Here is a 52,351-nt window from a genome sequence, read left to right on the forward strand (position 1 = left end):
CGGAGCCCTGCCCTTCCCCCCCAGGGATTGGTCATCAGGGCTGCTCGTCTTCTGCCAGAGCTCCAATCCTCGTCTACCTCCCGGCCCTCACCTCCCAGCACCTCGCACCCTGCGGGACCACCTCTGGGATCTCACCCAATAGCCCGCCTCTACCCCTCAGTGATTGGCTCTAGGGGCTGCCCGTCTGTTTCATGCCAACCAATCCCTGTGTTTCCCAACACCGATTGGCCAGCGTGCAACCAATCGGAGCGTGGCGTGAACCCCTCCCGCCGCGCGCGCTGGGGGTGCGCGAGGCGGGGCCGTGGTGGCCCGAGGTGGCGGCGGCGGCGGCGGCGGCGGCGGCGGTGGTGGTGGTGAAGGCGACGCGTCCTAGCCGGTGAGGCGGAGCAGAGGGCGCGGGGTGGCGCAGGCGTCCGGGGGCCCGCGCCCCTCGGGCCGAGCGAGGGCGAGGCACGGTCTTGTCGTGGGTCCTGGGGCGGGCGAGGCAGGGCGTGACAGCAGCGTCGCAGGGGTAGGGAGAGGTTAAAGCCCTCCCGTACACCCCGCGTCTGGTGTTCCTTGGGGACCCTCCCAGCCGGATCTGAACCCTCACGGTCAGTCCACACACGCCTGACACCACGTCCCTTCTTGTTGACAATACCCCCCCCCCATACACCTGAGACTGTCCACCTCGTTGACATCCCCCACATCTCCGGGGCCGTGTTCCCAGGCGCTCGGCACAGTTGGATCTTCACACCCACACGCACTTGGGTCCATGTCCCCACCAATATTCTCCCTCACACACCTGCCACCGCCCCCGCACTCATGGACACCCCCCACATCACCTAAAATTGTTCCTCTTGATGAAACCGCCACACCCAGAGCCATGCACCCCCACCTCTGCCACTGGGCCTACACCCTCTCCACCCATGCCTGAGACTATGATGCCGAACTCGTGGCCCCCCACTCACACCTGGGCCGGGTTATATCCCCTCACTGATTTTGCTCACATCCAGGTCTGTGCCCCTCTCTCTTGCTTCCTCCCTTCAGCCTCAGGTACTCTCCCCCACCCCTGCACCTGCCCTGTGCCTTTCCAGGCCCTCTTTCCATCACACATCCCCAGTCTGTTCCCCACCCGTACTTTCTTACATGTACCCCTATATTTGTGCCTCTCTGTAATCCCTGAACCGCACCCCTCCACAGCCAGGTTCCCCAACATTCACCCGAGCCTAGCTATCTCAGGATAACTGCACCCTCCCCCACCCAAAAGAAAAGCCCACCCAGATGTTATCTTTTCGTTTATGGCAGTCTGTAAAGTGATTTCCAGGCTTACAGTAATCCCCTTGGCCAGGCGAAACCAGAATTATCTCCATTTTACCAGCAACAAACCTAAAGAGACTTGAACTGGAGAGGCAGAGCCCATCCCTCCCTGAGCATTGCTGACCCTTCTCTGTAGACCTTCCCCATTTTTGCCCATCTGTTGTGCTTATTTCTGAGGGGCTGGCAGGGGAGGGGACCCCCTCCTTCCCTGCAGCTGTTCCTCAGGAGTCATGACTTTGAGTCCGGAAAGAGTGAGCTGTAAGGGGCGGCCTCTGAATGTTGCTGTAGCACGTGTCTCTGTGTCCTGGGGCTGGGTGGGGGCGGGGACACTGCAGGAGTGGGACTTCAACACCTTAGGTGCCTCCAGCGGCACCCAAGGGAGGTGTCAGCTTCCAGCCTCTGGCCCCAGCTCTTGCAGACCGAAGCCCCTTGCTGACCCTCAAGAACTCCTGGGGCTCTTAAAGCCGATAAACCTAGAGAGTAAGGAAACACTCTGCAGAGTGAGGAGAACTAATGTTAAAGCCACCTAGAGCCAAACTGTAAAACTGGAGCCTGGTGAGGTACTGGGAATAATGATTTTTCTGGAACTTTAGAAGTTCCCTGGAGTATGATTTGCAAGTGTGCAGCATAGAAGACGGTAGCTTTGTTGTGGAAAAGTAATAACGTGGTGCGGTTACCTTCTATGCAAGGTTTGCATAGCACCTCTTACCCCCCTCTGTCTCTCCCGCCAGAATGTGCCAGAGGGTCATGTCACCTTTGCCTTCTCCTGTAGAAACGAAAGCCAGTGGGGTTTTCTGTCCACATTCAAAAGGCATCATTTAAAGTGGGTGTGTTTATGTGTGTGCATGTGTATGTAGATGTAGATGTATACACATACACATTCATATGTACATGTAGTCACGTTTTATATACTACAAATGTATACACGTTACATATATACACATATGCAAATATATAAACTTTGGTAAGGTAATCGATGTACCTGGTTAAAAAAAAAAGTACAAAAGGACATACAGTGAAAACCAAGCAGGTTTGTCTGCACCCGGTACCCTTCTGGAAGCATCCATTGTTAACTTGCCCCGTTTCCTTCCAGAGATAGTCTATGGCTTGGGGGAAGGGGATGTATATCCCCCACCTCTTTTAAACCCCTGATAAATTTACATGAGATTTTTATCAAATGGGTGTGCCAGAGTTATAGCCAGTCCTTTACTGACGACTGTTGAAGTTGTCACTCATATTTTCTCCTACAAACTGAGCTGAAATGAATAGATGGACCCATGAATGAGCAAAAATGCAATGAACGTGTGTGGGGCTCGAGCCCAGACACTTCCGAAACCTCCTGGTCTTCGGGGAGTTTCCTAGGAGTGGCCAGGCCAAAGGGCATGTCCATTGAAATGGTTAATGTTCCTCCAGAGAGTTTGTGCTGCCATCAGTTTTCTCTCAGCTGTGAAACTGGATTGCTTAATTCCTCTCCCAGCAGCCAGAACAGTTACTATCAAGTGTCCTGGTTTCTCCAATCTGATAGGTAAAGCGCAGCCCGAGAGATCTTTTCGAACACCACTTCTGGGCTTTCTATTCAACTCTTGGGTGTTCTGGCCTGTGCAGTGGTGATTAAACATTGTATCTGTTTCTTTTCCCCAGTTGGACTAAAGTTCAGTCCAAGGAATATTTGAGTCCCTCCTCTGTGGAGCTCTGGACGAAACCTTGGGTTTGGGGGGCAGGGGCGTTCCTTGCAAGAGAGAGACATGGGCATTGGCCATAGTCCTGGGAGGGGAGGTTTAAAATGTTGGCTGTTACTAAGTTTTTGTTTTTCCACTTGGATCCGGCAAAAGAACTTGACTGTCAGTTGAGATTGAGATAAGTCAGATGTTAAATCTTTTGGGGAAGTTGTCCGCTATTTCCCACTACTGGTGCCAGGTGGAGGGCATCATCAGACTGAGGTCAGGCCTTTTCCCACCTGTCATCCTGTTTTTGTTCTTCTGTTTTGTCAGTTAGACACTAGAGGAATACTGAGATGATCAGAACTATTCGCTTGATTGGGTTTTGCACACCAGCTCTTTTAAAAATGTGTTATATTCTTTATTTGAAGTGCGAGATACTTCTTAATAAAAAGTTTATAATGTGCACGTGAGAAGAGAGTGTAAAGGATAGCAAAGCTAACACTTAGTTGAAGAAGTAGAACATGGCCCCCAGCAGCCCCTCCCTGGTCACTGCGCTATTTTTAAAATATGCTTGTCAGCGTTTGTTTTCTTCCCTGAGTACCTTTTGCTGCAGCTGAGTGCTTGGATTCCAGGGTCTCAACAAAGATCAGCAGAAGCCAGGTTTTCTGTTGGAGCTGTGTCAGTAGGGCAGCCTGAGAGGTCCAGGGAGGGGAGGAGTGACCTCAGGGCCATGGGCAGGTCACCAGCCAGTACCAGGAGTGTTGTCTTAGACTCCAGTCATGTCAGTGTCCTGGGGCTGCTGTAACAAGGCGTTAGCAGGAGCTAAAGATGGAATGTTTCTGTCTCCTTAAAATTCATATGTTGAAAGCTAATCCCCAACATGATGGCATTAGGAGGTGGAGCTTTGAGAAGATGATTAGGTCATGAAGGTGGAGGCCTCCTGAATGGGATTAATGCCCTTATAAAAGAGGCCCTCACCCCTTCTGCTTTGTGAGGCACAGCAAGAAGACATCTGTGGACCAGTGAGAGGGCTCTCACCAGACACCCAGTCTGCTGGCGCCTTGATCATGGACTTCCCAGCCTCCAGAACTGTGAGACATAACGTTTCTGTTGTCTAGATGCCACCCAGTCTACAGTCTTCTGTCACTGGCCAAAACAGACTAAGACTGCAGGGTCATTTCCTACTGGGGGATCTGAGGGAGAATCTTACCAGGCCCCATCTCCTGGTTTGGTGGCTATTGGCAGTCCTTGGGGTTTTGGCTTGCAGCCACATCATCCCATTCTCTGCCTCCATCTTCACACCCACGTTCTTCCCCGTGTGTTTTTCTTCTTAACAAGGGCACCTATCACGGGATTTAGGGCCCACCATAAATTCAGTATGATCTCATCTCAATATCCTTAACTCACTTCATCTGCAGAGACCCTGTTTCCAAATATGGTGACCTTCTGAGGTTCTGGATGGCCATGAACTTTGGCGGCGGACACCATTTAACCCCTCCAGCTGCGAAGTCAGAAATTCTGCCAGGATGTTATTCAAAGAAGTGCTTGTCTAGCTGCCTCTGCGGTTTCAGGCAAAACAGGGCTGATAGGGTTGGAGCGTGCAGCCCCTCATTCACCTGCCTTCCTACTGGAAGGCAGAGGCATCTGCCCAGAGCTAGCAAAGACCTGGGCAAGTGAATGTATATGTATGTGTTGCTCTTTGCCAGCCGCTTGGCATGTGCTTACCGGACCGGTCCTAGATCATCCCAGTTTATAGAAGGGTCACCAAGGGGAGAAGATAAGGGGAGCCAAGATGGACGTAGGTCAGCCAGAATCCAGACACCTGTCCCTTAAGCAAGTCACTGGTGGCACTCATGCTTGTGCTTGTGCTTACCGGACCGGTCCTAGATCATCCCAGTTTATAGAAGGGTCACCAAGGGGAGAAGATAAGGGGAGCCAAGATGGACGTAGGTCAGCCAGCATCCAGACACCTGTCCCTTAAGCAAGTCACTGGTGGCACTCATGCTTTCTGCCACTGCTAGACATGGGCGTCTGTAAGCCACACTGAAACGCCACCATGGTGCCTGGAGCCTGGGTGACCATACCGTTCTCCTACAGTCTGTAAATACCTGTGGGACAGGGATAGGTGCAGAGGAGGCAGAAACACTGGCGCTCAGAAGGGTAGGGGATGCAGATGTGGATCAGCTCTCACCATGTGATTGGGGCTCTGTAATTGATGAGTTCTAGCAGAGGATTGGGATGCTAACTCCGGGAGGGGAAAGTTCTTAGAGATCTGAAAGCCAGCAGGGAGTTAGCTAGATGGCAAAGCATTGTAAGCAAAGGGAACAAGAAAACCTGGGTATTTTGAGGCCCAAGGCACTGAGCTTGAGAGGAGATTGAGGGACCTGGTCCATGGAGCCGATGACAGGCACAGGAGGGGATTCACCTTGAGGCTGCTGCCAGCAAGGCATGGTCACCATGCCTGAGCTTAGAGCCCGTAGCAGCCTGTGCTTGCTTCCCCAGCACAGGGGACCAGGACCAGGACAGGAGACACCTTGTGACCAGTTGCAACCAGTTGCAAGCCTTCCCTGATGAAATGTTCCCATGAAGTGCTCCCGACAGATGTCATCACTGTTATACCATCTCTAGGTCACGTGCCTTTGCCATGGGATGAGTGGAAAAAGAGAATATATACGTTTCTCTTTTTTTTTTTAAGGTTTTATTTATTTATTTGTCAGAGAGAGCACAAGCAGGGGGAGCGGCAGGCAGAGGGAGAAGCGGACTCCCCATTGAGCAGGGAGCTGGATCCTAGGACCCTGGGATCATGACCTGAGGCGAAGGCAGACGCATGACCGACTGAGCCACCCAGGTGTCCCAATATATATGTTTCGATTAAGGATTAACTAGCCATGCATCCTGACCCAAGCCCCACCCAGTCTGCAGTATTTGTCCTTGTCCTAAAGGGCAGGTTCCCAGGCCTCACTGTAGCAGGCCCCAACTTAAGCCTGAGGAGGAGCTCAGGAATTCTGCACAAGTGTCCTGGAGATTCTGGGACAGGTGTTCCTAGAACCCCCTGGTGTAGCACGTCAGAGCTGGAGGAAGATGCTGTAGCTGGAAGAGAGGAGGGAGCAGGGCTGGCGGGCCTGGCTTCCAGCACCATGGGCAGACAGGACCCATTACTGGTCAGGACTTAGCCAGTGGCTGGTCTAGCCTTGGGCTGGCAAGGGGGCGTGTAGGAGCCAGGCCTTGAAGAAGGGATAGGTTTGGGGGCTGTGAGCAGCCCCTTTGGCCTGGAGCACACGGGTCAAAGCCAAGTGTCGGCTAGCCCTGAATGTCAGAGTGGGAGACATCGTCACCCACGGTGCCGGGCAGGGGCACTGGCATTGGCAGGGCGCTTGGCCAGAGCACGTGCTTCCTAAACCATTGTCATGTGGTGGGCGGCAGGGCACCGCCAGCCGGCTTCTGTTTAACACTTTGGGGAGATGAACCTGGAGAAAGTAGGGGTGGAGGGATGCTGGACACCCAGGACCAATGCTTAGCTCTTTCAGAGGCCCTGGCATGGGGGATGCAGGCTGAATGGTGAGATCTAGGAACTGGGGAGCCTGCTCAGTAGGGCCGGGTGGTGTGAGATGGGCTCCATCCCAGCTCCGTCTGACTCCTTATTATAAGGCAGAATGATACTTACCCACACCCATGACCCACTTGAGCATTGCCACCCCGGGAATATAGTAACAGATGGAAACGGAGGCCTAGGGAGGTTTAGTAACATGGCCAAGGTCACAAGCTGGACCCCATCTTCCCATAACACCAGCATGGTGTGGCTGGGAGCCTGTACATGCTCCTACTTGGGGAATTAGGCAGACAGGATAGAAGAAGTACATTTTTGCTGCCATGGGAAGTGTGCCCCAAGGGCCAAAAGACAGATGGCAAAAGCCCCTCTTGGCAGGTATATGCCTCTGACTGCTTGCTAAGCAAGGATCCTGAGCATAGCGCAGGCCATTGCCTTCCACAGAACCCCCCAGCCCAGCAGGGGAAGCCAGTGGAAAGTGGCCCTGTCTCGTGCAGCAGGGAACCATAGAGTGCTCAATATAGGGCAGAGCAACTAAGTTTTGGGAGGCGAGGCCAGGACATTTAGGAAGGGCTTTGAAGAATGCGGAGGAGTTTGCCAGGCACAGGGTGGAGAGACTACAGCCAAAGCAAAACTTGGTATGTCCAAAAAATTAATTACCTCATCCAGCAAATAACTGAGTGGATACAAGCACTGTGCTAGGCTCCCCGTGGCAAAAACACAGGACTTTTGGGGTGAGGGTTTTACACAAGTGCATCCTCTTATCAGAGGGCTGTGAGTAGTGTTGAGGGCCTTGGTTTGTTGTAGGTCACGCAAGTGCAGTTGGTAACAGGTGTCAGCAGCCCTGTGTTGCAAGGACCCAGGGCAGTGATTGACAGTAGGATGTTCTGCATCTTGCAGGACGCGAATGCCTGAGTGTCTGACCCATAGAGACTGCAGCACAGGGTTGCAGAGGCCAGTCGGTCTGAAAGGCCCGAGTAGAAGGGAATGCAGCAGGGAGAGCCGCGCAACAGCTGGTCGGGTCTGGGTTAACAGGCACGGCCGTTACGTAAGATGCTACCACTCTCTTAATAGCAGAAGTTAATGCCCATTAACTGGAAAAGAAAACAGCCTTTATCAACAGGCAGATAGGATGTTAATTGGCTTCCGTTTACTGAGAGATTACAGGATCTGTTCCGGCACTGCTTGTAAACTCCATCAACTGAGAAACGCCCCCGTTTGTGCAAACATTTCCTTCGTCCCGCAGGGTGGCGCACGCAGCACTCACCAGCAGGAATGGTGGCCCCGGCCAGGGAGCTTCTGAGGGAGTCAGGCACACGTGTGCGTGCGTGCGTGCGTGCATGTGTGTGTGTGTGTATCAGGATGGATGCACACGGGGAGCTGCTGCAGCGGGGGGGGGGGGGGGGGGGGGGCGGGGGGTGCTCACAGACAGGGCTACTTAAGATCCCAGAACCCCAGGTTCCTGTTTCCTAGACAATGCTGTTCAGTATGTTATATTGTGGAATTGCCCCCCATCCTGCTTTGCTTTGCTTCGCTTTTTGATGAGTGGAAAGATTGCTTGAACAGAAATATGATATGAAAAAATGAATTTTTGTTCATTGGGGCTGGTCTGTGACTGCTGCCTGCTGGTGGCATGTGGGGCGGAGGTGGCCCACTGCACTTGACCCCTCGTTCTTAACCCTGCTCCTGGGAAGACTCTGGCACCTGAATCCCAGTTCATGGGTACCTGTTAAAGGTACCTCCAGAGAACATACTGGGGCTGGGCCCCCTGCGGCCGTTGTCCATGGTTGGAAATGCAGCACAGGGCTTGGAAGAGTGTACGGGAAACACATGGGTCAGGGCTCTGGGGGAGGTGCAGGGGACAGAAACCCATCTCAAATTGGCTGAACTGGAATGGGAACTTTGTGGGCTCCGGGGTGGGAAAAGTCTAAGTGCTTCTGGCACCTTCCATGTTCTTTGGTAGCTCCCAGGTTCTTCTAGCACCACTGGGCCCCAGGACACCCCAGCTCAGCAGACATCCATCCCCCTCCCCCTGGCCTTGGCTCTGTGTCACTGCCCTCAGGGCCTATCTGCTTTCCCTCGTGAGAGAAAGAGGACTTCTCTGGCCCAGTGGCTCCTTCAAAACTCCCAGTCTTTGGGTCTGGTGCTCCAAACTGAGGGCCACCTGGGTCACCCTGGAGTCAAGGGAAGGGTCAGCTGCCCCTTCTCCAAGGTGGCAGAGGCAGTGTGTGTGGCTGCCCAGTGTGCTATCTCCAGAAGGGGCCAGATATCCACTGCACATGTGGCCTGCCTTCTAGGAGCTTAGACATCTCCTCTGGGCTTTTGGTCATTGCCAAAATCATCAGCAGGTGTTCTTCACAGGTGAGGAGGAAGGTGAGCAATAGTGAGCAGTGTGTGTTGTCCCTCTGGTGATAGTAGGGTCCTCTGGGAGTTAAGAACACAGTGCTCAGGCCTACGGTCAGTTGGCCTGGGAGAGGCTGGCGGCTTTGGGGTTTTTCTTTTTTAATGTTTAAACTTGTTTTGTTGGGGTATAAGTTTCGTACAGTAAAGTGAGTAACTCAAGGAGTTTTTACATGTGTGTTCACATGTGAAACCAGATCAAGATACAGAGCATTTCAAGCCCCCAGCTGGCTCCTCCGTGACCCTTCCCTGTCCTACCTCCCAAAGCTAACCCCGGTCTGATCTTTATCACCGCTGATGCTTTATTGTCTGTGCTGGATTTTTTTTAATTGTGATAAAATATATATAACATAAAATGTACTGTCTTCAGCTTTGCTTTGTGTGTAGTTCATTGACGTTAAGTGCGTTCACATTGGTGTGCAACCATCACCACCATCCGTCTCCAGAACTTTTCCATCTTCCCAAACTGAAATTCGGTCCCAATTAAACCCTAACTCCCCGCTCCTCCCGTTCTGGTTTCTGTCTCTATGAATATGAGGACTCTAGAGACCTCATATAAACAGAATTAAATATCCATCTTTTTGTGACTCATTCATTTCACTTAGCATGATGTCCTCAAGGTTCATCCACGGTGTAGCATGTGTCAGAATGTCCTTCCTCTTTAAAGCTCAGTGACATGCCACTGTATGGATAGACCAGGTTGTGTTACTGTGCTTGGATTAGACTCATTCGGTACACAGTCTTTCGTGTTGGCTTCTCGTTCTCCACTATTATGTCTGAGGCTTGTCCCTCTCGTTGCATGTGGCAGCAGCTTGTCCTTCTCTGTTGTGTGGCACCTGGTCGTGTGACTGTACCACGTGCGAGAACTCATTCTGTGGGTGGCCGTCTGGGTGGTGTTCACAGAAGGTGCTCGACATCACCGTGAGAGAGGACGTACTACTGTGCCGGCGTTCAGAGTTCCCAGATGAAGTCTCAGGGTCTCCAACACTGAGAGAGGCACTAGGGGAGGCATGTGGGGATCATCCTGGCTGGAGTCCAGAGGTGGAAGCACCAGCAGGGGTGTTGCGGGGTGGGGGTGTTTTGTGCTCTCCCATGAGCAGAGCCTTAGATGGCCTGCCGTGTACTCAGCCTGAGCTGGCTCCAGCCTTGGGGGTCCCCTTTCTCACTGCTCTGGCCACCCGGGGTGCTCCTTCCCACCACTCCCACCCTGTGCATTCGTCAGGAAGCCTTCCCAGACACCAGGACAGACCCTGCCCTGCATCTCTCCACCACAGAGCCCCACTCAGCAGCATCCCTGTGGGCCATCTGCCCACACTCCTCAGGCCATCTCCCCTGCCCACTGCGGTGCCACCTGTCCAGAGTGTGTACTCAGCAGGCACACAGTTCATCGGACTCAACCCCAGAGGGATGTAAATACTGGACCAGAGCAGGCCGGTCCTTAAGGCTCCCCTTTCTAGAACCATCCCTCCAACTGTCAGGACAAGAGGATTCTAGAACCTTTAGCCCCCACTCACAGGCTCCCAGTCTGGCCAAGCCCTGGCCCTGCCCAGCAGCACCATTCCAACTTGTGTGGGCTCCTCTTACTGGGAGCAAAGGAGTGAATTCCCTTTGGTGCCCCCTGCCCAGCCACTGGGTAACCCAGAGTGCCCTGGGGAAGGCTGGGGCGGGGGTGGGTCCCACAAGCCAGAGAAACACGGTGAGCGAGTGGAGTGGAGAGAAGACATGGGAGCAATAAAGACCAGGATGATGAGCAGCAGAGCTGGCCCTCAGACAGGAGCTTGCACCCGGCCGTGCACCACCCGGCCTCACCTTTGTCTGCTGAAGCGGTCTTGGGGCCCTCAGGCACACATTAACACCTGTCCTTAGCACACCTTGTCCAGCTCCTGCAGCTGCTGGGATCCTTCAGAGTGCCCCTTGTCATCTACGTGGGGTCAGTCCCCCCACGAAACCTCCCCCTCCACCTGCGGTGGTCAGAGGACATCTCAGCCTGTGGCCCGCGTTGGAAGATTGGAGCAGCAAGGAAGTAACAGAGTGTCTTGTTTTAACCCAGAGCATAAAGTGGTCATCCACAAGGTCATTACTGATCTGAATAAATGGCTGAAGAAGTAAATCAGTTGGGGAGAAGAGACCACAGTTCTTGTGTAAGAATTTCTAGTCATGTATGTTGATTCTCCCTCTCTGGGAGGGGAGCTTAACTCCTGTCACACACACACACACACCCCAGGGGGCACTGGTTCCGAGAGAAGAGTCTGGAACAGCGTCGCTCAGCAGGGGGACAGACAGCTGGCTAAGCCCACCTAACCCAGAGGTCCAAGTCGGTCTCACCTGGATTAAGTCTGTGCTCTCAGGTATAATGTCGTGAGGAGAGGGCTCCCCTCTCCTCACCTCCAACGTCTTCCCGAGACCACACAACCCCAAGCTCATGGTAAGAAAACACCTCAGACAGATGGCGCTCGGGGCATTAAGGGAGTGGGATTTGGGGGCAGAAAAGGGTGACTGGGGGAATAACTGGCCAAGCCAAACGAAGCCTGGAGTTCTGTGGACAGTCATGTTGGAACAGGACTGATAACAGTCTCTCCAGCCAGGCCAGCCCAGGCCCCTTTCACGGCCAACACCTAGGGCCAGCCTCCCTTTTCATGGTCGCCCTTCTTGACTCTTCAGGCCGTGGCACTGGAGGGTCTCAAGAGGCCCCTGCTTCTTCTTTTTCTGTCTTATCAGATACCACCACGTGTCACTGTTCTCTGCCCCTAATTCACCTCCACTGCCAGGGAACCAGAGCCTCAGAGGCCCTGAGCAACGTTTCATGTGAGGCCCCACGTGCGGAAGGTAGGGCAGCCAGGGTTCGTCCCAGTCAGACCTTGTCTGTGTTTTCAAATGTCTGTGTTTCAAAATGTGTTTCAAATGCCCAGCCTGCTCGTGTGCCTCATTATCTTAGGTTGTGTCCAGGATATTAGATTTTTCAAATCATGCAAGGCCCAGGGTATCAACTCTCAGACATGGTTTCTGCTGGCTTCGTCCAGGCTTGTGGGAACCAGCAGACCAGGGCTGTCTTCCAAGTTCAAGACTGGAAGTTCTCAGGCCTCCAGACATCAGGCCTTGGTCCCTCAGGGACTTCTTCCCATACCTTCCTTCTGCCAGGTGCCAGCCCACAGCAGGGACTGCTTACCCAGGGCCCCACCTTGGTGATGCGGACTCTGACGTCTGTCCCTGCAGAATGCCCCGCCGGCCCTTGGCTGCCTCTTCCAGGCTCATGTCCCAGAGTCAGAGTCTTGGGCCCCTTGGATTGCCGCCCAGGAACCCATGCTGTCCCTTTAGGTCTGGGACGCTTCTCTAAACAGGTTGTCCATGTTCTGTGTTAAAAGTTGCCCTCAGGGAACGATTGGGGGCAGCCAGACCTTCCACCCTGCTTTCCCTACCCTGCTGTTCCTTCAGGTTAAGCAAAGTCTTAAGGAGCATGTGGTTCTCTAGGAGAACCATTCAGGATGAAAGGGGGCCAGGGCTCCATGGAGAAGGATATGGCCATGACTTTGGAGTCCTGCGTCAAGGTTGGAGTTCCCTCTGCCCTTGGTCTGACCCAAGTTTTTCTGTGTTGCATCAGCAAGGTGAAGAGATACACCAGTGACCATGACACCCCTAATGGGTAGTGGCAGCGATTATCACCATAGTGGTCTCCAGCAGAGGACTTGTGCTACCTTAACTTGCCCATCGGTAAAGCAGCACCCGTATCGGTGGTGAAGGCTGGCCCGATTAGCGAGCAAGGTGGCAGAGGGATTTAATAAAAACGGCCATCGTGTCATTGTGTGTAGGGTCTGCCTTCACCCTGTTCTCAGCCCGTGTGCAGAGCCACAGATGGGCCCTGGGTGAAGGCCTCAGCCTGACGCCCCGCAGCTGCTGACCCCAGAGAGGCCAGGGTCAGGCTCTCCCTGCCAAGAAGGGCACTGGTCTCCCCACAAACCAGGAGCCCCACTCCCTTGCACAGGGCTCCCATGGCTGCCAGCGCCCTTCCCCAGCCCAAGACACTAAGCCCCTGGCTTAGAGGCCCCAAGTGGACAAGGAGGAGCCAGATCAGCCCACCAGCCCGCCCCTCAACAGCCACAGACATCTGAAATGTGTTTCTCCGAAACCTCTGGCACATCCAGAAGCTCGTGGTTTTCATAAGGCATTTTTTTTCTTTAGCCTTTTTTTTGTTTTGTAAAGATTTTTCATTTATTTATTTGACAGAGATACAGCGAGAGAGGGAACACAAGCGGGGGGAGTGGGAGAGGGAGAGGGAGAAGCAGGCTCCCCCCCGAGGAAGGAGTCCGATGCCGGGCTCGATCCCAGGACCCTGGGACCATGACCTGAGCTGAAGGCAGACGCTTAATGACTGAGCCACGCAGGCGCCCCTTTCTTTAGCCTTTTATTAGGTTTACAGAAAAGTGGTAGAAATCCTAAGAGTTCCAGTAGACACTTCGTCCAGCCGCCCCCCGTGTCAGCACCATTCAGGATACAGTCGTGTGGCCTAGAACATAGGCACTGACGCCACGGGGGGGCTCCCCTCCAGCCTGGACGTGGGCCCCCACTAGAGCTTACCCTAACATGCTCCTTCTGGTCCAGGCCCCCACGTCGCACTCGTCATCCCATGTGCCTCGTGTCCCCTGACCTGTGACGGCTCCTCAGCCTTTCCATCATCGTCCACAGCCTTCGGACTTGTGCTGAGAACTGCTGGGTCGGGCCCAGTGGAGCATCCCTCCGGGTGGTCTGTCCACTGCTTCCTCATTAGCCGGAGGCCGTGCGCCTTTGGGAGGAATCCCGCTGAAGGCACGTGTCCGTCCTGGGGCACTGTGTGGGGGAGGCGAGCTGTCGGTCGGCCCTGTCGCCGGTGGTGTTGACCTTGATCACTTCATCAAGATGGGGTCTGCTCATTAGTGACAGGTTGAGTGGCCTTCCCCCATGGGGATGTGAGTCACGCACTTCCTCTGTCCCATCCCCCTGCGTAGCTTCTCTTCCAGGCCTTCGCTGGGAGCCTCAGCGGCCCCCGAGTCCCCGTGTGCATGTATTGGGGAGCACACGTTCCAAGGCGTTTGCCAGACCCCCCAAAGAGGCGCCACCCCCAGCCTCCCTCCTTGCCCGTCCCCACCTCATGCACACTTCATTACTGCCTCTGTACTTGCAAACAGCCTTTCACTCAGGGTTCCACCTGCCTTTCTCCGTTACGAGCACAGTCGGGCATCTGTCGTCTTTTTTTTTTTGTCATATTTTAAAGTAGTCTCCTGGTGACCGGGCTATTTCTTTGCCCTTTTTTGTCTTGAGTTGGTTTTGTTTTGTTACTGATTTGAAAGAGCAAAGAGCTCTTTGTTTCTTAGAGAACTTAGCCTTTGGCCTGAGGGACAAGCTCGAGGTCTTTCCCCCCTGGTTTCGCCAGGGCAAGGATCTCCTCTCCACTCTGTGAGCCTTGGAGCACTGCCAGGAGGCGCTGAACCCAGCTGAGTGGCTGGCAGCCTGAGACTGCCCACTCTCCGGCGTTGGGGGACCCCGGCCCCCCTTCCCTAAAAAGGGCCCTTAGCCTTAGTGTCCTGTGGCTGCCTTGACAAGTCCCCACAGACCGGAGGCCTGAGGTAACACAATTTTAGTCTCTTAATTCTGGAGGTTAAAAAGGTCAAAACTGAGGTGTGTGTGGCCGTGCAAGTCTCTGAAGGCTCCAGGGCAGGCTCTTGTCTCTACCAGCTTCTGGGGACTCCCGGGGGTCCCCGGCTTGTGGCCACATCACCCCAGTCTCTGCCTCCGGTCACATGGCCTTCCTGTCTGTCTCCTCTTCTGTCTGATCAGATCACGTTGGTGGGGGGATGATCCAGGAAAGTCTCATGTCGTGATCCCTTCCTTAATTACATCTGCAAATACCCTTTCCAGTCGCACTGGAATCCAATCATAAGTTGTGGGTGGAGATGTCTCTGGGGGGCTCCCGTGACTTGCTTCGGGCACTCTGTCTCCTGCAGTGACACGGTGTCGTAGGTCTGCACGGCTCTGTGTGGCAACGTTTCTGTGCTCATCCACCACACCAAGGCCCCCTCATGAACTGTCTGCATTGAGTTCCCGCAGCAGGTCCTGGAGCCAAACAGCTGAGGGAAGAAAGGTCCACCAGGCTGGACAGGCAGCCCCCTCTGAACCTGCACAGCCTGCCCAATGCAGAGCACCACCCACCAGCCTCGAACCGGCTCTTGTCTCCTGGGGAGCTCGGAGCAGGAGTTGGAGGGAGGGTGCGGCCATAGATCAGAGCCGTGTGAGGCTGGGACCAAAGGGTTGGATCCTTTCTCAGGAAGGCACTTTTCACAGAATGTGTCCGCATTCAATGTGCCCACGCCCCCGACACAGCCCTCAGAAAGGCTGTACCATCCGTCTGCGTGCCTGGATGTGGGGACCATCCCCTGGGGTCCATAGCATTGGGGATGGTGCTGAGTCATAGCTGTCTACACTGCGGGTGGGGGTGAAACAGTCTCCGTGCCCCCCACAAGCTGATACCCCAGCAGCTGGCTTGAAAAGTTCCGTAGGGCCTACTTTCTCATTGTGGGTTTGTGAACAGTTTGGCATTTATATACAAATTGGCAAAGGTAACGGTTTCCCTACACCCCACACACCTAATTTCCACTGCTAATAACACTTCACTTTGGTACATTCGTCACAACTAATGAGCAAATACTGATAGATGACTATTAATTAAAGGCCATAGTTTATTCAGATTTCCTCAGTTTTCCCTAATACCCTCTTCTTGTCGCCAAATCCCACCTGACATCTAGTCGTCACGTCTCCTTAGGCTCTTCTGGGCTGAGACTGTTTCTCGGACTTTCTTGTTTTTGATGACCTTGACAGTTTTGAGAACACTCCCTCTTCAAGAGCAAAGCAGCTACACAAACTATCTGGGATTCTTCTGCCTGGGAGATTGCCTCTTCCCAATTTATTTATGAATTCAATCATGTCTTTCTTTTTTTTTTTAAGATTTTTTTTTTTAAGATTTATTTTTTATTTACTTGACAGAGAGAGACACAGCGAGAGAGGGAACACAAGCAGGGCGAGTGGGAGAGGGAGAAGCAGGCTTCCCGTGGAGTCGGGAGCCCAATGGAGGGCTCGATCCCAGGACCCTGGGATCGTGACCCGAGCTGAAGGCAGATGCCTAACAACTGAGCCACCCAGGTGCCCCAGATTTTAAGTAATCTCCACACCCAACATGGGGCTCAGACCCACAACCCTGAGCTCAAGAGTCGCACGCTCCACTGACTGAGCCAGCCAGGCTCCTCTAATCATTTATTTCTAACTGTGGACTTGTGGATATTTATTTTATACCTTGGGCTATAATCCAGTGCTTATTGCTCAGAGCGTTCCGGCTTTGACCACTGGCAGCTCTGTGATTCTCCTGCCTCTCCTATTGTCACATCCGCATTGGTTTCGTTCCTGCCTGGCACCTCAGGGTGCTCTGGGCTCATTCCTGCCCTTAGAAGCAGCCGTTCCTCCTGGAACCAGGGCCCAGTTGAGGTGGGAAACAGCAGCAGAGGACAAGTGGAGGGGAATCCTCTTTGTGCTTTCTAGGGCCTTCTGCCCCGGCATTGACGTGGGGTCCCCGGGAGGACCTGGAGGGCAGGAGGGGCCTTCACAGCCCGCTCAGGGATGTCTGCATCATTTGCATCATTTTACAAGAAAGTGCATCGATTTATTGGATAATCTTAAAGCACGGGAACCGAGACCTCCAGGAACCCCAGTGCACAGTTGGCATCTTGGTGACACTCGTCCTTCATCCTTTTTTCTGTCTGTTCTCCTCACTGTGGTTTGCTGAGCTTTGCTGAGCTTTGTGGGTACTTCCACCTAGAGGTTAAATGGAGGTTTCCGGGGAGGAATCCTCAAATATTAGGACCCTTTACTGTAAGCTTGGCCAGAAAGATCGGGCAAACTTGCAGTAGGAAAAAGAGTAATTTTCTAAGTGTTTCTTTGGATAGATATTCAGGTCCAAGCTGACAAAAGCCCAGTGGGTGCTCGGGTCCAGGGAGGTGGGGCCACCTCTGCCTCCTGCTGTGTGACCTTCAGAGGTGGCTTCACCTCTCTGAGCCCATCTGCCAGGTGGTACTGGGTTAAAAAAAAAAAACAGACAACTCAGAGGCCTGTTTGTGATGATCAAACCAGAGAGCCAATGAGAAGGGCTTTTGTCAATGATTAAGCGATCTGCGCTGGGGACTGCCATTTGGATGCAGGTGCCTGCGTCCTTCCCCTGCAGGGAAACAAGCGGGTCTGGCTAGAGCACCCTGCTAGGCTTCAGGTGACTCAGGGATGAGTCACAGGCCTGAGGCAGGTCGGGTTGGCCCTCCTCTCGCCAGGTCTTACCGTACCCCCTCTCTCCCAGGACCGAGTCTCCTGCTGCCCAGAGCTGGCCTGGAATGGGTAATGGTGTGAAGGAGAGTACGGCGCGTGTGCGTGAGGATGCCGAGGCCATCCTGCCCTCACCCGTCAATTCCAAGGCAAGTACCCTGCCTCCCTGATGGGCGTTTTCCTGAGGTCCCTCTTCTGTATTCCTGCACCCCATGGCAAATTGCCCCCCCACACACACACATACTCTGGGTGGAGCTGTGTTGTTGGGAGGCCGTTAGCAGAGGGGGGTGCAGGAGGTTGGCCTCCTTCTGTTCCATTTAAAGTCCCGTTTGTGATGTGGATCCAGTCTGCCCATCCACTTGGTAAGAAGCCAGAACCTCGCCCAAATTTGGCTAGGAAGTCAAAAGGTGTCCTTGAACTCCTTTTCTTGCTCGGATTAGTGAGCATGAGAGAGTTAGTCATGGGCAGGGCCCACTGTGGGGGCTGGCGCTCGCATGCAGGGTGCGCTCTCAGCTCCCAGTCTCCTCTCTCAGGTTCATCTCTGATTCCACCCTTCTCTCGAAGAAAAGGTATATTCCCTTTGAAAGAAATGGGATCAGCCCTATCCTCGTTCACCAAAGAAGCCAGTAGAGGCTCTTCTGGCTGAACCTGGAGCACAGACTGACCCAGCCCCACACAGAAACCTGGCACTGGGGCCCACGGGCCATTCTCAAAGTCCACGGGGTCAAAGGCTGAAGCGGCATCATCCTCCGGCCTTCCCCAGCTTTCCTCAAATTCTAGGGCACCCTGGGAAGCACCAGATGGGCAGGAGGACTGGTTTGTAGGGTCACCGTGTGGGGCCACCGTCGCAACGCTGGGGGTAGATGTGCGGGAGCAAGGCCAAACCCCAGAGCGGGCACATCTGTCCCTCATGGTGTAGCGAACTCCCCAGCCCCTGGCGGGCTGGCTGAATCCCACCGAGCGGACGTGCCCAGCCACAGGCCCGGTGCCCGTCATGCACTGGGACACAGCCGGTGTTGATTTTCTGCTACGCTGGCCAGCACGGCCGCCATCAGTCTTGGTTCGTTCAGCCAGCCTGATGGGGGGAGCCTACTGTGCCAAGACCCATGTCTTTGGTGAAGGAGCTGAGCATCTTCTTGTGGCATTCACAGCCCGCGTGGCTCCTATCTGTGGACCACCCGCTTTTTCTCTACTGGGCCATCTGGCTCGTTCTTCACTTGTGCGCACTCTCTGTCTGACGGGTATGGTGCCTGGCCAATCCATGACGCCTGCGTCGAGCTCTTCAAAGAATCAGCCGGCCCTGGTCACTTAAGTCACTGGGAACGTTGGCCAAAGGCGGGGGCGGCCTCATCCAGCAAGCACAGAAGTTGGGCTCACGGCACATCCCCGGAGTGCCACATCCCGAGTGAGGTTTAAGGTCACGCGTGCCCGACATGTGATCACGTAAAGGCCGTGGAAGGGGCGCCTCGGCTTCGCCTCTAGGAGCAGCAGGGCATGTGGACCATCCTTGGGGTACGCCCTCGTCTCCCAGCGGCCCACAAGGTGAACCGTCATCACGCTGACCCCCAGAGGAGATTGGGACCCAGTTGGGCCTCGGAGCTGTTGCCAGGAACACCACCGAACCTTCCAGCGCCTGACATCCACACTTCACAAAGCGGGTGGAGCCAGACCTCCAGAACCTTGCTGTGTGATCCAGAAAAGGCAGGGGTCCCCCAGTGACAGACTTCCGTGCAGGAAGAAGCTGGAATCCAGAGGTGAAGCTCCACCTCAGAAACTTAGGCAGGAAAACACTGCCATGGGAAATCGCTTCTCTAGGGAGGGGAGGGCCCAGCTGCTGGAGGAGGTTCTGGGGACATTAAGGGAAAGGAGCTGAATCCCCCCCAGGGACAGGGACAGGTTGTAGGGCATCACAGCCCTGGGGAGCACCCAGACCCGGCCAGGAGACAGCACATCAGTGTGTCAGGGGTGAGGAAAGGAGGATCAGAGAGGCCATCGGTTACTGCAAGCAATTGGGACAGAGCCCAGATTCAGGCCAGGTGTGCGGACAGACTTGGAGCCCAGCCCTTCACCCCTGATCCACCTGCTGAGCAGAGCAAACCTGGGGAGTGGCCCTGGACCCCATCATGCCCACTCAGACCCAGGCTGCCAGTTGTACCCCCCAAATGCCCCTTATCCATCCCCTAGTCCTAGCCCCCATCTCTCCACCCTGAGCTTCTGCATGCGCTGCCTCCTCTCTGGTTACAGTTAAAATGGCCTGTCTACCTTCTGTGCATTTCCGTTTCTCTTTGGGTAAACACCAGCCTGCTTGCTGAGCCCCCAGGTTCCTTGGAGTTCAGCCCCCACCCTCCTTTCATCTCCTCTCTCCTTCCTGTGCCCCCTCCCTTTTGCTGTGTCAACCACCCTGCCTTTCTTATGGTCCCCCGGGACCCCCGGCTTTTTCTCACCTGGGTCCCTGGGTGTTCCATTCCTCCCCTTCTTATATGATCTCTCTCTCTCTCTCTCTCTCTCTCTCTCTCTCTCTCTCACACACACACACACACATCCCAGTTAGCTGCACCTCATCCTTCAACCTCAGCCCTTCACCCCTGACCCCATGTTCTCCCGGGACCCTAAGGCCCCACTTACAGCCATCCTGGATTGGTGACTCTACACATTTTAATTTAATTTTATTTATTTGAGAGCAGGAGCTCGAGCAGGAGGGGGATCAGAGGCAGAGGGACAAGCAGACTTTGCATCGAGCGCGGAGCCCAATGTGGGGCTTGATCTCAGGACCCTGAGATCATGACCTGAGCCAAAATCAAGGTTGACACTTAACCGCCTCAGCCACCCAGGCGCCCCTACACGTTTGTCTAAAGCTTTAGTTCATGTCTGGCTCTCCCTGTGGACTGGCAGCCCCAGGGGCAAGGAGGTGTCCTACACATCCCTACCCACACACACTGTGTCCCAAGGCCTCTCAGGGCACCTGGTTCCTGTCAGACTCTAGGGACTCCTGGGATCACTGAATGACCTGCCCCTCACCGTCCTTCCTCACTGTGGAGCCAGGGAAGATGGGAGCCCCCCCGGTCCCCAGTGCTCCCCGTGATGGCTTGGCGAGAGTTCTGTGGCTGAGTCAGCTGGGGAAACGGAGACGCCAACCTGATGAGCTGGTGATTTCTTGTGCGACTCCTCATGGGGAGCTTCGAGAAGTCTCGGGAAAGTGCTGGCTCCAAGGCTGGCCTCGTGATGCAGGCTGGCCACCATCACCACCACCCTCACCTTGGTTGGATAAAGAACCACAGATGCCGGCCACTGCGGGCCTGATGGAAAGTTGTGGAACGGGGTCACATGGACACAGTCAGGTTCTGCTTGCTTGACACTGGCCTGATGCCCAGACCACAGGGACCCTTGTCCAGCGCACACAGGCAGTGGGCACAGCCAGAGTCTGCACTTGGTCGGGGGGGGGGGGGCGGGTAACCCATCTGTTTGGGGTCAGGCCTGTCGTAGGCTGTCTCTGGGAAGTTGGAAACTCATGGGACAGCCCCGCCAGTGGGTCACCTCTCATGCAGATGGTCCCTGTCCCCCAGGAAGGTTTTCACTATGTCCCACCCAGGTTCTGTGGCTGGTGGACTCGTGACAGCCTGCCCCGGGCCCAGCAGGGCTGTGACGCTTGCACAGTTATGCCTTTTACAGCCCTCGAGGGGACAGAAGGAAGATGCTTCTCCTGGGGGCAGTCGCCAGCAGGGCCAACCCCTGTCCCTTTCTCTCTCATGACAAACTGTACTCCTGTGTTTTCTTGCAGAGTGATCACAGGCAAGTTCTCAGCTCCCTCCTGTCTGGGGCCCTGGCCGGTGCACTTGCCAAAACGGCAGTAGCTCCCCTGGACCGAACCAAAATCATCTTCCAAGGTAAATGCTCTCTGTCCCTCTGTTCTGTATGATGGAGATGCTTCCCGGCAGTCCCCCGTCCTCCACAGCTGCCGATCTGCACTGCAAATTGGCTTTAAAAAAATGCCTCTTTAAAATCGACTTAGAAACTCTGTTAGCATCCCAGGGCTGCCATCACAAAGTACCACAAACCAAGCAGCTTACGTTCTAGAGGCCAGAAGTCTGAAATCGAGGTGCCAGCCGGGTCGGTTCGTTTTGCAGACTCTAGGGGGGCGCCCTCCTTGCCTCTTCCAGCGCCCCGGGCTCCAGGCATCTCTGGCTTATGGTCACGGCGCCCCAGTCTCTGCTTTCCCCTCCATGTCTGTGTCCTCTCCTCTTAGAAGGACACTTGTCATTGGATTTAGGGCCCACTCCACTCCCGTATGACCTCATCTTAATTTAATTACATCTGCAAAGACCCGTTTCCAAATAAAGTCACCTTCACTTGTACTGGGCTCGAGGACACAGACATCTTTTGGGGACCGTCACACTCCCTCCTTGGGTGTAGCAGCCACAGGGTCCCCTGAGACATGAGGCCTTTCCGTCCCACAGACAGTGACCGGTTCCTAGAAGAAGGCAGTCACAAGCTGGGACCCCTGCCCCTCCACTGTTTGGGAGGAAGGGACTGCGGATTCAAGCCAGGCCATGCCCACTTGCGTGAGCTGGTCCCTTAGCCTCCCCGTGCCTCCGTTTCCTCATCCACAAAACAGGACGTTAGTATCAACCTCTGGAAGGAGCAAGCTGGCGTGCGAAAGGGCATGCGGCTGAGCACCCGCCTCCCCGTGTGTCGGCAGCCTTGTCACCTGGAGCGAATGCACAACGTAGCGCCCTGCAGGGAGCTGTGCTTAGCTCTGGTGGCCTCGGTGTGTACACACGTCCGCACAGATGCGGGTGTGAGCGTGTCCTGGGAGCTCAGCAGACACTCCTCAACGCTCCACTCCGGGAGTGGAGAGGGAGGCTGCAAGACCATGACCCCTGCCGGCCGCAGCGGCTCAGGGCGGTGGGGGGCCTGCCAGCGGAGCATGCCGTGGCATCGGGGAGCGAGGTGGCCGCCAGCGAGGGTGGGAGAGGCTGGTCAGGGGCGCCACACCCACACTTGCGGGAAGAAAGGGTGGGCTCTCAGCGGAGAACACCCCCGGGCCTTGTTCTGAGAGGCCCAGGCCCCTCAGTTGCTCTGCACAGCTGGTGGCTAGGAGGCCTTTCTTGAAAGGGTTTGGTTGAATTGGGGTCCAGCCAGGTGCGGGATGCTGAGTGTCAACCCCAAGAAGCACAGGCTCTGCAGAAACCCTCACTTTTCCTGGGAGGGAGGTGGTGGCTCAGCTCCCCTGAGTGGGGATAAGTTGACATGTCAGGGGCCCTGGGCCCAAGGGTGCAGGGTGCAGCGGGTGAGGAGGTTCCCTGGAGGAGGGTGACCGTGATTGGGAATGGTCCACACCTCAGCCCCTAGCGGGGGAGCATCCGCAGTGGCTCTTCTCACTCCCCGTGCTCAGACGCAACCCCTGCATTGGGGGTCCCATAGACCCAGGTCCCATCCTTCACATCTAATGGTCTCTGTTGTGTTTTTGTGTTTTTTTGGTTTTTTTTTCCAGTGTCTTCAAAAAGATTTTCTGCCAAGGTAAGCCACTAGGTCACCAACTCCTGGTTCTGGGGCCATCACCATGTGCCCTGCTAGGCTGACAGGAGGTGGTGGAGGCACATGGCCAGGGGTGGAGGGAGAGGCTTTTCAACGTGTGTTTTCCCTCTGGTTCCCCCACAAGCCAGTTCTCCGAGCTGCCAGGGCACCGAGGCCTCCCCCACCAGGCCCCAGGGCAAGGGCCACCTGTCCTGGCACCCCAAGCTCTGCCTGGATATAGCCCACTCTAGCCTCGTCCTTGGGGTGGTGGGGAGAGGACTTGGAGTTATAAACCCATGATTTCACATTTGATTCATTTTTTTAAAAGATTTTATTTATTTGTTAGTGCAAATGCAAGAGCAGGGGGAGGGGGAGGGGGAGAGGGAGCAGCAGACTCCCCTGCTGAGCAGGGAGCCCGATGTAGGGCTTGATCCCAGGACCCCGAGATCATAACCTGAGCCGAAGGCAGACACTTAACCAACTGAGCCACCCAGGCGCCCCACATTTGATTCATTTTTAAACAGAGAGCAGGCATTACTTTCTTGGGAAAAGATAAAGAATATCTTTAGAAGCTAGACTACCAGATAGACCAATCAAACACCGTCAGTGTGGGGCTGTCACCTGCAAACCTGGTTTGCCCTGGCTCACTTTACTGTTCGTAAGGTCGGGGGACTAGGGGGAGCGGGGTCCCCACACGGGGCCCAGAGAATATGGGGGAGGCAAGGTGTGGTGGGATCGGTAATGTGGGCCCCAGTTACAGTGCTGGACAAAAGAGGGTGTTCACCGTGGAGCGGGGAGCGGGGCAGGCAAGGGCATTGACCTTGCCCCTCCCCCCCAGGAGGCCTTCCGGCTCCTCTACTTCACCTACCTCAACGAGGGCTTCTTCAGCCTGTGGCGCGGGAACTCGGCCACCATGGTGCGCGTGGTGCCCTACGCCGCAATCCAGTTCAGCGCCCACGAGGAGTACAAGCGCATCCTCGGCCGCTACTATGGCTTCCGCGGAGAGTGAGTGCCCGCCCCCAGCCCCCCCGAGACCCTCTCAGCTCTACCCCGTCTCCTGCCCTCCCGTCTTCCGCATGCTCACCATGACAGGAGTCCTGCCCTTTGCCTGCTCTTCCCTCAGAACCTAAGTCCCAGTGGGACCCATGACCCCAGCCATTGCCCCCAGTGTCTGTAGGGAAGGAGCGCTTCATTCATTCATCCACACAAGCGGATGGGAAGGAAAGGCAGCCATGGGAACCTCACAATGACATCCACCCAAGAGACCCCATCACTCGGCCATGAGGAAGCCAGTCCCCGGCCACTCCTTGGTTCTCCCCACTGGCCGAGACCTGTGGGCACCCCAAGTCTTGAGGGGGGGTTCTCATTTTCTCCCTGCCCCCTCTTTCAGAGCCCTGCCACCTGGGCCCCGCCTCCTTGCGGGCGCACTGGCTGGAACGACAGCTGCTTCTCTGACCTACCCCCTGGACCTGGTCCGAGCCAGGATGGCCGTGACCCCAAAGGAAATGTGAGTTCCCGGGCCAGGCGTGCCATTCCGCAGCTGCCCCAGAAAGGCAGTAGTTGTTTCTTTCACCCTAGGGGTCAGCTTCTACTTACATTGAACCAAAAATCTTCATTTTTTTTTTTCTTAAGATGTATCCATCCATTTTTAGAGAGAGATTAGAGTGGGGGGCAGGGGCAGAGGGAGAGGGAGAGAGAATCCCAAGCAGACTCCACACTGAGTGGGGAGCCTGACACGGGGCTCGATCCCATGACCCCGAGATCATGACTGGGGCCGAAACCAAGAGTCAGACGTTTAACCAACTGCGCCCCCCAGGCGCCCCCCAAAGTCTTCATTTTGAATTAGCACAGATAGGTTACAAGGGCTGCTCCCCCAGTGATCTGGGCAGCGAAGGTGGGATATGGCCCGAGGCACACATTTCCCCCCTCCAGTGCCAAGGCTTTTGCTACATGGTTGTGTTCCTTAAAGCAAGCACCAGCAACGAGTCCCTGGCCCTCCAGACTCCGGGAGGGAGCTGAGCTTTAGTTGAGGCCAACGGCCCCTCTTCGTGCCCACGGCTCACCCGCTCCGTCCCTCTGCCCTGCAAGGTACAGCAACATCTTTCACGTCTTCGTCCGCATCTCCCGAGAAGAGGGCCTAAAGACCCTCTACCACGGATTCACGCCCACCGTGCTGGGGGTCATTCCCTACGCGGGGCTGAGCTTCTTCACCTATGAGACGCTCAAGAGCCTGCACAGAGGTAAGGAGCCGGGAGCACGGGCTGCTCCTCCCCGGGGCCGCACAGACTCAGAGGCGGGCCACTGAGGTCCCTGCCCTGGGAGGGACGGGCTCCCGGCCAAGGTCCGAATCAGAACGAGATAGACACCGAGCCACCACGGAGGCAGCTGGACTCCCAACCTTCCGTGCCGAGTTTTAAGACCAGCTTGGTGAAGTCCTGCGTGGCATCAAGTGCAGTGGCAGCCCCTTGTGCCCAGAGTGGCCGGGTACAACCTAGCTGGAAGGGGAAGAGCCCTCTTGGGTGGTAGTAATTTTGAGAAACTCAGAAAGCGCAGAAAAGCACAGAGAACCGTATACCACCGCCCGAACCTGCTGCCCTGGGCGACCAGGTGTCAGCAGTGTTGCAAGATGGTTTTTGTTAAAGAAAGCAAATGTTCCAGGGGACACCGAGGTCCTGTGTCCCTCACCCCCAGCCCTGCTCCTCTGCAGGGCCCCAGGCCGCCTCTGAGTCCATCCCGCCACCCCATCCGAGGTCTGTCCCGTTTTCCTTTGAGCGGTGGAGTGGGCCTCCCCGACTGGGGGAGCCCTTACGTGTTTCCACGTTGTCAGTGATCCGCAGACACCCCGGAGCGCCTCCCAGCGTGTTGGGTGTGAGCCCCCGGTTTTGGGATTTACTCCACTCGCCGCTCTCCCCAGCGCTGTGGCCACGCACCCACCCCACTCGGGTGCGGGTGGATTCCTTCGTGTTCGGCCGGTGTGCTGAGTGAAGAGTGCCGTCTCACTGGCGTCAGTGCCTCGTGTTAAATTGACAAGCACACATTTTTAAAGAACCCTGTTGTTTGGTTGCTGCGCCCTCCTCCGTCCCACCCACATGTCCTATCCTGGCAGCTGCTCACTTCACCATGCCCCTGCATCCCTGCAGAGGGTGCCCGCGGAGCGGGGGGGCGGGGGGCGGTGGAGAGGGCTGCAGACAGCAGCGGGAGTGATTAGATGGGAGCTCGCTCTGGCTGGTAGGACTTGGTTAAATGATTATTTGTGCATTTCTGCCTTTTTAAAAACTTTTCTTCTCAAAAGGAATGGCAGGGAGGTGAGGGGGCCGGGGCGGGAAGGCCCCGGGGAGCCAGGGGGTCTGGATCCCAAGCAGTGAAGGAGTGTGAGCGGCAGGTGCGGGACGGATTCAGCACGGGCTGCGTGCCTGCCCCCTGGCCACACGCTTACGCAGCCCTTCTGTCCCTCGCCTGCAGAGTACAGCGGCCGCCCGCAGCCCTACCCCTTCGAGCGCATGATATTTGGGGCCTGTGCCGGCCTCATCGGGCAGTCGGCCTCGTACCCGCTGGATGTGGTGCGGCGGCGCATGCAGACGGCTGGGGTCACGGGTCACCCGCACGCCTCCATCATGCACACGCTGCGTGCCATCGTGCGGGAGGAGGGCGCCGTGCGTGGCCTCTACAAGGGCCTGAGCATGAACTGGCTCAAGGGCCCCATCGCCGTGGGCATCAGCTTCACCACCTTCGACCTCATGCAGATCCTGCTGCGGCACCTGCAGAGCTAGGGACGCTGCAGGCTGGCAGCTCTCGAGACAGGGAACCGAGCGTCCACGTGTGGCCGGCGGACCACTGACCCCTTTTGTTTCTGAGCCTGTGGAGTGAGGGCATGCTCGGTTCCACCCTGGGAACCGCGTCGTCGGAGCACCTGGTAGAACAAGCTGTGGAGGCCTGGCGTCGGTCCCCAAAGCCAGCGGCCCTTGAAGTGCAATGTTGGAACTGGTGGGCGGGGCTCTCGCGCTCTCCCCAGCCCTCCTCCCCAGGGCTGGCCCTGCCTCCTGGAGGGCTTGCCCCAAATGCCCTGAGCTGGGAGTGACCAGCGCCACCTCCTGGCGCTCTGTGACCTTGGACGGGCTCCTGGTTCTAGTGACCTCGTGCCCACTGGGCCCAGAGCCCGATTCCACCTGCCCCTGTGCCCACAGAGGGGAGGGAGCCCCAAGGCGTACAGAGAGGCGCCTCCGGGCCCTGGTGAGGTGGGGCCAGCTTCCTGCTCAGCTGTGGCTAGAAAAACAGCCTCTTGCCCCCCACCCCCACCCCACCTGTCCTGCCTTTGTCACTTCCCAGGTGACATGGTTCCTGTGTCACCAGAGCCTCCTGCTCGGGAACAGCCTTCTCCCAAGAGCATTATTTGGACCCTGGACTCCGTGGCCAAAGTAGGGCCCCAGGAGTGGGTCTTCCCCTCTGTTGCCTACCCACCCGGTATGTAATGTTCCCAGGAGGGTCGCGCCTCCTCCAGGCAGCAGGGTTTGAGGAATTGCCATGGGTTTGGGTGTGAGTCCTAATTTGGAGGTATCTGCTGAGAACTGGGGACCCAGGTCACTTCCTCTGGGCCAGGAAGCTCCCACGCCTGTCCCACAGGCCACACCAACAGAGGCCAGGCCGTAGGCCCTAACCCTCGCCCCTAGGCACAGCGGCTCCTGGGGGGGCCCGTGGCATCTTGCACGTCCCTGGCTCCCCACCTGAGCGGGCGCTTGGCCGGGACTCAGGGCAGTTGAAGGCACACAGGGTGGTCTGATTGCCGTGAAGAGAGTGCATGGAGGCGACTGGCAGCCTTGATCCTCCCAAAGTGGGAGCCCCTGAGAGGGTATGTGGCCTGGGGGGTGGGAATTGGGGTACCCCACGGCACCCCCAGGGAGCGGGTCTCATGGAGAAGCCCCCTGGGGTCTGCCAGGTGTCACAGGGACGCAGAAACGCCCATTTCCGAATGATTTGTGGAGTTTCTTGATTTCTTTTGGTTTTGCCTTTCAACCTGGCTGCCCCTGGGTCTCGTCACAGTAAACCCTGACCGGCCCCATATGGTTCCAGGCGGAGAGTGACCAGCGGTGACCAGATCGCTCCGCAGCCACCCTGCGTGACAGGGTCTGGGAGGGCGTGTTTGCCCCACGCACGTTTCCAGTCGTGACTTTGGTTTCTCCCTTGCATTCTGTCCCATTTCTGTTCTTGCCTTGGACCTGCGGCTGTGAAGACCCCTCTCTGTCCTTCCTTGCATGTGCCCACCGGCCGGCCTGAGGCTCGTCCCCAGGGTCCCATGGCTGTTCTGTTGGGGGAGTGTCTCACCTCCTCTGCCGGCCTTGCCCAGTGCCCAGGGCCCAGAGAGGCAGGAGAGGCAGGGACCCCTCACAGGGAGATGGGCTGGGGGGCCACCCCCAGCAGGTGAGACCAAATGGATGGTTGGGCGGCACCCTTCTCTGAGCCGCAGCTGGGCCACAGAGCGGAGGGCCCCAGGTCCTGCCGGCCCCGGTGTGCCTCCCCAAGGTGGCTCTCAGCCGAGTGGGCCTAAGCAGCAACCACCCCCCCTCCCCCCCACCGCCAGCCCTGCACACAAGCTGGGCGGTGCCCTCCGCAGCTACACCCCTCCCACCGGTGTCCATCCTGATCTGGAGTTACATTTTGATGCCATGAAGACACTTTGTTTATATATAATGTTTATATATTTTAAAGATTTGTGCCAAGAGAGTATATTTAATAAAAATTAAAATGACGTTTTTTTCTGTTCTTCTCTTCTTCGGCTCTAACCCCCAACCTCCACCCCCTGTGAACCAAAAACAGGGTTAGGGTTGAGGTTATTTTGACAGATTTTTTAATATATTCCTGAATAAACTTTTTTTTTTTAAGTAGGCCCCACGCCCAATGTGGGGCCTGAGCTCAAGACCCTGAGATCAAGAGTCGCATGCTCAGAGTACCTGGATGACTCAGTCGGTTAAGCGTCCGGCTCTTGGTTTCGACTCTTGGTTTCGGCTCAGGTGGTGATCTCAAGGTCGTGGGATCGAGCCCTGCCTCGGGCTCTGTGCTGGGCCTGGAGCCTGCTTGGGAGGCTCTCTCTGCCCCTCCCCCACCTCTCCCTCTCTGAAAAAAAGAAAAAAGAGCCGCGTACTCTACGGACTGAGCCAGCCAGGCACCCCTTGAATAAGCCTTTTTAATGTGTTTATTGTTTGAATTATTACTACATACAGGTCTTCTAGAAAACTCCCAACTGCACAAAAGGGTTGTGGTGAGAAGGTCAGCCTGCCAGTTCCCTCTGCCGAGGTGTCGTCTTTTACCAGTTTCTCACGTGTCCTTCTGGAGACATCCCGTGCATAAACACTTGTCCCTTTTGAGGACATACGGGGTGAGCCACGTCACCAGTCGGAATGGGTTGCATCCTGCTGCAGCGAGCGGGGCCGCCAAGTCCTACTGTTTGTCTTCCATGCCCTGCCCACCTGTCGAGTGCCAGGGCCTCCCCGCTTCGGCCGGTTGAGGCTTTAGGAGCGAGTGTGGCTGTCTGCGGGGGCCCAAGGTCGAGGCCACCAGAGGTCTCACGGTGGCCATGGAGACTTGCTTCTGCTGCAGCGCATCTCCTGGACCAACTTGTAGGGCCCCCCCAACCAGAGGCGGGAAGTGGGAGCCTCCACATTCCAGGCGAGGGGCGACTGGGTGAGCATGGGCGCCTCTCGTGCACCTCTCATGGGCACACTCTGAAGGGGGCAGTGCTTCAAGTACGTTCTGCCTCGTGGGCCCTGAGCCGCTTGCCTGCTGCTTTCATCTGACCGGATTCGTACACTTTGGTCCCTTTTGTGTATGGTTTGACTCATTGTTTATGCACAGTTGGGTGTTTCCCCAGGGTGGTAGCCCGTGATGACATCTACCCATCCTTTATTGATGGCCAGCGGGGTTATTAGTGATCTGTTGCCATGACAACGTGGTAGCAGCTCCCGGGGCTTGCCCAGCTTGCCTCTCACGTCCTACCGATTTCTGGTCAGTCCCAGCCCCTGAGCCTGGGAGGGTGGGGGTCAACTCCCCATGTCCCCCCAATCACCATGGCATCCCCTAAAATATAGAGGTGGGCACATGACCCCATTTGGGCCCAAGACAGCAGAGATGTTTGCTAAGCACTTCCAGGGAGAGCTTCTGGAAGCACCCTCCCTCTCTCCCACTGGCCCTAAGGGAAGAAACACAAGCACAGGCAATTGTTGGGACTATCCTGTGTTCACAAGATAGGAAGTGATCCCAGGGTGAAGCTGACACTGCAGAAAATGGAGTAGAGATGAAGAACGGAGTTGGATTATTGGTCATATTGTCTGGGCTGCTGGATCCAGCTTTGCCTGAAGCTCTCAGCTGCCTCTCAACTTCCGGCAATAGGAGTGGCTGTTCTGTTTATTGAAGACAGTTAGGGTTGAGCTTCCTGGCACTTTCCGAAACAGATCTTGTATGTGCCTCTTTGCATTCATGCATGAGTATGTGGTTTTCCAGGAACAAACTGCTAAGTAAAGATCAGGGACTACGTTCACTGACGCAGCCAGTGCCCCTCCCTAAGCCCAGCTGCTTTTGGCTGTAAGCTGCTCAACCCGGTCTGGGGGCCTCCCCCGAGGAGCATGACCCGACACCCCAGGAGCAGCCCTTAGCCAATGACTGGGGACAGCCCCTCACCACTGGAGTGGGTCACTCAAGTGAGATCCACACTGTCCCCCGAGGCCCCGAACAGGAACAAGCCCAGGTTGCCCGCTTAGTCACCTGTTCATCGGCAACCCCACAGGGCTCCTCCCTTCCTGTTTCATGTCTCTGCCCCCAAAGAGTCTCCCTAGGGTGAGCTCCCAGGTAAACCATGGGCCCTGAGTCCTCACGACAGGGGTCATCTTTGGGGGGGATCTATCCAGAGATGAATACAAATGCCAGATATTCCTATAAGGAGGTGGTAGCATTCTTTTAAAAGATTTATTCATTTATTTGAGAGAGAGAGAGAGAGAGAGAGAGAGAGCGTGCACACGCATGAACAGGGGGAGGGGCTGAGGGAGAGGGAGGGAGAGAAAATCCTTGAGCGGACTCCCCGCTGAGCCGAGCCAGATCTCAGGACCCTGAGACCATGACCTGAGCCGAAACCAAGAGTTGGCCACTTCACCAACTGAGCCACCCAGGCGCCCCAATGGGAGCATTTATAGCACATACCCTCACTGTCTTGAGTTTCCTGCGGCCGCCATAACAGAGTACCCCAGACTGGGGGCTTAAAACCAGTTTATTCCGTTTATAGTTCTGGAGACCAGAAGTGCAAACTCAAGGTGTCATCAGGTTTGATTCCTTCTGAGGCCATGAGGGAAGGGTCTGTTCAGGCCTCTCGGCTTGCAGCTAGTCAGATGGCTGTGTCTTCACATTGTCTTCCCTCTAGGCATGTCTGTGTCCAATTTAATTATAATGAAGAAAAGAAAAAAAAAAGCAAATTTCTTCCTATAAGTCCTGCTGGATCAGGGCCCATCTTAATGACCTCATTTTAACCTAATCACCTCTTTAAAGACTCAGTATCCACAGATAGTCCCATCCTGAGATCCTAGGGGGTTAGGACCTCAACGTAGAACTTTGGGAGAACATAATTCAGGGCGGGAACATAATTCCCCTCACCAACGGCCGGTCACCAGCCTTGTAGATCTTCACGATTCTGACAGGGAAGCAGCAGGGCGTCCAGGGGCTGGGTGGTGACCAGGCGGCCACAGGGGAAGAGACAGCAAGGTCAGGAGGCTCGAGGGCTTGACCAGGTGGAGGTCCCAGGGACCAGGACGAGAGTGGATCGGAGGCACGAGGTGTGTGGGCGCATCTTGGGTCCCGCTTCTGGTTTAAGTCTTTTTTTCCACTGGTTTTTTTTCCTTCGCTCACTTCTCTGCAGTTGAAAATTTGACTTGTCATTGGATTTTCTTTCTTTCTTAAGATTTTATTTATTTAGGGCGCCTGGGTGGCTCAGTTGGTTGCGCGACTGCCTTCGGCTCAGGTCATGATCCTGGAGTCCCGGGATCCAGTCCCACGTCGGGCTCCCTGCTCGGCGGGGAGTCGGCTCCTCCCTCTGACCCTCTTCCCTCTCGTGCTCTCTGTCTCTCATTCTCTCTCTCGCTCTCAAATAAATAAATAAATAATAAAATCTTTTAAAAAATTTTATTTATTTATTAGAGAGAGAGCACAAACAGCAGAAGGACAAGCAGATTCCCCGCTGCACAGGGAGCGCGACGCATGGCTCCATCCCAGGAGCCCAGGATCATGACCTGAGCCCCCCAGGCGCCCCGATACCTGTCTCTTATAACACAGGGCTTCTGGGCCTGGGCACCGCTGACATCTGGGCACCTCAGGGTGCCGAGCAGCACCCTTGGCCTCCACCCTCCCCCGATGCAGTAGCATCCCTGTCCCCCTCAGTCATGACAACCAAAACTGTCTCCAGAAAAATGTCTCCAGACACTGACTAGTGTCCCTTTGGGGCAGAATCGTCCCCTCCTGTGTGAAGCGCCGATGGGTGGTGGTGATCACTGATGCCACTTAACAGAAATGTAATATTGCTTCTGAAAACATAGCACCCTGACCAGCCCCTTCTATCTTCCCGATTTTTCTCTGATTGTGGTTCCACCTTGTTTCTCTCATTACTTTTTTTTTTTTAATCATGAGATGTGTCCCAAAGGGAACGTGTAAGATGTCTGTGGTTTAAGGCACAGCAGTGAGAGCCTGTGGCCGTCCTGGGGGCGCCGCACCCCATCGCCCCCGCTGTGCCCGGCACGGTGCCGCTCACGCTCTTGCTTTTCTTTGCTCGGCTCCACCTTCCTGTGGGTCCCTGAACCCCGGGGGGTCGCGCTCTGAGAGCAGAGAGCACGCATGGCCCTGGCTGAGCAAGCAAAGGGCCACGTGACCAGAGGCACCACCGCTGCAGCGGCTGATGGTGCAGGGGTGAGGGGGGCTCCGGTTTCAGGGATCCCTGGGGTGCCGGCCACAGTGCGGGATGGGCAAAACTAGGAGACAACCCTCCATCATCTCCTGATTCCAGGTGTGACCCGTTCGGTCCTGGCGGGGAGCTGGTCTTCATTCTGGAACTTCCCAGACACGTGCCTTGGGATGGGGCTCTTGTCCCGCAGCGCCTGGAAGCTTGCGGTCCTAGGGGATTCCCATCACCTGGTCCCATCGGGGTTCCCCTCTGCTCCAGAACTCTCTCTCTTTGGAAGATTCTTCTGGGCCAGTTCTCTGATTTCCTTGGCCCCCACCCCCACCCCTTTGTTTTCCATCTTTTATCATTTTGTTCGTCCTGCAAGATTTTTTTTTTAAGATTTTATTTATTTCTTTGACAGAGAGAGACCAAGCTAGAGAAGGGACACAAGCAGGGGGAGTGGGAGAGGGAGAAGCAGGCTCCCCGCCGAGCAGGGAGCCCGATGCGGGGCTCGATCCCAGGACCCCAGGATCATGACCCGAGCCGAAGGCAGACCCCCTATGACTGAGCCACCCAGGCGCCCACTCCTGCAAGATTTCTACAACTTTATCTGTCTTCTCCATCTCCCTCCCTTCTCATCCTCCAGTCCCCTCCCTGCGCTCTCCCCCACCCTCTTCTCTCCCTTACCACCCTCTCAGCCCTGACTCCGTCTTGCTCCGGCACCCCACCCCCCACCCCCCCCCACTCCCCCCACCCCCGCCGCCTTCACTTCTTGCTCCCAGGCCTTTGCTTACTGTCTGGATCGCCCTGTGCTCTTCCGGGTCATTCCCTTCACTCAGCACCAAATGCAGAAAGCCACCTCCCAAACCACTCCAATCCTGATAGTAGAAATCAGCCTGTTCTTTTATTTGTTCAGAAGAATGACCCGTGACCTCTGTCTCAAATTGCGGGGAGGGAGGGCATGCAATCTGAGAACAGTGGCCCTGGGATCCTCAGCCCGGGGAGGGGGGGGCGGGGGGGCCCAGGGCCACAGTTTGGAGGCAGAAGCATGGGATTCCTGGGGGCCAGGGCTCAGGCACTGTGGTGAAGCGGGCGGGCACAGCAGGTGGTGCAAGGGCTCCCGGGCCCACCTTGCACCTGAGGACACTGAGGCACACACAGAGGGGGCGGCCCTTAAGCCGCTGGCTCAGGCCGGGAACTTGGGGCCCCAGGGGCGTCTGCAGGAGGCTAGGAGCCCGCCAGGTGCCGGTGGAAGTAGAGGCCGAAGAGGCTGGAGAGCAGCTGGCAGGCTGCGGTCCACCAGATGAGGAAGGTGAGGACGGCGCGGAGGAAGAGGGGCGTGAGCAGGCCGCCCAGCGCCCCAGCGATCCGGGCCGCCGTCTGCTGGGCCTCATCCTCCCCGGGACCCCCCAGGCGATCCTGGGCTGAGGACTGGGCGGGGGACAGCATGGGGACCGGGCCCAGGCCCCAGGAGTAGCCACCTGTGGGAAGTGGAGGGTGGAGGGAGGGATGGGTAGAGGTGCAGGCGGGCTTTGACCTCTGGGACCCGCCTAGCCCTAGGCTCCACCTCCTACCCCCGCCACCACCCTAAACTCTATCTCCTGGCCCCCACCCCAACTTCGGGCCCTGCCTCCTACTCTCCCCTCCTCTGGGCCCCCCAGGCTCCCCCCACAGTATTACCAAGTCCTGCCCAGGCGCCACCTCACTTGCCTCCATCCCGGCCCGGCGTCGCTCCCCGCGGCCCCCACCTCCCCACACCAGGCCCCAAGACCCGACCCCACCCATGCCACTCCTCACCCAGCGTCTTGAGCAGTAGCGTGCAGTTGAGGGTGAGGATGAGTGGCGTCAGGTACTGCAGGCTCACCACCGTCACGTAGCAGTAGACTCGCACCACCTAGTGGGCCGGTAGCAGTGACCACGTGGGTGGGTGGGGGTCCGGACCCTCAGCCCCAGGGACAGGGAGACCTGCCCTGAGCCCCATGTTCCCTCCCAACCTTCGGTGCCCATACCCGCCTCTGGATCTCACGGGCCTCTATGCGGCCGGCCTCCCGCCGCAGCTGCTCCACACGGGCCTTGGCCAGACATAGGTAGGCCTGCAGGTGGGGCCTGGTCATGGCCAGCCTTAGCAGGCACAAGGCCACCAGCACCCAGAGGCGCAGTGAGTCGAAGGCTGAGTCTGACAGCCTGTTGGGGAGGGGAGTGAGGGGGCTAGGGAGGCCACCCCTGCTCCAGGATCTCCCCCAGGATCCAAGGCTCCTCCCTGAGCCTCAGAGACTGGGGTACACAGAAGGGCCCCCACTGCCCTCCCTCCCACCCACCCCCCATGCGCACAGGGAGAAGGGCACCTCCCCCAGGGGTGCCTGGTGCAGGAAGTCCCGTGCAATGGGTTTGGTCCAGAGCCACAGGATGATCAGTGGGGCCAGGAAGCTGGTATGCAGAAGGAACCTAGGAACAAGGGCGCAGAGGAGTGAGGCCCGGGCACCCACCATCCCCCTAGCCTCTCCTTTAGATTCCCACCTCCCCCCACCACCCATCTGGCAGTCTGCATAACTGCAGCATGGGCCGGTCTTCTGACATGCTCAGTGCGTCCAGGTGTGTCTGAGCCAGCCGCAGGCCTGGAAAGGTGAGGAAGGCACCCAGCATGGATCCCACAAATGCCAGCCCTATGCGGATGGCCAGCTTGACCAGAGGGAGCCTGGGGGAGAAGAGAAGGGTCAGGAGGCCCCAAAGCCCGTCAGCAACCCCCCTACAAGTTCCAGGCTGCCCTTGCCCCACCTCACTTCCCAGGACTCACGCCCAGTCCCAGCCCCGCGTCTTCAGAAGTGGCTCCAAGTTCTGGGTCATACTGGCCAGGCCTGGGGAAGACAAGGAGAGGGCAGTGTTTAATAGACCCCTGGAGCCTCAGTGTCTGCTCTGCCCCCCTCCCAGATAGACTTTTGCTCCCCGGGTAGGAATGCACCAGTGGGAGCTGGACCCAGGGCCAGGCAAAAGGAAAACTTTTGTTGTGCTCCGGCTATGTGCGGGTTTTTTTGTTTGTTTGTTTGTTTTGGTTGGTTATGTTTTTTTGTTTGTTTGTTTTTTATTTTAAAGACGAGGAATATGGACCAGGCAGACACCCTTGACTGGACTGGGAGAAAGGGGTGGGGGGCAGTGGACCACTGAGTCTGAGCTTCCTGGATTATACCAGGATTCCAGAGGGGCATGAGGACTCCCATAGGTTAAAGCCAAAGTCCTGGAAAGAATCCTCAGTTCAGGCCCTCGGATTTTCCACAGAGTAAAAGCAAATAAAAATGAGCTCACAACCCAAATCACCAAACACACCAGGGAACAAATCACCATAAAGCAGGGGGGGAAAAAAAAAGTTTAGACCCTACTGACTACAGAAATTTTGCAGGTGTTATCATGTGTGAAATTACTGAGGAAAATAAAAGGTGGAATCACAGAACAGGCAACATGAGGCTACCTCAGATGACCAGCTATATTTGCAAAGGAACCAATTAAGCTCTTCCAAAGGGAAAACAGAAATGATAGGTTGTTAAATGGCATATTCAAAACAGCCAAAGGAGGAATGAATGAATTGGATCTGAAGAAATCACTCAGATTCCAACTCAGAAAGATAAAAAGGTAGGAAATATGAAGGGAGATTAAGAGATAAGGAGGGCAGAATAGAAAGTCCAGCATAAGTGACATGAGAGCCCCAGAGAGAAGGGAAGAGAGAATGAAGGAGGAGAGGAGATCTGGAAGAGAACAGTGCAAAAGACTGTGGAATGAATGACACACACAAAGTATATCAAACCAGAATAATATGAAGAAATCCATACCTAGACACTAGTGAAACTGGAATACCAAAAACAGAGGGATCGTAAAGCAGCCAGGGATTTAAGATAGATCACCCATAGAGGAAAGACAATTAGACTGGCAGCCAATGGCAACAGCAATCACAGAAAAAGAACAAAAAGAAGGTGAAAAGGTAAGATGGTAGAAACAATGCCGAATATGTTGGCGATGACAATAAATGTAAGTGGGTTAAACTCTGAGGTTAAATGACACAGATTGTCAGACTTGAAAATATCTAGCTGTGTGGTTGGTGGTTGTTGTTGTTTTAAAGATTTTTTATTTATTTATTTGAGAGAGAGAATGAGAGAGAGAGAGAGCATGAGATGGGGGAGGGTCGGAGGGAGAAGCAGACTCCCCGCTGAGCAGGGAGCCCGATGTGGGACTTGATCCCGGGACTCCAGGATCATGACCTGAGCCGAAGGCGGTCGCTTAACCAACTGAGCCACCCAGGCACCCTGTGTGGTTGGTTGTTTTAAGATTTTATTTATTTATTTGACAGAGAGAGACACAGCGAGAGAGGGAACACAAGCAGGGGGAGCGGGAGAGGGAGAAGCAGGCTTCCCACGGAGCAGGGAGCTCAACATGGGGCTCCATCCCAGGACCCCGGGACCATGACCCGAGCCAAAGGCAGACGCTCAATGACTGAGCCACCCAGGCGCCCCTAGCTGTATGTTTTTTAAAGGAGACATACCTCAACACAATGTCCCTGTATGGTTGAAAGAAAAGGGATGTTAAAAAGATATGACAAATACTAATCAAAAGAAAGGTGGTATTGTATATTTGAGAGTTGCTAAAAGTAGATCTTAAAAGTTTTCATCATAAGAAAAAAAGTTGTATATGTATGGTGATAGATGTTAAGCAGATTTGTTGTTGTGATTGTTTTGTAATACATACAAATATTGAATCATTATATTGTATACCTGAAACTAACAATGTTATATGTCAATTATATCTCAACTTAAAAAAAAAAGAAAGCTGAAAAGTCTATATTATTACCAGATAAACCAGAGTAAGACAGAAGTATTATTAGAATCAGAAGTGGTCAATATACCATGATAAAATGGTTGATTCACCAGGTATATATAGAAATTCAATACTTGTAAACACCTTGTCAATTAGCCACAAAACATATAAAGAAAACACTGACTAGGGCACCTGGGTGGCTCAGTCAGTTAAGCATCCAACTCTTGATTTCAGCTCAGGTCATGATCTCGAGGTTGTGAGATCGAGCCCTGCACCGGGCTCAGCACTGGGCATGGAGCTTGCTTGGGATTCTCTCACTCCCTCTCCTTTTGCCCCTTCCCCTCTCTAAAAAAAAAGAAAAGAAAAAGAAAGAAATCACAATGGAAACTTAAAAATACCCAGAATTGCCTGATAATGAAAATTACAAGTCAAAACTTAAGAAGTGGACAAAAGTGGGACTTAGTAAAATATTTATAGCCTTCGTGCTAGAAATGCCAGAAAGAGAAATAGAAGAAGCTGAAAATTAGTGAGCTAAATAGCCAACTAAGAAACTGAAAACAAGGTGTGCCTGGGTGGCTCAGTCATTGGGCATCTGCCTTCGGCTCAGGTCGTGATCCCAGGGTCTTGGGATCGAGCCCCTGCATCGGGCTCCCTGCTCCGCGGGAAGCCTGCTTCTCCCTCTCCCACTCCCCCTGCTTGTGTTCCCTCTCTTGCTGTGTCTCTGTCTGTCAAATAAATAAATAAAATCTTTTTAAAAAATTGGAAAAAAGAAAAAGAAGCCTACCAGAATAGTGCTATAAAAGCCAGAGGTCCTAGCCACACAAAAAAAGATTGGAAAAGATGAAAGAAAAACCAAAAGAACCCACAATTCACTAAAAATACAATTGTACAACAAGGTTATCCCATGGAAAACACTCAGTTTGATCCCTACCTCATAAGACAGTAGTGAACGACCAGGAGTTTAAGGGCTTATGTGAAAGGCAAAATTGAAATATTGTGTTGGAAAATATAAAATGTCTTTCTGATTGTAGGGAAGAGAGGGGAATATCTTCAAGACAATAATCAACTAAAATAAGGAACTGCTATTCATCAAAAGAAACCAGAGGGGAGGGCTGCAACTGTATTCAGTGGCTGAGCCCAAAAAAGTGTGGTGTGTGCATGTGCAGAGAATAATGCAAACATGGCTAAATGAATCTAGGTCAAGGGCATCTGGGAGTTCATTAGAGGATTCTTCCAACCATTCTGAGGTTTGGAATTTTTCAAAATAAAACATTTGAGGACAATATTTTTCAAGATTTTATTTTTAAGGGGCGCCTGGTTGGCTCAGTTGTTAAGCGTCCGCCTTCGGCTCAGGTCATGATCCCAGGGTCCTGGGATCGAGCCCCGCATCAGGCTCCCTGCTCAGTGGGAAGCCTGCTTCTCCCTCTCCCACTCCCCCTGCTTGTGTTCCTGCTCTTGCTATCTCTCTCTCTCTCTGTCAAATAAATAAATAAAATCTTAAAAAAAAAAGATTTTATTTTTAATCAATCTCTACACCCAACATGGGGCTCGAACTCACAGCCCCAAGATCGAGAGTCACATGCTCCACCAACTGAGCCAGACAGATGCCCCATAATTTTTTTTAAAGATTTTATTTATTTATTTGAGAGAGAGAGCATGAGAAGAGGGGAGGGTCAGAGGGAGAAGCAGACTCCCTGCTGAGCAGGGAGCCCGATGTGGGATTCGATCCCGGGACTCCAGGATCATGACCCGAGCCAAAGGTAGTCGCCTAACCAACTGAGACACCCAGGTGCCCTCCCCACAATTTTTTTAAGAGGCAAAAAAAAAAAAAAAACCCACCACAAAGAAAGTGAAAAGCCATGCCACAAATTTGAAGATACACTGCCCCCCATTTTAACTTCTTTAAAATTGAGATACACATGACCATTGATGGCATGCAATAGTTTAACAGTGCTTTTAATCTCTTTTCTGTGGTTCAGGAAATAATGGTGTGTCAGATTTGATAGGAGGAAGTATGTGCCACACATGTTACAAAGGATCAGTTCCCACAATATATAAAGAAACCCTACAAATCAACAAGAAAAAAAAATAGTAAAGATATACAGCCCAGAAAAGCTTCATAACGTTGGATTTGGTGATGATGTCAGATCTAGCACCGAAGGTATGAGCCACAAAAGAAAATAGAGACAAATGGGACTCATGGGAATTAAAAAAAAAAATGTGTACAACAAAAGATAATACTAATGGAGTAAAAGGGTAACCCACAGAATGGGAAAAAAACATTTGCAAATCATATATCTGATAAGGGATGAATATCCCCAATATATACACAGAACTCCTAAAACTCATCACCCCCCCCAAAAAAAAAAAAAAAAAAAGTTTCAAAAATAGGCAAAGGAAGCACCTGGCTGGCTTGGTTAGTGGGACATGTGACTCTTGATCTCGGGGTCATAAGTTTGAGCCCCGCATTGGGTGTAGAGATTACTTAAAAATAAAATCTTTGAGGGCACCTGGGTGGCTTAGTTGTTAGGCATCTGCCTTCGGCTCAGGTCATGTTCCCAGGGTCCTGGGATGGAGCTCCACATTGGGCTCCCTGCTCAGCAGGGAGCCTGCTTCTCCCTCTCCCACTCCCCCTGCTTGTGTTCCCTCTCTCACTGTGTCTCTCTCTGTCAAATAAATAAAATCTTTTTTTAAAAAAAATAAAATCTTGGGATGCCTGGGTGGCTCAGTTGGTTAAGCAGCTGCCTTCGGCTCAGGTCATGATCCCAGGGTCCTGGGATTGAGTTCCGCATCGGGCTCCCTGCTCAGCAGGAAGCCTGCTTCTCCCTCTGCCTGCCACTCCTCCTGCTTGTGCTCTTTCTCTCTCTCTCTCTGACAAATAAATAAATAAAATCTTTTAAAAAAAAAATAAATAAATAAATAAAATCTTTGTAAAAGAAAAAGAAAATAGACAATTTCTCCAAAGAAGATATACAGATGACGGACAAGCATATGAAGATGTGCTCAGCATCACTCATCATTAGGGAAATACAGATAAAAACCACAATGAGATACCACCTCACACCCACTAGGATGGTCACTCTTAAGGAAAAAGAAAAGGAAGATAACACAGGTTGGTGAGGATGTGGGGAAGCTGGAACCCCTGTGGTAAGAATGTAAAATGGTGCAGCCACCCAAGAAAACAGTTTGTTGACTCTTCAAAAAATTAAACATAGAATTACTACGTAATCCAGCAATCCCACCTCTGGATCTGTACCCAAAGAATTAAAGCAGGGACTTGTACACCCATGTTCATAGCAACACTATTCGCAGTAGCTGAAACAAAGGAGCAACGTAAATGTCCATCGATACATGAATGGATGAGCAAAATGGGATATATTCATGCAAAGGGAATATTATTCAGCCTTAAAAAGGAAGGAAATTTGAACATAGGCTACAACATGGGTGAACCTTAAGGACGTTATGCTGAATGAAATAAGCCAGCACTGAAAGACAGATACTGCATGATTGCCCTCATATAAAGCGTCTAGGGTGGTCAGATTCATAGAGACAGAAAGTAGGATGGTGGGCGCCAGGGGCTGGGGGGGTGGGGGGAAATGGAGAGCAGTGTTTAATGGGGACAGAGTTTCAGATTTGCAAGGTGAAAAGCGGGGGATGGATGGTGGTGATGGTCGCACAACAGGGTGAATGTGCTTAATGCCACTGAAGTGAACACTTAAAAACAATAAAATGGTAAATGTTATGTGTATTTTACCACAACAACAACAACAAAAAAAAAATGGAGGAAAAAAACACATATAGCCTCAAAGAAAAATGAGCAACAACTTGAACAAACTCTTCAAAGAAGAGGAAATGAGAATCATGAATAAACAGGAAAAGCTGCTCAGCCTCCCAAGTAATCAGAGCAATGCACGTTAAGACCACTAAAGGCATCGTTTTCCACTGCTAGACGGGCAAAAATCAAGCACTTTCTGTAGACCTCAACTCACTTACACCTGACTGTGCCCCTGTAAGGTTCACCACCCCACCTTACAAGCAGGGAGGTGAGGCAGGGGGCTGTTGCAAGGTCACCCACGCTTGCCCAGGGTGCCGCCTGAGTCCAGGGTCCACACTTGGAACCCCAGGCTGCATGGCTCTGAAAAATGCTGAGGCACCATCTTAATGAAGGAGAACACGTCCACCTTGTCCCCAGATCCTGTGCCCAAAAGAAATGCCTACACGTGCGTATGAGGAAACAATGTTCCCTATAGCAACTGTGAGAAAAGCTCAAATCTGGAAACCACCAAGATGTCCAGCAACAGAAGAATAGACAAATAAAGACAAGTGGCCTCATCAGAGAACGTCATTCATCTGTGAGAAGAGATGAACAAAAGCTGCCCAGACCAACACGGCCTCGTTCTGTAAACAATATCAAAAAGACCGAAAAGCACCAGTTGGCTGATTATACACTGGCTGGCACCATCCGCAACAGCGAGCAAACTGTATGATGAATTCTTTAGGGACAGAAATATATGTGATGAAACTACCTTTTACAAAGGCACAGGAATGGGGCGCCCGAGCGGCTCCTTCTTAGATGCTACTCCCCACGGCAACCCTGAGCAGAAGAAGCTTTTTAAAAAAAAGTCCTTTGATTGATGGGCGCCTGGGTGGCTCAGTTGGTTAAGCGACTGTCTTCGCCTCAGGTCATGATCCTCGAGTCCCTGGATCGAGTCCCACATCGTGCTCCCCGCTGGGCAGGGAGTCGGCTTCTCCCTCTGACCCTCCTCCCTCTCGTGCTCTCTATCCCTCATTCTCTCTCTCTCAAATAAATAAATAAAATCTTTTAAAAAAATTAAAATAAAAAAAAAGGGGGGGTCGTCCCCGGGGCTCGCGCGCTCCGGGCCGGCAAGGGTTGCAGTGTGCCTGTGCCTGGGCGGAATCGGGGGCACCGGAGCGACCCGGCCTTTCCTTTAGTTTTTCCCTTTCTCGGCCCCGCGGAGGCTTTCCGGAGGGGGCTTGCGCGGGGCACTTGGGGCTGAAGTGGCCGAGCTGTCGGGAGGGGCCTGAGTGGGCGCTTCGAGGACCCAAGATTGTCTAAAGCCACAGGGAAAATGGTGGAAAATTCACCGTCGCCATTGCCAGAAAGAGCGATTTATGGCTTTGTTCTTTTCTTAAGCTCCCAATTTGGCTTCATCCTGTATCTTGTGTGGGCATTTATTCCTGAATCTTGGCGAAACTCCTTAGGATTAACCTATTGGCCTGAAAAATACTGGGCAGTTGCATTGCCCGTCTACTTCCTCATTACTATAGTAATTGGTTAGCACTCTTATTTGGAATAAACCTGATGAGTACCTCTCCACTCAACTCCATTCATACAATCACAGATAACTATGCTAAAAATCAACAGCAGAAGAAATACCAAGAAGAGGCCATCCCAGCATTAAGAGATATTCCTATTAGTGAAGTAAACCAAATGTTCTTCCTGGCAACTAAATAACTTTATGCCAAAAACTAAATTGTATGTAGACTAACACCGAGCATTTACTATAATTTTTTATATAATAATTTTGACCATAATTATTTTGACTCTCTCGTACCCAATATTGAAATGTAAACAAAGTAAGTTGATTCTTTTAGATTAAGTTATATTAATATTATAAAAGTTCTTGAGTATTAGTTGGTAATGAACAGAATAAAATACTGCATTACCATATAGCAGACTTGTTAAAAAAATAAGTATCAGTAAGAACAAGAAGTCCCTCCAAAAAAAAAAAAAGGCAAAAGAATGATAAACACAAGATTTGAGAGACTGGTTGGGGCTGTGAGTAGGAGTGGAAGGTGGTGGGATTGGAAAGGAGCACCAGAGACATGCAAGAACATTGGGAATGTTCTAGTTCTCATTTAAGAAGTGAGTTTGTTACATTATTATTTTGCTTTGTAATTTACATACACATGTTCTATACATATATATACTATATATTAAACATTATATAATCTTAAAAATTGAAAAGCAGGGAGAATTGGTGAAGATAAAGCTCAAGGATTTGATCTTTATCCAAAGACCACCAGAATCTGGTATCAGGCACAGAAGTGATGTGATCCAAATTATATTTTTAAAGATCATCCAAAGAATAGAGAAACTCAAAAGAAAAATGGGAAACTAAGAAAAATATTTCCAACTACTATCACACACAAAGCCTAATGTCTCTAATATATAAAGAGCTCCTACAAATCAATAAAAAGGTCAACAACTCAGTAGAAAACTGGGCAAAAGAACAGACTTTACTGGAAGGCAGATAGAAATGACTTGTCCACAGAGGAAAAGATGCTCAACCTCGCTTATATTTTCACTCATCAGGTTACCCAAGACAAAAAAAAAAAAAAAGTCTGAGGAAACACACTGGAGAGAATGTGGGGAAATAGGCACTTCATTAATCTTTTCCTAAATGGCAATTTACAACATTATCGAAATTACAAATGCAGTTTCTCACACAGGGCTGCATGTGCAGGGCTATTCCCATACGACACTGTTGTGTTACAACATGGTTTTGAACAATAACATTTAATAGTGAAAGACTTAGATGTCCAGAAGTAGGGGACTGGTTAAATAATCATGGAACTTCCATAAAATGAAATACTATGTGGGTATTACAAAACAAAAAAACCAACCAACCAACCAACCCACACTGTATGTAGCATCAAGGAACAACCTCCAAATTCATGTTTTTAAGGGAAAAAGACAAGGTGGAGAGCCATAAACACTACCGTTTTATGGGGAAAAAGGAAAGTGGTCTCCCAGTTTTCCTCTTGGAAGGAGAGCTAATCAGGGTGGGTGATTTTTACTCTATGTATAGCCTCTTGTACTTTATGAATGTTGTGCCATTTACCCATTTCCTTCACCAAATTAAATTAGAATGGGTAAATATTAAATCATTATGGCTGCCGGGGAGAGGGCAGATGGGGGGTACAGAAGCGCCCTGCGAAGAACTGCAGCTGCAGGCAGCCATCAGAGGCAGTGAGACCAGATATCCTCTTGCCCCAAAGCCCCAGATGTGCAGGGCAGCAAGCTGCCAGAGAGACTGCTCAGGCCCAAGGAGTACCCCCCCTTCACCTATTATGTGCTGGTGGAACGAGCCACTTAACCCCACTTCCACGAGGGAGTGATCCGCGTGGTGACCCCATGCCCCAAACGCCGCACATACCTGGCTCCAGGCCCAGCTCGAGAGTATCCTCCTGGACCACCTGCACCAGCATGACCAGGAGCAGGAAGAGGAAGGCAAAGGTGAGGCAGACAGAGCGTTCGCCCCCCTCCTCTGCACTGAAGTACAGCCGGGTCACCACCAGGAACATCTTGCTGGGGGCAGGGCTAAGGAAGCCCTGAGCAGCTGCTGTGCCCCACTCCCAGCCAGGGACTCCCCCAGCTCCAGAACCCAAACACCGTCGTTGGGGTTTGGAGTCTCGGGGAGCAGGGCGGTGACCAAGGAGAAGAGTGAGCCGCCGAACAAGCCCAGGACACAAGGTCCAGCCCTGCTCACGCCTGTGTCAGCAGGCTTGCGGTGTGTGGGTGGCAGGCGTGCCTGGGCCTCCAGCTCAGCCTCATAACACTACCTGTGGCCATTTCTCTCTTTCTTTTCTTTAATTCTTTCTTTTTCTTTCTTTCTTTCTTTCTTTCTTTCTTTCTTTCTTTCTTTCTTTCTCTTTCTTTCTTTCTTTCTTTCTTTTTCTTTCTTTCTTTTTCTTTCTTTTTCTTTCTTTCTTTCTTTCTTTCTTTCTTTCTTTCTTTCTTTCTTTCTTTCTTTATTTATTTCTTTCTTTATTTGTTTCTTTCTTTCTTTCTTTCTTTCTTCTTTCTTCTTTCTTCCTTCCTTCCTTCCTTCCTTCCTTCCTTCCTTCCTTCCTTCCTTCCTTCCATTTATTTATTTTAGAGACAGCAAGTGTGGGGAGGAGTAGAGGAGGAGGGAGGGGAAGGGGGAAAGAATCTCAGGCAGACTCCATGCCAAGCTCAGAGCCCAAGTCAGGGGGTTCCGTTCCACGACACTGAGACCATGACCGCAGCTGAAACCAAGAATTGGACACTCAACCAAATGAGCCACCCAGGCACCCCTACCTGTGGCCATTTCTCCTTGAAAGAGCCAGCAAGTCTGTCTCTTCAGGAGGTCTGGCCTCCCTGACCCACCTAGCCTGGCTGCATTCACAGCAGGTGAATTTCCCACTCCCCTAAGAAGCTATCAGAGATACAAGGGCTGTATCTCGAATATGTCCTGAAAGAGACCCATGGGGCTTTCCAGAACCAGTGTGGGCTTCAAGATGGACTTTTCTTCACAAGCCCATCCCACAAGGGCATTTTCTCAGACTTGGGTCCTCAATGTCAGAGGTTTGCCTCTGTTCCCTGGACAGCTTCATAAAAAAATGTAGCAGAGGGGCACCTAGGTGGCTCAGTCAGTTAAGCATCTGCCTTGGGCTCAAGTCATGATCCCAGGGTCCTGGGATCGAGCCCCACATCGGGCTCCCTGCTCCGCGAGAAGCCTGCCTTCCCTCTCCCTCTGCTTGCCACTCTCTCTGCTTGTTCTCTCTCTCTCTCTCTCTGTCAAATAAATAAATAAACAAGTAAATAAATAAAATCTTTTTTAAATATTAAAAATAATTTTAAAAAATGAACAAAAAGGGACGCCTGGGTGGCTCAGTTGGTTAAGCGACTGCCTTCGGCTCAGGTCATGATCCTGGAGTCCCAGGATCGAGTCTGGCATCAGGCTCCCTGCTCGGTGGGGAGTCTGCTTCTCCCTCTGACCCTCCCCCCCTCATGTACTCTCTCTCTCTCTCTCTCATTCTCGTTCTCTCAAATAAATAAATAAATAAATCTTAAAAAAAAAAAAGAACAAAAAAACGTAGCAGAGGGGGCATCTCTTTTCCTGCCCCTGCATCTGGGCCGGTGACTTGCTTTGACCAAGAGAATGGACAGGGATGGGGGTGGGCCAACTTCCTGCAAAGCCTTAGGAGGCCCACAGCACCCCTTCTTCCTTGCTGGTATTTCTGCTACCAGGAGGAAGCTTGGCTTGGCCTGCTGGAAGGCGGGACCTCTTAGAGTAGAGATAAGGCGGCTGGGCTCAGCCCAGCCCGGGAGGAGAGCAAATAAAATAGTGACCATTTTACACCACCCAGTTTTGGGGAGTTTTGTAGGACAGCAGATAGCTGATATGCCAATTTGGGGATGGGGGTAAAGGAAAGCTTGAGTCCCACTCCCACATGCCTCCCTCCTCCCTGACCCACTGGGCAGCCTGAGGAAGGATACACGGAGAAGGCGACAGCGAGCAGACACCAGAACACCGCGATGTTGGTCTCCTTGACCGGGCCCAGCACATAGTAGTAGGCCTCTGTGAAGACATACACGCCACCCGAGTACACGGCAAAGTCCACGAACCACTGGTACTCCAGGAAGAAGCGCAGGACTGCGGGGAGCACGCAGCTCAGTCCACAGCCCAGCGCAGGACACCCCCCTCACCAATGCCGCCAGGGTGTGGGCTGAGGCTGGGACGTTGGGGACCCAGCTGGGCTGTTACCGAGGGCATCAACCGCTGTGAGGGGGCAGGTCTCCAGCTGGAAAGGGGCATCTCGGGGCACAGACAAGGGCTTTTCTTCACTATAACCATTGGCCCACCTGTGGGGGGGGGGGGGAGGCGGTCAGGGGAGGAGGAGGAGTGCATCCTCTGTTCTCTCCTCCCCAGCCAGACATGGCGGCCCACCCCACACCAGCCTGGAAGGTTCCACCGTGCCACCCTCAGAGCACAGGAGGAGCTGGTTTGGGAGTTAACCTTCTCCCCAGCCTGGGTCTCCGCACACCAGGCTGCAGATGCCGCAGCTCACCAGGGATGGCCCAGAGCAAACTTCCAATAAGCAATAAGCGTTAGCTGTCAGCCCAAGGCAACCAATGAATGACAGTGACATCTCAACCTGGGGTATCCACCACTCTCCTAGGTGCCCAGAACTGCGTGCGCCTGGAAAGGGAGCCGCTCCCCTAAGGCTGGGGGCTCACTCACCGCTCCTTCCTGCCTCTGGGCTTCGGCTTTCCCTCCAGGGCCCGAAGCTCTTCCTCAGTAGGGTGCTTGTATCGGAAGAGACTGAGGGCAAAGACGGGAAGTCAAGAAAGCTCCCGCGGCGTGGAGGGCTCAAGGCAGTGAATCCTCAAACCCAGGACTGGGGTCGGGGAGAGCTGGACCCGAAATGCATGGGGACAGGATGGGCAGGGACCATGCAAGGCCAGGGGAAGGCCTGGGGGGTGGGCTATGGTTTTGCTGGGGGGAGTGCAGTGAGAAACTATGGGGTCCCGGACACCCCTGAATCTGCGGGCTATCTCTTCAGGTGGAGCAGGCGTGTGCATTGTTCTGGAGGGAAAGTTCACAGTTTCCACCAGGTCTCAGAAAGGGTCCGAGATCCGAACAGGGACAAAAAGCACTGCAGGGAACAGATCTACAGCAAGAGGAGTGTGGAAGGGGGGTTAGATTCCTGGATGCAGGAGTAAGGGAAAGCAGCTGCTCTTCCCAGTGTGGAAATGCGGTCTCATGGGTGTGTGTACCTCTGTCAAAACTGATCCAACTGTGTGCTTCAAATATTTGCAGTTTATTGTATGTCAGTTATATCTCAATAAAGTTGTTTTAAAAAAAAAAACTACTCTTTGGAGGGCAAGCGGAGGGGTTTGGAGGAAGCAAAGGGGAGGGGCCCGGTGGGGCTCCTCCCACCACCCGGGGTGGGGCTGCGGCTCACCTGCCGTTGCAGAGCAACCAGCGTGCGAAGGAGCAGTGCGGCGCTAGCCTATGCATGAGGGTGGCGGTGAGCAGGGTCACCACCAGCTGCACTCCCAGGACCGCCTGCGGGGAGGGGACATGAAGGGCAGTGCCTGCCAGAAGGTCACAAGCTCCGTGCCTCGGAACTCAGGCTATTTATAGAGAGGCTGGGGCCAGGTTGGGAAGGAAGGGCCTCGGGGGGGCTCCAGCTGCATCTTGAGGGAGGGGCCTGGGGTGGCTCAGCCTCAACCCTGGGAGCCCCTGCTCTGTGTGGATTCCCGCACTCCCTACCACCACCACCTAGCTGGGGTGTGGGGTGGTGGAGAGCACACGCTGGGGTTCACTTCTGGCCTTCGCTATGGATTTCAGGTATTCATCTTCCTGAGGCCTCGGTTTCCCCATCTGGAAATGGGGCGCTGCCTGTTTTGTTTCATATGCTGTCAAGACCACCATCCGGACCTACAAGGAGCACAGCCAGTGAAAGAGGCTCCCCTCCCACGGTCCCACCCACACATCATCTTTCCCCCTGGCAGCTCAGTCTCCATCTTTCCCACCGGAAATTAGCCTCATGATCCCATCACCCTCTCCTCCTCCCTCCCTTGGTAATCAACCTCCTTGGAAAGCCTATTTCTGGCCACTAACCAGTTTCAGGACAAAGACTTACATATATGAGTGGGATGACTTTTTTAAATTAGGAATTTCTCACTAAGTTCTACATAACAAACTTTTTACCAATTCATAACACGTTTTCATATATTAATTTTAAAACATTTTAGAAGAAATGCTTTTGTTAGTCTGAAGCTGGGTTTTCCTGCTTGAATGCAGTAAATACCAATTTGGTATCAGTAATTATGTAATTATATAAAATTATGTGCTCAGGAGCACTGTCGACTAGTATTATGATATAATTAACAAAGTGAAATAAAGATTACTTTAATATTAAAATTAATTATTAAAATTATCCTTTAATCAGGCAAGAATATGCTAACTTTAATTGGAAAAGCTCTAGTGTGATGGGTATCGGGCCAACACAGTAATTCAGAATGACTGCTGAGAAATCCATCATTAAGATAACTAACAGGATATTTTTTCTATGCCTGTAACTTGTAAACCAGAAACATTTTCTCAGTAATGAGGTCGGTGCACCATCTTTCTGGTCTTTAATTTTTTTTTTTTTGGAGAGAGAGAATGAGATAGAGAGAGCATGAGGGGGGGAGGGTCAGAGAGAGAAGCAGACTCCCCGCTCAGCAGGGAGCCCGATGCGGGACTCGATCCTGGGACTCCAGGATCATGACCTGAGCCAAAGGCAGTCGCCTAACCAACTGAGCCACCCAGGCACCCCCTTTTTTTTTAATATATATATATTTTTTAATTTATTTATATCTTTCTGGTCTTTAAATCTCACTAATCTCCTATTCTCACTGCTCACCCTCCCTAACCCCCAAGTGCAGACTGGCTATTGGTCACTAAAGACCGTGGGCACGGTCATGGTCAGGGAGCACCCTTCCAAGCCCAGTGAGGCGGGTCTCTCCCAGGGCCCAGGCCTCCTCCTAAGATCTTCTTCAGCCCCTTCCTGCGCCCCCGGAGCCTCCCATTGGCGCCTCTCCAGACATCAGATCCTGGGGCTCCCCTGCTGACTTTCCTTTTCCCTCTATGGCCTCCACCCTGTGACTCAATCTCCTGCTAGGTTTTTAACCACCGGCGGCCAGGCATGACCCCAGCACAGGGGCATCTCTAGCCTGGACCTCTATGCTTTGCACGCACATCATCTCAGGGGGGCCCAGTACCTGCCTGTCACTCCCGCGGACATAGCACTCGGCCCTTCCCAGTGAGTCATGAGGTCAGTCAACATCCAACTCCTTTTCGCAGCCTGCAACACTTGAAGGGCCCAGCTCAAGACTCCCTGACTCACGGCCCGGCTCTCTAGGTAGCCCTCCCTGCGTCAAACTACTGGGGTCTCAGAGGCCCTTCCAGATCCCTGGGCTCTCCATTGCAGACCCCTATCACCCTCTGACACCTCCCAGGGAGGGGACTGTTGTTCAAACTTCGGTCCCAGCACCTAGGAGAGGAAGGACAGAAGGAAGGAAGGAGAGAGGGAGGGAAGGAGAAAGAGGAAGGGGAGGAGAATGGAAGGAGGGAAGAAAAACAAGCATCCCAGGCGCCTGGGTGGCTCAGTTGGTTAAGCGACTGCCTTCAGCTCAGGCCATGATCCTGGAGTCCTGGGATCGAGTCCCACATCGGGCTCCCTTCTCAGTGGGGAGTCTGCTTCTCCCTCTAACCCTCTTCCCTCTCATGCTCTCTCTCTCTCATTCTCTCTCTCTCTCTCAAATAAATAAATAAAATCTTAAAAAAAAAAAAAAAAGAAAGACAAGCATCCCTCCACCTGAGGCTCTTGAGGTCGGTCCAGGGATGTTTTTCAAGCCCCATCCCCCAGCAGCCTCTGGTCTTGAGGTCCTGGCTCTGCAGATTTCCAAAGATATCTGGAGCCTCCCATCAGCCCACGTCCCTTTCCTGCTCAAAGTCTTTCCCTGGACCTACAATCCGAGAATAGGAGAATCCGGCTACCTGCTAACACCAATGAGACTTTCCTCCATCCTGTTCTAAAGAACCCTTCCTCTCATCTCCCATTGCTTCCTGCACCCAGGCCTGGAACCACGTCCACTTTTCATGTTCAGGTGCACTTCCAACGCCCCTCCTTGGGGAATCCTCCAGGAAGGGTCGAGTCGTCCTCCAGGGCCCCTCCCTCTGCCCAGTCCGAACATTTAGGGGTTGGGACTTCCCGCTCTCGCCCCGCAGTGGCCAGGCTAAGTTTGAAGAATAAACTCAATAGGTTTATTGAGCAGCGTGAGACCTGAAGGTTCCAACTGTGCTGTCTCCAATTCTGGGACCCTCGCCCGCCCCGAGGCCATCCACATCCCCTTGGCCTGGCTCCTCCTCTCAGGGCTCTCCCTGGCCCTTCCACACACCTCAATACATGCAGCGACCCCATGCTTCCACAGGACCCACGTCGCCAGCGTGGGCTCCAGAGGGACCCCCAACCTCCCCAGCGAGGATCCGTACGTTCCCAGTCCTCTCCGCGGGGCTGCGACCCCTCGGCAGGACCCCAGTCCCCTAGAGGGCCCCCAGAGATTTTCCAGAATTCCCGAACGCTCAGGGGCCTCCAGTCCCCTAGACAGAACCCCCAACCCCCACGTAGGTCCCACAGAGAGACTGAACCCAGAGAGGGACACACGGCCCTCAGCGCGACCCAGAGTCCCTCAGAGCTCTCAGTCCCCACAAAGGGATCCCAGTCCACTCGGTGTCTCCCTGGACACCCTCAGCGGAACCTCCTGCCCTTCAGCCATAGGCCCCCCATGTGGCTGGCTGCCGGCTCACCATGTCGCCGGCGGGAGCGCGGTCGGCTGACCTGAGGCTCCGGGCATCTCGCAGGAGTACAACCAATCAGAGCCCGATTCTGTTCTGACAAACAGCCCGTAAGGCCAATCGTCAGGCTTGCAGCTGGAGCAAACCACGAGGGACACGAGGTCGCTCGCGTTGCATGCCGGAAGTTGTAGTTCGAAGACGTTCGGCAAGCTCCGACGTCGGTTGAGTCAGGACTCTCTGGTACCCTGTGTAGCTGTCCTCTCTGAGATACAGTCTCCTAGCATCCGCACCTATTGCGCAGGTCTGAGGCAGATACATTCATTTATCCACGCACTGCCTCCCGCTGGAGAGTTCTGAGTGTGGAACTCCCCTGATGAAGAACATTCGGTGGCTCCCACTGACTAGACTCCCAAGTGCTCAGACTGAATTCTTACACCTCTACCTGACTTCAGTCAGCCGCCAGCACTATCGTACACACTGTAATACAGCTTGCCACTGGCCGTACTAGCTCATACCTCCAGGCCCCTGTAAATGCTATCTTTCATCTTGGAATACCTCCTTTCTCAATCTTTTTCGTTTAGCAAAGCCTTACTCATCTCTATCAGCCAGGACTCTGATTGAATACACACACACACACACACACACACACACACACACACACACACACATACGCACACACTAACTCAAATGGGCTCCAGCAAAAAAAAGGGGGGGGGGAATTTTGTGACAAAAATCTCTAAAAGCATAGTGAGCTTCAGGCATGTCTGGATCA

At 53.5% G+C, this 52,351-nt stretch overlaps 2 protein-coding genes and 1 pseudogene across 6 annotated transcripts; 2 read left to right on the plus strand and 1 right to left on the minus strand.

The window, feature by feature from the left end:
* The first annotated feature begins 294 nt into the window (after window positions 1–294).
* On the plus strand, window positions 295–28,490 carry SLC25A42 (solute carrier family 25 member 42). Its single transcript, XM_027587825.2, has 8 exons — window positions 295–376; window positions 17,273–17,387; window positions 21,017–21,122; window positions 22,730–22,755; window positions 23,591–23,757; window positions 24,143–24,259; window positions 24,841–24,992; window positions 26,215–28,490. Exons 2-8 carry the CDS (start codon window positions 17,307–17,309, stop codon window positions 26,520–26,522), a joined length of 957 nt encoding a protein of 318 aa, XP_027443626.1. The 5' UTR covers window positions 295–376; window positions 17,273–17,306; the 3' UTR covers window positions 26,523–28,490.
* A 4,933-nt stretch (window positions 28,491–33,423) lies between these two features.
* TMEM161A (transmembrane protein 161A) lies at window positions 33,424–51,635 on the minus strand. 5 transcript variants are annotated; one of them, XM_027587580.2, is made up of 13 exons: window positions 51,183–51,273; window positions 50,600–50,750; window positions 48,197–48,675; window positions 47,473–47,553; window positions 46,996–47,093; window positions 46,728–46,884; window positions 44,641–44,792; window positions 35,454–35,514; window positions 35,211–35,354; window positions 34,991–35,104; window positions 34,669–34,843; window positions 34,457–34,553; window positions 33,424–34,140 (listed from the first exon to the last, which is right to left on the minus strand). In XM_027587580.2, exons 3-13 carry the CDS (start codon window positions 48,250–48,252, stop codon window positions 33,887–33,889), a joined length of 1,389 nt encoding a protein of 462 aa, XP_027443381.2. In that variant the 5' UTR covers window positions 48,253–48,675; window positions 50,600–50,750; window positions 51,183–51,273; the 3' UTR covers window positions 33,424–33,886. The 5 variants fall into 5 exon arrangements, with proteins under 5 accessions (XP_027443381.2, XP_027443379.2, XP_027443382.2 ...); XM_027587578.2 differs by lacking the exons at window positions 50,600–50,750; window positions 51,183–51,273 and adding an exon at window positions 51,592–51,635; XM_027587581.2 differs by lacking the exons at window positions 50,600–50,750; window positions 51,183–51,273 and adding an exon at window positions 51,592–51,628 and having other exon boundaries at window positions 46,728–46,809; window positions 48,197–48,300.
* Window positions 42,550–42,953, plus strand: LOC113918779 (annotated as a pseudogene).
* Window positions 51,636–52,351: the final 716 nt, after the last annotated feature.

The sequence above is a fragment of the Zalophus californianus genome, chromosome 1 (assembly GCF_009762305.2).
Source record: "Zalophus californianus isolate mZalCal1 chromosome 1, mZalCal1.pri.v2, whole genome shotgun sequence".
Taxonomy (NCBI): domain Eukaryota; kingdom Metazoa; phylum Chordata; class Mammalia; order Carnivora; family Otariidae; genus Zalophus; species Zalophus californianus.

Bases quoted from the DNA above. Each gene is read 5' to 3' on its own strand.
- SLC25A42 (XM_027587825.2), top strand. From the start codon at position 17,307: ATGGGTAATGGTGTGAAGGAGAGTACGGCGCGTGTGCGTGAGGATGCC. The intron at 21,123-22,729 runs GTAAATGCTCTC...TTTTTTTTCCAG, and splicing joins AACCAAAATCATCTTCCAAG to TGTCTTCAAAAAGATTTTCT. The intron at 24,260-24,840 runs GTGAGTTCCCGG...CTGCCCTGCAAG, and splicing joins GCCGTGACCCCAAAGGAAAT to GTACAGCAACATCTTTCACG.
- TMEM161A (XM_027587577.2), bottom strand. The intron at 47,554-48,196 runs GTGAGCCGCAGC...CTTTGCCCTCAG, and splicing joins TGGTTGCTCTGCAACGGCAG to TCTCTTCCGATACAAGCACC. The intron at 44,793-46,727 runs GTATCCTTCCTC...CCCTGCCCCCAG, and splicing joins CTCGCTGTCGCCTTCTCCGT to CAAGATGTTCCTGGTGGTGA.